The 72,089-nt window shown below is 42.7% G+C and overlaps 1 protein-coding gene across 3 annotated transcripts; it reads right to left on the reverse strand.

The window, feature by feature from the left end:
• Window positions 1–30,968: 30,968 nt before the first annotated feature.
• Window positions 30,969–57,942, reverse strand: SEC22C (SEC22 homolog C, vesicle trafficking protein). 3 transcript variants are annotated; one of them, XM_080610003.1, is made up of 8 exons: window positions 57,882–57,942; window positions 53,206–53,302; window positions 52,428–52,637; window positions 49,923–50,086; window positions 47,832–48,014; window positions 41,895–42,013; window positions 41,219–41,284; window positions 30,969–34,895 (listed from the first exon to the last, which is right to left on the reverse strand). In XM_080610003.1, the coding sequence occupies exons 3-8, from the start codon at window positions 52,607–52,609 to the stop codon at window positions 34,695–34,697; spliced, it is 915 nt and encodes a 304-aa protein (XP_080466129.1). In that variant the 5' UTR covers window positions 52,610–52,637; window positions 53,206–53,302; window positions 57,882–57,942; the 3' UTR covers window positions 30,969–34,694. The 3 variants fall into 3 exon arrangements, with proteins under 3 accessions (XP_080466129.1, XP_080466130.1, XP_080466131.1); XM_080610004.1 differs by having other exon boundaries at window positions 53,250–53,302; window positions 57,882–57,928; XM_080610005.1 differs by lacking the exon at window positions 41,219–41,284.
• Window positions 57,943–72,089: the final 14,147 nt, after the last annotated feature.

Here is a 72,089-nt window from a genome sequence, read left to right on the forward strand (position 1 = left end):
ACCAGCCCTGAGCACAGAGCCTCACTCCAAGGACACACATGCTCTTTCTTCCTCCTGAGGAGGACCACACTATGCAGAGGCCTCTGGACTCCTTCCCTGCTGGATTCAGCACACATCATATCTGAATTCACCTCCCTGTCACTCCAGAGTCTCCCTCGAGAACACTCCAACATTCACATTCACATGTGGCAAAGAAACTTTGTGTGCTGACATTGCCACAGAGAAACAAATGAAGTCAGGATGACCTGACACCAGGCAGCACAGCTTCAAGGATAAATGTTCCTCATTTGGCAGGATGGATGGGAGCTCTAATTTCCTGGACTAATACTAGCAGTGAAAAATCAATTACACCGAGGTCTTTTCAATTAATCAAGCAAATGTATTAGGAGGTACATGGGCATACACATAGGCAGTCAGCTGAAGAAAAAAGAGAAAGGGGTTTCAGAGCTTGTTCATGATGGATTTCAAACATATTCAGAACTGAATTGAGGGCTGTACTAGTGTTCACTCAACAGGGAATAACAGCAAGGAGTAAATAACTGAGAGGAGCTTTGGATACATCTTGGGTTTTCAGGTTAAATAAAAAGCCAAGACAAATTAAAGGAATGGAAAATGGTGTGCTTTTGGGGGTTATTGATTAGGGCAAGACGCTGACTGTGGCCCGAGGAATTTCCACCTGAAGGATGTTTTCCTATCAGTCACCACAGCATTGGTGATTGGCAACAGCAAGGATGCTGTTACTCTGGCATATGTCCTTCTGTCAGGAGTGTGCTTTAAAGCCACAAACTCCTTGCTGAAAGCCAGCACTGCTGTGGTCATCTAGAGAGAGTACTGATGCATTGACACTTGCCTGCAGACATCATAGATCAAGGCCTCACTGATCCAGGCACAAACTGCACAAAATAACAGACAATTCCTCATGCAGCAATCTCCTGATCCAAAGATAGAAAAATTGAGAGGACTGTGTTCTTCTTTTACAGACAGGAAAGTGAGGCACAGAAGGAGTGTAGGATTCCCCAAGGTCACTTAGGGCATCAGTAGCACAAAATGGGCGTAAATACATTTCTCCTGAAATGTGATGAACTACTGAAAACTTGAACACATGCATCTCTCCAGACATGGCACAGACATTAAAAATTAGTAGATACCCATGCTTTGAAAATGCACCTACACATCACCTGAGTTTTTCTTAATATGATGGGACTTCTCTGAAAAGAGCAGAGCAGCAGATGTCTGTGTTGGAGCTCTGCAGTCCAGATGTGGCTTGGAGGTCAGATTTTACTCATTGGGAAAAAGGCTGTATTCAGAGGGAGGCTGGAAGGCTGCAAACAATGACATCTTAACCCCAGAAACAAGAGCAATTTTATAGAAGACAAAATTAAATTTATACTAGGGAAACTGGGATATTGTAAGGCAAAATTTTTGCTGTCACACACAAACATAAAATAGATGCTAAAGACCAGAAATGCTATTACTTCATGAATACAAAGAAAGAATTCAGGTGCCATTATTTCTGCTTGACTTGCACTTGACAGCACAGTTTTCCTCCCAATGCTTCTTAATGCCAGCATAAACAGAGGCCAACCACTGACACATACTATCAATGCTAATAAAAAGCACGGTTGCTTGGCACACAAAGATCCTTCTGAAAGCTCCTAATAACTTTAGAAGCTGCTGTTATTATCACTATAGGCTCTATGAATGTTAGTCAAAGCACCTCTAAATGGAGGATGTAAGCTGCAAGGGTGCCATATCATCTCAGTTGACTTTATAGCAGCAATAACATTTCGATTTCTAATCCACCATTATTTCAAACGAGAAACTCTCATAGCTAGAGCTCAGCCTTTCTCATTCCTTTGTCACATTGCCCTTTACTTTATAGCAATTCACAGGCAGTCTCATCGCTGGGATGCGTGATAGTCCATAGGTTGTTTTGCACTGATCCCTACAGTGACCCATCAAGTGAGGGAAATGCCTACTTCCCCGGTGATAACGTGTCAGTAGTTGCTTGCTAGGTCCTGTTCTCTGGCTCTGGGACTGATAGGTTTACATCCAAATAGAAAAAGTTAATGCTTGTACACATCCCTCACACACTCACCCTAATGGCCTTCCGCTCACAATCGCCATCTTCTCAGACCTCCCATTGCCTCGCTGTTGGAGCAGGCCAGCTGATTTATAGGTCCCTTCTGCTTCCTGCACTCTGAGAGGTGCAGGCTTCATCACAAGGGATGACTGGGGCATTCCTTCCTCACTGCAACATCTTTCCTTAATTCTTCAGTTCAAGAAAGCCCTTTTTCTCTAGCCTCATGCCCCAGTGACAATCCCTCCTGCTGATGTTAGCCAGTTAGCTAGCAGAGGTCCACCTTTGCTCAAGAAAGCCTTGTAAGCACTTTGCTACAGGATGAAGGTTAGAGAAAGACCAAAGTGATTTTGATGAGAAATACCTGCAGTTACACAGCCTCAAGGGGTGTCATTGACAGATCTAAGATCTCATTAGCACAGTATTGCATTTATTTATGGAGTTTGTAATACACTTCAGCAAAAAAAAGGCACTATATAAATTGAATCTTGCTTGGAAGGTGCAAAAATCAGGACTTTCAGTCACTGCATTCTGTAACAAATGGGGGCATGAGCAGAGTAAGGAAAAAGGTTCAAGGTGGGTAGCAAGGGGAGTGGTTATGTCAATTCAGTATGTGGAACCTGTTAAAGAAAAATAGTGAAAGTCTCTTCTCTTACAAATAGGACTAAGGAAAAAGAAAAAAAATATTAGAAGTATTATAAGGCCTGGGCAGCTCAGTGTAACCAGTGATGGAAGTGGATGTCTTCTATGAAATCTTGTACTCCAGAGCCCCTGTGTTGTGAAAAGGGCCACTATGGTACCAGTTTGACCAGCATAGTTAGTTTGGTGCACTGAGAAGGGCCATCATAGTATGAACATCTGCAACAAGCCGTTTGAGCTGCTGGTTATACCCATTTGGGTCATGTAGTGTCCTTTCAGTACACCACCATTGTCACACCAGTACAGAGCCTAGTGTGGGTGCAGTTACAGTGGTGCAATTACAGTTTCTGATGTGTGTATCAAGCTCTGGTGATGAAATACAAGATCTCAGGCAAATGACATGAAGAAAAGTATGTGGCAGAAAAAAAGGCCTTCTAGATCCAGCTGTGCTGGTGAGAGATGACACAAACCACCCCACTGTTTCTTTCTCCTTTGCACTTTAGGTGCATCCACTGGTGGTTGGCCAAGATGCTCGGGCTAGGTTTCCTATGTGGGTTGCATTTTCTTTTCCAAAATTGCTTTCATCGGTACAGAGTATTTTCCCCCTATCTGAAAGCATCTTTTCTTACCGAAGACCAGTCCATGAGAGGAAATTGTCACCAATGTGAGAATTTTACGGTCGCAGTCTTTATGCTGTTGTATATCCTGCGTATATCTTAGTAATTTCACAATATTCAAGAAACTTCAGTCAAGAAACCAATTAGTGTTCTTGGGTCCCAGGCTTCAGCATAGCAGGAATATCAGAGACCATTGCGGAGGAGGTGCTGAGAAATGTAGCGATCTCAGAAACCTGACCAAAGCTGACAAATGACAGGAAGATGCACTATGATGTCCTTACAGTCCTCATAACTGAGGGCTTCACCAAGTTCAAGCATTTATTTTCACAACCTCCCTCTAAAAGCAGTATGATACTCACTTGACAGATAAAAAAATGCAGTTACGTGACCTCTCCAATGAAGTAGGATGTTTCTATACTAGTAAACAAATAAAGTCAAGGCTTGAGTACTTTCCAGTGATCATCCACGTTGTCAGCATGGTCTGTACCTTAGTAGAGGGTTTTTCAGAGAGTATTTGATGACACATGGGGAACTTGAGACACAGATCCAGGCTAAGCCAAAATGAAGGATAACAGCAAAGAAAAAAGACATTCACTACAGCAAAGACATTCACTACACTGCTGGACCACAGAGTGGAAAGAGAGAAGAAGAGAACTTTCATGAGTGAAGGGAAGGACAGCTCTTGTCTGTCCCAGAGACATCAGCTTGATACATGTGTGTTGTCTCTCTGAAAGCACTGAGCAAGCTCACTGCAGGGATGTGTTAAGGTGTTTCATGATTGTGTTTTATGAGTACATGCGCATGACTGTAATTAAAGCTCAGAATACCCCCGCACTTATCTGCTTATCTAAATGCTTTTGTTTCTGAGGTAAGCAGCTCATCCCCAATACCTTGTTGATGTTCCTGATGGGTCAGCAGCTAGCGCTGTGCAACAGGCATCTCCCCAGTCCCAGAGGCTGCAATGCTCTGAGGAGGGTGCACTCTAGAGGTAAAGACATAACCAAGACCCAAGCACAGCCATCAGATGATATAACTGCAGCGTATCAGAGCAGTCTTGGAGCCACTTCCTCCAGCCTTGTTTTCTGACCTCAACTTTAAAAGAATAAGCAGACATCCTCCTGTGGTTAAGAAAAAAAGGCTGAGACTTTGAAGACTAGGGGTTGTGGTGGGTTGACCCTGGCTGAACGTCGGTTAATCACAAAAGCTGCTCTGTCATTCCCCTCCTCAAATGGACAGGGGAGATAAAATATAATGAAAGGCTCATGGGTCGAGATAAGAACAGGGAGAGATCACTCAGCAGCTACCGTCATGGGCAAGACAGACTTGACCTGGGGAAATCAGTTTAATTTATTACCAGTCAAGTCCGATTGGTAATAAAGTAAGGTAGTAAGAAGTCAAACCAAATCTTAGGGATTTACTTCTGTATATAGCACAGCTCGAAAGGAAACATGGCCCAAAGATGCAGGTGGTCAGAAGTCAAAGCCATGGGTGCAGTAGCAGATCATCTCACTGTCATCCAACACCTTCATAATCCTGCCCTTAGACAAACCTCTCTGCACAGTGCAGGAGTAAAGGATGGAACTCAAAACCACAAGGTGGAGATACACTAGATCACTGAGGACACAACAGATAAAATTTCTGGCACTGAGGCTACGCCAATGCATCCCTTCATCAAACCTGACACCAAGCCTTTAAGCTGCTCCTGGTTGTGACGAAGGTCGCTGGGCTTTCCAGAAAGCAAAGAAATGAAGATTTATCTTTTGGCCATAGCCTTTTAATATCGTTAGCAGAGCCCTGCGAAGAGGCAGTTGTGATGCTTGCCTTTCTTTGGCATTCCCAATCACAAAAGCCTAAATCCAGGCTTAACTCCAGGGCTACAAAGCTAGGCAAACCCTCTTTAGTGCAAAAGCAGTCCACCCGGTCTCCAGCAAAGTCTGACAGGCTAAATCATTTCCAGACCCAAAAATGTTGAGGACAGTTGCTTTTTCCCTACCAGCAATATATGCCTCCAAGCCACGATAGCCTGGACATAACTTATAAACTATGGTCAATCAACATGAGGTTTTATAAAGCTCAGTCTCCTTCATTCCCCTTATAGGCTGCATAGAAGTGACAGCTTTGGTTTTGTGGAGGATATGAAGGGAGCGAGGCCACACATACACTAACCAGCGAGACACATGCAGCTTCTGTTCAGGCTGGACCTGGATGCAATTCCCTTCCTTCACATACACTATTAATAAATTGCTTTAATCTCACAGTACCTATCGGGTAGGCTTCTGCAGACCATGGCAACAGAGCAAAACAGAATTACAATTATTCTTCATTCAAAGTACAAATAACGTACATTTTCAATGTACATCAGATCTGTGAAATCACTAGATTTCTTCTTTTGGTCTGGTCTGGTAAAAAAGACAACAGAAAGACCAAGGGCAGCTTCTGAGTTTCCTCCACAGTGAAAATGCTGCCATTCTTTATCACAGCCACACAAATGGACGAAATTCAGTGCAGTGTTCCGAAATATCTAGACCAGCTCTCCCAAGTCATCAAGAGGAGTGGATCAGATCTGCAAAGCTGAACATGCAGCCCTGGAGCTGGATGATGCAGAGTTAAAACAAGCTTGTTTCAGCTCCTCAGTACCCGCAGAGCAATCAGTGTGTCGCAATCTGGATTTTTAAGAGGTCAGGATGGTATCAGTAATCGCATGGACGACTGCTGTCTAAGCCACTTTATACTTCGTTGAAAGAGGAAAAAATACAACAAGCAGATGCAAATGGAAACATGGATCTCTCTAAGAAGTCATTTCCGTGGCCCTAAGGTCATAATTTTGACACAGCTATTTTTATAAGCTTATTTTAAATAAGCTATTTTATTTAAAATGCAGTTATTTTTAAAAGACTGCTGGGGGAAAAATATGAAGCAGATAGATACAGAAGAAAACTAGGATGATACACAGATGTGAGAAAATTCCTTACAAGACTTAAGAACTGAATCTGTTCAGTTAACAAAAGGAAAAGTTAAAGGAGACATGACCGGGGTGTGTAAAAGCCTAATGCGGTGGTAACTCTGGGTAACGGTGTGCTCATTAGCAGGACAAAAATTAAAGAGTGGAAACTAAAGCTGAGCAAATTTAATCTGGAACTTACTGGAATGGCAGCTGCATCCTTTCCGACGGCTGCTGATGCAGAGAGGTGACTACTAAATGAATACACACGGGTTAGGAGTTAGCTAAATACAATTTAATCAGAATTAAGAAGGTGAAAAGTAGCAACCTGATTCATACACTGCAGATGTCACACCAGCACCCCCGCTTCCCAGAGCTGCTTCAGCTCATGGAAGAGGCACCAGAGCTTTGGGATCGAACTTTTCTGAAATACTAAGGATCTTTTCATGGCTGCTGGCTTATAAACACATTCCTGTGTTTACAACAGAAATAACCTGGTGAACTGCTCTGCCATCCATTTATATCCTTTGCTGAGTATTTGGCATTCTTTGCATAGTCCCCCTGCCACAGAAGGCTTCTGCCTATCCAAATATTTATGTGGGTGTCATCACTAGAGTATCCGAACATTTAATTTCCTTTAAAAAACCTACCTTTAGGTGAAGCAGTTTTGTTCCTGGTCACGAAAAATATGTACAACAAGATGCAAACTGGGCTAGAGTAGTGTCATTCATGCTGTAGCAACATGAAATTGGCTTTTTAATAACTCCAGGTAGCCCGCATCTCTATTTTATTCCTTTCAAGAGAAACCAGGTTAATCATGTTTCATGCTGCAGAGGTTGCCTACAAAACAGAAAAAAGAAAAGAAAATAAAAAAAATAAAAAAAGAAAAAAGAAAAAAGAAAAGAAGAGAAGAGAAGAGAGAGAAGAGAAGAGAAGAGAGAAAAAGAAAAGAAAAGAAAAGAAAAGAAAAGAAAAGAAAAGAAAAGAAAAGAAAAGAAAAGAAAAGAAAAGAAAAGAAAAGAAAAGAAAAGAAAAGAAAAGAAAAGAGAAAAGAAAAGAGAAAAGAAAAAGGAAACCTGGTGGAGAATATATTTGGTGCAGCAGTGCCACACCTGACTGCATTGTTTCCTTATGTTGTTTCTATAGGGAGAAGCACTATAAAATGGCCCCAGTATTCAAGATATGAACAAATCTCTATTAACCTGGTGGCAGCTGGTAACACTTGTGGTGCCTGGACTTTCTTCTACCACCAGAGCAGCACAGGGACACTACTTATCACTGACATGTGCCAGCAGCACCATTTCTGCCCATTGATCCATGAAGACTTCCAGAAGTAATCAGAAAAACGGGGTGATGGCCACGGCTTGGTGTCAGCTTCAAAAGCAGGCACTGCTAAATGCCTCCTGAGGCAAATACTATAGTTATTTATATATTATATTTTTATATATTATATATAATATATAAATATATAATGTGATATATATTATATAATATATATTTTATATTTTATATATATTATTATCTTTATATTTATTATTATAATTATTATTCCAGCCTCTCAAAGGCTGCTTTGCACATGAAGATGCACACTCACACCGTGTAACAGTGCACTCCTGACTGTGTCTACAATAGGTCTTTTAAAGGCATCCATCCACCCTTTCTTTGGGGAAATTCAAAAAAACTGTCAAAAACGAAACAATGATAGACTTAAGGTCTTCTGAGTGCCTGGTGCAATTCGGTGTGACTTTTGCTGCTCTTGCTGGTCTCCAAATGGCTTTTATAATGCTAAGGGAAATTGACCCAACCTGGCTCAAGAAGGAACATCCAAGTCTTTGAAAACCAATAGCCAGTTTTGATGCAAGAGGCCTTGCAACTATACGATGCTTTGAGAGAACCAGGTTAAATGGAATGCGTGTAATTCGTGGGTTCAGACTAGCCAAGATCAGCAGCTTCTCCAGTCCAAGTGCTCAATCACTGCTGTTTTCAACGCCTCATCCTCAGGCAATGTCTTTTTTTCCTTGCAATTTTCCTGCATCCCATTCACCAGCTGAGATTGGCCTCAGGATTCAAGTGTCTAGCTCGAAGGGCACTTCACTTTTACACAAAGAAGCTTCAAGCACTGAGGTGCAGGCTTGACACCAGACGGGCTCCTCCAGACAAGAAGGGCTGTTGTTCTCTCACTAAGAAATAAAAGCTCTGGGTGGGTGAAGAAAGGGGAAAAAGAAGCATGCTGGCACCCAAGACACAAGAGATATACCACTGAATATTTCCTTCTGGATATTTATTTCTGAATGCTGAGACTAGCATCCAGAAGGAAATCCTCATCCAAAGGGCTGGGAGCTTTTCATATTAAAGCATTTGAATTTTTGAGGTTTTAATTCAATTTCTCATTGTTAACAGCTTGGCCCCGAAAGCAGGAGATGATACAGCAAAACTAATTGCAGTGGTTTCTTACTCTCTAGTCCTGGTGCTGGATTTTTTTGGAGGCTTCTTCTTGGAGGCAAAGAGTTCCTGCACTGGCATAACACTGGCTTGATCCCACTGCTGATCCCACCTATCATCAGCTTAGCTCAGAAACCACTATTTGAGGTTGGAGTTTTGCAGGAACAGATGCCAAAGGCCATAGATTTGTACCTTCTAGTTTCTGCAGGCCCCCTCCGTGTACTTCATCTTGCAACACAGTGAAATCAAAACCTGTGGATATACAGTGCAGATAGGAAAAGAAAAAAAGAGGTGAAAAGAAACACAAATAATAGCTTCTACATTGAAGTAGTGGCAGAAAGGAGGGTGCTCAAGCTCTAGTCACTCATGACTGACACCAGTGAGGACACAAGCGTTATATGGTGCAAGACAGATTTCTTGCAGGGTGTTCAGTTCATGGTACCTGCCAGGCCCCCTTGGCTGATGATGTGACACCAGGAGGGCGGTGAAGACAACTCTTAACATTTTTCAAACCAGCCCGTCACAGTCAGTTAAAGCACTCAGATTTTTGCATGTGGTCGGTTGCTTAATCTGAGTTGGCTTATTTTTTCCCCTTTCACATTCCTCTCAAACTCTGAGTTTTTACACATCAACCCTTACGAGAGCTCAAGTGAGGAAGATTTTTCTTCCTAAGATCAAGCTGTCATGGCCCTGCTTGGTTCACATGCTTCCTTTTCTCTCGCTCCAGTGTTGCCTTTCACCACTTCCCACCTTCCTTCCCCATCTGTTTCAGCAGCACCAGGGAGAAAACCTGCTGAGCTTCCACTTTGCTCTTCTCACTCTCCTTCCACTGTAATCCCCCTACTGAAACCTGAGTTTTGTGTCCTCCCCACTGGATGCTCACTGCCCTCTTCAAGAGAAGAGACCCAGCGACACTGTTTGCTGGTCTGCTCCCCCTTCCCCAGCTTTTCCTTCTTTCACACCCTCCCCTATCCATTTTTCATTTATTTGAGCAGCCATCAAAGGAATATTTCCTTCATGAGAAGTTTAAGTAATTTTCTGGGGTTTTTTTTCCATCTTGAAACTGCAGATTGTGTCTGTTCTGGTTCCTCCATCACCACCTAATGGCATGCAAGAAAACAGCAATTGAATCCTGGTAAATTCTGTGTAGCCGGTGTTAAGAATGCGGGTTCTCACAGAGGCACCTACAGGACATTGTGTGCAGCTCTGTCACCATGGATTTATTTAAGAGACCAGTGCACGTCCCCCTGACAGAATAGACAAAACTAGGCCTGCCTCACCAGTCCACTGACGGAGCAGGCTTTCCTAGAGACACTAAAAATTATTATTTCCATTTTAGTGTAGCGAACAGAGACCTAGAAGGGCAAAATGCTCAAAGGGTGGAAGAGCGCAGCACAGAGAGGAATTAACTCAGGTCCTTCATCATCACAGAAGCATATAGAGCTCCTTCCCTGCTTCAGGTGTGCACATGTACATGCTTAAACTGATGTTCAAGTGCCAGTCCAGGCCTCCTAAATAGAGTCAGGCCCTTCCAAATAGATTTGTACAGGCAGTAAATGGCACAGGGCAGGGACAGGGCAAGGACCTTCTAACTCTCCCTTACATCAAGGCAAAGCCACCAGTCATAAGGTGCAGTTCTTATACAGGTCTTTAACTTGATCACAAGCAGTCACCCCATCAGCTCTCACTTAACATGCTCACAAGCAAAGCATCTGAGCTTGAGCTGCTTGACCTTTTTTTCCCCAAAAAGTATTCCTCCTTTTTGCATTGCTTCTAGCCATGCTCTTAATGTCCCACTTAAAAAAACCCATTCCAAATTTAATTTCTCTGACATATTCCTGCAAACTTGATGCTATACAGTTTATGCTGTTTCCAACATTCAACATGTAGATAAACCCTGCATAATGAGAAACTTAAGTGCAAATTTACACCAAGAAGCCTGCCTAGGACGGAATGAAATCCTAATCAAGAAGAGACACTGAGATTTATCTCCAGAAGTGGCAGTATTTCTGTCACCAAGAAATACAAAGCCAGAAGTTATCTATCTTGACTCTTTCTCCCAGCAAAACAGTGTAAGAATGCATGTTTTATCAATGTAAGTTAAGCCTGACTCAGGACTCACTCATCTCCCTTACCAAAAAAACAAAACTGTAGGCAGACAAGGCTGTGTCCAGGCACTCCTGACCATTGACTCCCTCTAAGCCAACCCAGCCACACACCTTGCCTGGAAAGGTGGATATCTGTCTCCCTGTTTCAGGTGTCAGCCCAGGCTGGACCAGTCATCATCTGTCTGGACAGCAACACTTTGTTGGAGGACTCCTTGGCCTCCCCAGACAGAAACCATCATCTGGCAGGCACAAGGATAGCCGTGCCTGGCTGATGGGCAGCTCAGATTTGCTCTTTTGAGAGGTAATGAAACACTGCCTTCCTCCTCACCATGCAGAGCAGCCAATTTAGAGCATATGCCCTCCAGAGATCACGCAGGCTTAAACATTTCCCTAGATTAAAAACAAACACATCACTTGGCATTGTCAGGCACAATAAAAAGAGACACAGACAGGTCTGCCAGAGCTGAAAGCCACTGGCAAAGTAAGGGAAAAAACAGGGCATGTGGCATGTCAAGGATGTCTTGCCCCTTGAAGGGCGAAACACAAGGGAAGAGCTTGCTTTGCTACAGCTGAGCTTCATCCCAGCCCTCTGAAGAGGGAAATCATCTGCACTCAAAAGCCCAAATCCATTACACATGGGCAATGGAAACTCAGTGTTTTCACTGAGTTTCCCTCTGGGACCAGTCGTTAACTCAGGGATGCTGGAAGAGGAATGGAAGGAAAGAGTCATGAGAAGAAATCAGGGCTCCTGGTTTCAGGCACAGCAGTAGGGTAGAGGAACTGGGGCACAGGATAGTATCCTGAACTCAAATGAGATTTGAGCTAACTCTGTTCTGCTACCCACATTGCTCAGGGTGTTGGCAATCCCATTGCCCCAGGTAAAGGGGAGTAAAGTCAGCCTGGGGAGATCTGGTCTGCTACTAGGTAGCTCAAGGACCAGCCCAACAAAGACATCAATTCTCTTTCCAACTCCACTACTGCACAAAGATGTGACTGAAGCTTCTCACCCCTGCCTCAGTTTCTTTTGTTTGAAACTCATGGTGTTGATCATGACTGTAGAAGGGTCCTGATGAAAGCGAGACATGGTGATGAGTGTTCCTAGCACTGGGGTTCATATCCTATCATCACAATTCTATTCCATTCAGGATCCACAGCTGATGATGATGCTATATGAGGAAGAAACCAGCAATGTTTGGGGACACATATGGCTTCATTCAACACTTCTTCAAGTCAAGGCATCTGCTTTTACTCTATCCTCTCTACATCTCCAGCAAGAAAAATCTTACCTTGTTTATTCATTGAAAATATTTGTAGCATTTTGCATCGTGCTTGCTAATGCAGAGGGGTCTGTTCCACCACCCACAAGCAAGGTTAGATTTACTTTCTCCTAACACCCAATTTCACAGTTCTCATTGCCTTTTCATAAAGACTTTGAATCACAAGTCGCTTCACTTCACACTCAGGGAACGAGCCGGTTTTCCCTGTTCAGTCATGTCTGACATGGGTATTTGCTCCTCACTTGCTAGGAATGCAGAAGGAAAACAAGCAACACATTTATGTTGGCCAAATAAAAAATAGCCTGGTTCTCCCCTGCTACTACAGAGCAAAAAGAATGGAAAATACCAGCACCTTAGTACCTTTTATATTCACTTTGTAAAGACATAACAATAGTGAAAATACAAGGGCAATCCATCACCTTCTGTTTGCTAATGGCAAAAGAATTTCTGTCACCTCAGGACCCATTATTCTTGAGCTCAGCTCTGCAGTGTTAAAGTATAAATTTACACCCTATTACTAAAAGTGGCATAATTTAAGCTAGTTTATAGGCTGCTTTGGTTTTTAGCTGCCTACAAATCTCTCTAAGGGGCAGCTGGGGCTGCAGAGGTTGGAGTTCAGCTGGCCTTGTGGATGAGAGCTAGATGTTGTGGTGGATGAGGTGAGGATTTTAGCTGACAGCTCCTATCCTCCCCAGTGACATAGGGATCCTCACATCAGCTTTGAGAGTCCTCATCCATGCATGGCTAAGCCAGCCTTACGTGTGAAATCCAGCTGAACACACATTCCTATCCCCCCCCTCAACATAAACCTTCTGAATCTTAATCCTAGGGCAGGCTGTGTTTCTCTAAACCCAACATCAGGAGGCACGCAGGTGTCCCACTCAGATTTCCTTGCTCCTCTATTTAATTCATTTCTGAGGACTCAAAGATACTGGTTTTATTGTGGGGATAACGCTTGATAGTATTCCTGTTAATGTTTAGAAACAAAGCTCTTTATGGAACACAACTTTAACTTAAGCTCTCTGGTCCCAGGTAATAAAAATGGGTAATATTTCTCCTCATTCAGCATTTTCATTTTCCCTATCTCTATTGCTGCTCTCTTCATACACTTGCACAACCCTCCTAACATTTAGAACTGGGTTCAGTGGTCAGCTTTAATCCTGACTTGATCATGACCTGCCATGCTTTTCCCTAGGATTTCTTTGCCTTCTGGACAAAGACAGTAGGCATCCCAACGACATCACTCTCAAACAGCTCCAACTGCAGCTATTGAGCAGCAAAATCCTGCCTCTAGCTCACAAACAGACACCTTCCTGCGCACATCCAAATGAAGATGTCTCAATCCGCCAAGTGGTTCCCACATTTAGTGTGGAATCAGTTGCTTTTATGAAGGTCTGAATCCGTTTTGAACTTCCAGCTGCTTTTTCACAAGGTCACTGTTCTCTTGTAAATTTACTGTCACACCTGCCAATCCCATGCAAGCGGATTAGATACCATCTCAAATGGTATTTGGCAGCTGTGTATAGGCAATTGAATCACACCTGAGATGTGCAGGATAAGGGAGTTGAAGTATGTGCCACTGCTGTCTGTTTCTCTCCTGTAATAGGAGTCCAGGGTGACTGGTTTAGACATGAAGTTTAATTTTTATATGTTAGTTAAGATTACTCCTCTGCTGAGAATGCTGGGGATGTTTAGCCTCAATAAGAGAAAACTCTGAAGGATCTTGTTAATTTGTACAAAGACCTGAAGGGTGGTGGGAAGAAGACAGAGCCAGACTCTCCTAGGTGGTGCCCACAGGACAAAAGGCAATAGGCACAAACCAAAATACGGGAAATTCCACTCAGACGTAAGTGGAAAACCTTTTCACTGTGCAACAGGCTGCCCAGAGAGGTTGTGGAGTTTCCACCCTTGGAGATGATATTCGAAACCTGATGGTTTACATCCTGCTCCCAAAATCATGCCTTGGTCTTGGAAAAGTGTATCTAGATGTGCCCGAAGCACAGCCCATGAGTAAGAGAGCAGTTAAGAAGCTAGGACAATCCAGCCTCTAGCACTTGAGCTCAAATGCTGGCCCTTCTATTTTACAGTCTAGAAGAACCATCTATTTACCACGATGGAAAGGTTTTACAGATGAGCTCGTCTCACTGCTTCCTTTTAGTACAGCAATCTCCCTCCTGGGTTCCCACCCACACCCACGCTATACACATACATGCATATGCTTCTTGCACACACAGCCACCCACATGCCAGCTTCAGTATGCAACAGGCAAACACACCCAAACAAATATGTGCCCAAGCACCCTCATGGTCCACCCAAGAAACGTGAAGTTGCTGAGCTCAACTCTTTCGCTAGCTTCCCAGTCTGATCAGATCCTTCTCATTTAGCTTTCTCCACTGAGTTCTCATCCATCTGCTCAATCGCAGCGTTTCTGAATCACTGTGATTTCATTGATTTCTAAGGAGTTTCTCTGGATTTACCCTGACCAAACAGGTCAGAAACAGTTGGCAGTTTTGTTAAATGCTCTCCCCTCAAATCGATACTTGATAGATGAGAGGGATGCTTGAGACTGAATGCAATTTCTTCAGAATGGAAGGTACTTCATTACAACATGACTGCTTTGTTTCCTACAGCAAACTTGCAGTCTTTTAAAATGATAATAGATATAAATTAAATCAAAACAAATCAAATATCCCATGTGAAAAATAATGCAATAATGCTTGCGGCAAACCTCCCTTTGGAAAGACAAATGGGTTTAATTGTTATATTTAAAGGATTTAGCTAACTTCTACAGGCACAAGTTGTAGTTCTAAAGAAAATTCGGCTTGTTTAAGGGGGACGTGGTCCTGGGCAACTGGCTCTAGGAGGTCTTGTTTAAGCAGGGCAGTTGGACCAGATGACCTCCAGAGGTCCCTTCCAACCCCAACCATTCTATGACTTTGAGACACCTCCCAGTACAAACCCAGAGAATCAAAGACTTACCATACCATAAAATACATCTTCCTACTGTGACCAGGTCATAAGTATGTGTCAGTCAGGGTTTGGCTCAGCACAACAGCCTGTTTTTCCATACATACCTGTAATACGCACAGGCTATGGGGAAAGAGAGCATCTTCACACACAAGAGCTTTTCACTGCTGGGAACTTTTCACAGTTGGCTTTGCAACAGCTCATCTTGGCATGAGGACAGTAAGCTTGGCTTTGCTTAGAGGAAATGTTCCAGGAGCTGATGGGGCAAGAGTTATTCTGGGAAATCCATATGAGTTTTGGCCATGGTCCTAACATAGGAAACATAGGGCAGTAGACTCAATAAAGAAAAGACAAACATTTCACAACATAGAGATTATCTTCAAACAGAGCCACAGCTGGGTTCTCCTAGCTGAAGCACAAACAACTGTGATGGATGGATTGAGGAAAGGCTTGTCAAGCTATCTACCATCCTTCCACCACCCCTGGAGCATCACCTAATCTTCCAGAAGGAAAGATCCCTAAAAACTATAACCCTCCTAGACACCATCATGTGGCACAGGAAGCCATAGGAGTGCCTGGCTGGGGACAGCACATTGCAGCCAGTCCTCCCTGGGTATGCAGTCCCTCAGCAATGAACAGTGGTGGTGTTGCTTTTGAATGATTTTGGTCCTGAGCTGCAGCTGCTGGAAAAGTCTGAACAAAGAGACTTTAGCTGTCACAGCCCATGGCAAAGCTGGCCCATCCATCTGGATGTCCCACTTACTGCAGGTGCAAATCCCAGCAGCCACATCACTGAGTGTGTTACTGGTTTATCGCACTTGAGAATGCAGATATTTATTTTGAACTTAGATGCATGAAAACAGAAGGTGACCTGAGCTACAGCAGGAATAGACAAGTGAAAGGTTAACAGAAGGTGCTGGAAAACCCAGACTTCAAGAGAGGTTTTTCAAATAAATAAAAAAGTGACTTCAGGTTAGCTCCAGCTCAACAGAGAATGCAGAAATAAATTAACTTCTCCCAGTAAAATCACATGCTTAGCTACTGCCAAGGCATGCATGAGAATGGAGATCTTTTCTTGGCTAAAAAGAGCAAGTTTATGTTGGCCATGTCAGGTTTGCAAGATAATGGACATGTGAAATATGGATGCACACGACCTCTGTGCCAGTATTAAAAAGGGTGGCTACAAAAAGGATGGATGTTCCACTATTTAAAGGGTGGCTACAAAGAAGATGGAGAGTCCCTTTGACAAGGAGTCACGTGGAAAAGATGAGGGGTGATGGGCACAAGTTAATCCTGGGGAGAATCCAACCAGATGCAAGAGGAAAATTTTTCAGAATGAGAACAATCAGCCATTGGAATAACCTCCCCAGGGAAGTGGTGACTTTCCAACATTGGGAACTGTTAAGACTTGGCTGGACAGGGTGTTGTGATATAGTCTAGGTCATGCTTGTTGAAAAAGGTTGGATCAGATGATACTTGAGGTCCCTTTCAACCTGGTATTCTAAGAATCTGTGATTCCATCATCTTCCTCCACACGCACATGCACACAAACACGCTTTCTCGTGGATATGTATCTCTGTATCTTTACATACCTGCAGATATGTCTGTATGTGTGCATCTTTGTGTCACCCATGGCTGCCTCTATACCTCACAGAGCTCTGATAAATGCAGTCCTGCTACAGATCATCTTGTGATAAAGCAGCCATCCAAGCAGAGAAGATAAACGTGTAACTTCCAAGTGCTGATGTGGATGGCCACAGGAATCTGTATAAAAAGACTTCAATATGTAAAAAGAAGTTAAAAAAATACTAGAGTGAGCATCTGTAGGAACAAGCAAAAAGTCTTTCACTGTTGAAGCTGCTACTGTCATCAATGCCCTGGGCTTACATGCACCACACAGACTACAGCTGCCACACAGCAGGGACTTATCAAACCGAGTGGTCAAAGAGTAAAATTTAAACGACCATTTAACTGCTTTAAATTGGTCTAGGTAAATAGATCAATTAAATTGGTCAGCAACAACACAGGAGAAGATTCCTGGCTTCCCACAGGAATGGACACTGTAGCCAACTTATTCCTGCTGTGATCTCTGAACATTGCCCAAATTATTTCAATCTGCAATGTTCAAAATGGCACCAGGAACAGAGCACTTTGCCTGGGGGTCACAAAGGGCTTAGAGTGATCACCCGGAGTTTGAAATGTCCCTGCTGTCCCATTCAGAAAACGAGCAGTGGTTACACCTGACCCAGCTGAGATGCTCCTTTCCCCACCCACTCTCCTGGACAGAAGATCTGGGATTTCAGCAGAAATCTTCTCTAGGTGATGTCTTTCTAAGGCCAAACTACAGAAAAGAGACAGTTCAGATTCTGATACACAGGGCTCAACATGTTTGCCTAAACACAGATTATCTAGTGATATCCGAGTGTTGTTGGGACATCTGAGATGTTCACACAGGAGTGGGAAACAACTGGATTGGTAGCATGGGACCAAACCAAAAACCCTCAAATGTCATTAGAAACTGATACTCAGACAAGCGAATCTCAGTGTGTGCAAATTAGGGAAAGGAAGCATTCAGAGGCATAAATTTACATGGCTTTTTACCAGAACCACATTAATATTCAGATGTTTATCACACCACTGATGCCACAAATCATTTCTTTTTAAGTGCTGCTTTTATATGCTTTGTAGAAATCTCTTTGCAGAAGAAAACCAGCAATTATGTTAAGCTCTCTTCAAGTAATTGAAGCCTTCATCAGCCCAGTTCCAGTGTCTGCTTGTCTGGGACGAGTACTGTCACACTCTATGTGAATTTTATGAGTCTAATAAGCATCTTCATACTGACAGGAATTGACTAAATTTCTAGATAAAAAGCAATGCATCCACATCAGCAAAGAGCACCCAAGATGCTATGTGATAGGAAGACTATCAAGCAACTTTTAAATTTAAAATCAGAGAAGTCTCCCTTAATTTTTAGAGACAAGCCACCCAGTTCCTTCCCTTCATGTGTTAAACGCGGCCAAAGAGGGCGAGCTCATATCTTCTGTTAGACCAACCATCATATACGGAAAAAGAAAAATTTCTGAACATACAGTTCCTCCTTCAGACTGAAATCAAAACATAAATATTGGAGCTAAATAAAAGATGAGAGGAAATGCTCCAAATCTAAATACATTTGACATTTAGGTAGGTTGAAAGAAGCAAGCAGTTAGCACCTGCAGACCTCAGGTAAAGCGTTACGCTTATTAGCCTTTGTGAGGTACAAAATGATGGAATGGGGAGGGAGAGAGTGAAGGAATACAATTATTTATTTATGTTTGCTTGCCATTGCCGGGGGGAATGAGATACAGCATGAGAGCGGGGGAAAGTAATATACTATAAAATCAATGTCTATTGATTTTCCACGTCTAGTAGATTCGTGTATTTTACTTGATAGACTCATGTTTCAACAGATTTTATAGGTCTTCTCTGGAAACAAAATTGACTGATCAGAGATAAAAGGGTCATGCCTTGAAAAATATGCTTTTGTGAGTATCAGAGGGTTTCTGCCTGTACTATTTTGCCCATCTGGCTCATTTTGGCTGGTTTCTTGGTGTTTTTTACATCTTCATGGGGCCTTTGGCAGTATTTGGTGCTTCAAACGAAATCTATCCTTTTCTCATGTGTGCTTGTACAGGACTTGGTGGGTTTTCAGATGAGCTTTGCATCACCTCCGTTGGGCTCCTAGGCCTGCAGTGGCCCATGTGACATCTCTAAACTGTACAAGAAGGGATGGAGGAGACACCTGTAGACTTGTAGAAGATCTCTCAGTGACCTTTTCTTTTAGGGTATGTGCTTCTGAGAGGATAGATTCCCTGGAAATGCTCAAGGCCAGGCTGAATGGGGCTTTGAGCAACCCTGTATAGCAACCCGTGGCAGGCGGTTGGAACGGGATGAGCTTTAAGGTCCCTCCCAACCTAAACCACTCTGTGATTCTATGATAATTCTTTAATGCTCTTCTGCCACAGCTCTGGCATAGTTTGATATGCTAAAACACAGGCAAACCTGTAGACATCTAAGAGTCTCCTGTTGCTGAGTCTTCCTGCTTTGCATTACAGTGAAGATTGTTTGGATATTCAGGCAGCTCATTTGAAGGTGAGATCTGCCTCACCAGACAAGTGGTTGAGTAGACTTCCCCTGCAGACCACAGATGTGGGTCCCACAACTTGTCTCTGTACAATAAATACAGTGACTTCCGCAACTTATATTGTCTCAGCAGTATTTCACAGCACTTTGGTGGGGTTTGGGTGGTCAGTGGGTTTGAAGGTGTCAGTGGTGTCTATATGTGCTATGGGGCTTTTCTGCATCTGATGGCCTGGAGCTGGAGCTGATCATTTTTCACACTGATAGTGGGGTTCAGAAAACAGATACAGGGATAGCGAGAGTGAGAAGGAGTCCAAGGTAAATTTGACAACCCCAAAGCTGTGCGCATGCTAAAAAGTATCACATGCTGCCATCCTGCCTTTTAACTTCCTAAATCAGCTGAACAGGAGGATAATGAATTGCTGGAGAGGGAAAGCAACTGCACACTGAGCAGTTGTTTCATTTGCTTTCTCCAGCTTATGAATCCAACTCTCCAGTGGCACTTTGCCCAGTTCATTTTACTTTAGCAGCTGGTAAATGAATATGTGATCAGGAAGCATTTCCAATAAATGCAATTACTCCTCTACTGGGGAGGGCTGTGGTAAATGCAGCCCAGCAACATTTTATGCAAAACCAAAAAAAAAGGAGAGAATAAATTAAACAAGAAGGCTTTTCTTAAGAAATTTCAGTTTACCTCGATTCTCATGGGTTAAAGGAAATCACTGCTCACGTCCTAAACTGGTGGAAATCAAGAACAGCTTCTTTAGCCAGGGAGAGATTTCCTCCAGTGGACCTACAGGCTCCACTGTTGCTATGATTTCTCTTTAGGGGATGTTATAGTTTAACTCCTGCCGGCAACTCAGTCCCAGAATGTCACTCGCTTGCTCCCCACTGGTGGGATGGGGAAGAGAATCTGAAGAATAAAAGTGAGAAAACTCACGGATTGAGACAAAGACAGTTTAATAGGTGGAGCAAGAGCCGCATGCACAAGCAAAGCAAAATAAGGAATTCATTCACCACTTCTCATTGGCAGGCATTTTTCACACCTAATGGTTACTTGGGAAGACGAACATCATCACTCCCAATGTCCCTCCGCTTCCTCTCTCTTCTCCAGCCTTATATGCTGATCATGATACCATATGGTATGGACTATCCCTTGAGTCACTTGGCGTCAGCTGTCCCAGCTGGGTCCCCTCGCAACTCCTTGTGCACCCCTATCCCACTCACTGGCAGGGTGGTGTGAGGAGCAGAAAAGTCTCAGCAATAACTAAAACATCCCTGTGTTATCAATGCTGTTTCCCACACAAATTCAAAACATTGCCTCATACTAGCAACTGTGAAGAAAATTAACTCTATCCCAGGCAAAACCAGCACAGGAGAATAAGTTACTGGTGGGAATAACAGTCATTTTAATGCAGCAGTAACTGGGTGGTGGGGTCCACTTGAGAAGAGGGTCCAGCTGTGCAAGGTGCTGTACATACCACATCTGCTGACACAATGCCTGTGGATTTTGCCCTCAAGCATTTGGGAACTGAAACTATGCCCATCTACTCTGCAACTGGTTGCTTCAGTCTTAAAGTTTTGCCACTCTCTGGGCAACCATGGTATACGTAAAAAAAATGTACCCAACCCAAGTTCATAGAGTTCAAAGGCACTCCTGAAAATCCTGCATTTAAGTAAAGAAGAAAGGATAAGAGAAAGGAATATCTGCTTTGATATCAGATTATTCCTGTCTGCTTAAATGTGCCTTCAAAAAGATTGCCATCCCACAACAGAAGCAAAATAATCTAAGGTGGGTTTTTTTAATAAATCCTACCCAGGGCTGTTTAAATGTTCCCAAGAGTCACAAGCGGGAATGCTGTATCCAGAGTTCAACTTCTTTTCTTGCTTATTCCTAAACCAGAAGTTTCAACATGCTCTGTCTGGTGTTCTGGAGTGAAATTTCATCAAACTAGGAATCTTCCCACTGAACTTTTCTGTGACAGGGAATAGTCCCCCGGAAAAGATCTGCAGCTGTTTTATTTAGGAGGAAGCAAGACACAGAGAAAGTGAGAAATCCCAGTATCCTATATGTGGACCACAAGAGCTTTATATTGATGCCGGATCTCTGTGTCTCAAGGGGACTTGAGCCTGGAGATCAGATGCTCCAATTCACTTTCCTGAGCTCAGACACACAGTTAGCCGTGACAACTCATTTCTGTGCCGTTCTGATGGAGCTTGAGCACAGCCCTAAGTGACCTACAGGTCACACAGGGGATGCTCAGAGAGCACGAGTTGAACACCCATCCTTTCAGCTCTCCAGCTGTGTCAAAGCCCATCAATCTCTGGCTTACTGGACCCTCTGTTGAGACGTAGGCCACTTCAAAACAGGGATCCTTCAGGTCTTCAGATTGGAAAAGGCATCAAATTGAGTAATGTTGTAAGGTGGGTTCAGTAAGACAAGTCTGAGAAATCTGTCCACAAATCAAACCTAAAAAAAGGGTTGAATTCTCAAAGGTGCTCTGAAATGAGTCCTGCTGCTCAAGTTCCTCAAAATGTATCTCATAACCTGACTATAGGTCCTTTTTCTGTGTTCCTCGAGCTTCAGCTTTCCTTCCGTCTTTACTATACTTAAATCCTCCATTCTCTTCCAGTGTATCAGTGACCAACGCTCTCACCAGCCAAAGGCCACATGGGACCTGAGCACGTATTTCCCTTCCTCTGTGACCATTTAAGGAGCTCTCAAATGCTCCCATAAACAGTGCTCACTGATCCTTGGCATAAATGGCTTGCACTCCAAAATTACTGCTGCTTCTAAATCCAGTCTGTTGCATTCAGCACCCACAGGCCAATTAAAATCTTTGGGACTTTTCTGGCTTGTCCATTTCCCTTTGTTTGTATCCTTACGTAATGCCACAGTTTTACAGCTGAGATCTTTTTTATTGAGCCATTCGCAGCCATCTAAGCAGTTGCTCTCAAGGATTTTAGACAGCTCTTTTGTCTTTTAGTTGTACATAAATCTCTGCATCCATCACACCACAGCTCTATTTCCTCCAGATTCAGTCTTGACTCTGTCATAAAGTAGGTTTACATTTCTGCTACTGTAAAATAACTAGAGTTACTAAAATAACAGAAGAGTTTAGTCTGAAGGAATCTCAGGATATCTCTAGTCCAACTCACGCACTCAATGTAGGGACAGCTTCAGCATCTACCAGGATGCCCAGTCAAACCCAGTCCAGTTTTGACTGCCTGCAAAGGTGGAGATGACACAGCCTCTCCAGATCCCTATCACAGTGTTTGACCACTTTCATGGTGAAAAATGTTTCCTTATCTATTATTTGAATTTCTGTTGTTACAACTTTTGTTTGTTGCTTCTCATCCTTTTGCTGGGCACCTCGAAGAGTACGGCTTTGTCTTCTTCATAACTATTCATTAGGCTGCTGAATACAGCAATTACCTTCCCCTTAGCAACCCTTCATTCAAACTGGACAAACCCAGGTCTCTCAGTTTCTCCTTCTATGCCATGTGCTCAAGCCCCATAATCGTTTCGCCTCAACTGGACTCACTTCAGTATACTGACGTCTTTCTTTACTGGAATGTCCAAAATTGAACACAGCACTCCAAATGAAGTCTCACAAATGCCAGATGGAAGGGAATCATGCCTTCTCTTCATGTGCTGGCCGCACTGTCACAACCCAAAATGCTGTTTGCCTTCATCATTGTGAGGGCTCGTTGCTGCTGCATATTCAACTTGTCCACTAAAATAAACAGTCCTTTTATAGAGAGCAGCTCCCAGACAGCTGGTGTGGAACTCAGGTTTGCAACTCGTTATTGAGTGACCTTGACTTCAATTCCCAAATATCCAAGAACATCATGCAGCGGTCTTCAATTCAGTGTCACCACAGCACTAACTAAGCTAGCTAGGTTATGCCCTACTATGCGAATCAAAGTGGAAACACCCTCTTCCCCCCCATTTAGCAAACTTTGGTACTAATGTAATTTGCATTGCCACAAAATCTGGAGACTTTACAGCTCTCATGAAAAAAGACCAAACATATATATTTATCTTTGCAAACACTATTTTGTGCCCAAAATGGTGCCAAGACTCTCAGAGAAGATGCCCCTTGAGAATCTTCTTCTGTCAATGACATAGGTTAATGCCTGTTCCATTGCAAACACCAAACAATACCCTGCTAGCTAGAAAATCAGTCTCACCTGACCAAGACAGTTTTCAAGGTGAATAAACAAAGTGGACTCCAATGGAAAAGAGTCCTCACAATGGGGGTTTCCTGGCAAGCACAACAGGCTGAGGCAGGTGGGTTTCCAAGGAGTGCCTCAGCTGCTGATGACAGATTGAAATATGGACGTGTGGGTTTTAAAAGGCAAAGCCATAGCCCATCACTCATTTAAGACACTGCCGTGTTGTGTAGAATGCCATGACCTTTTGCATTATTGAATATGCTCATTCCTATAAAAAGGATTGATTTTCTTCTCCGACAGTGATAGATGGCCAGATAAGATCCAGAGGGAAGAGCTGCTTATTAACCTAGGTCAAAGACATTCTCAAAGCCCTTCTCCTTTTTTGCTCACATACCCAAGTGTGCTTAAAGCAGCAGTAGGTCCCATGATTAACCAACTGAAGCCCATAGTTACTCAGTACATCAATGGATGTGGGTACTATACAGCTGACCAGCCATTAATTTATTAAGTATATCAATTTTTAAGTCAGACTTAAAGGCAGTTGGGTCCAAACAAGACTGAACACTGAATTTTAACTACTTGAGACTGTTACACAGGGGCTAAGACCAGTTATATCCCGTCTTTAAAATCTTTATAATTAAACTCTGTGATCACAGCTTACTGTTGCTGTTTCTGGGCCTTCCTGGACAAATATTGTCTTGCATCGAACAGCATATTTCATTTTCAGGATGTTTTCCTTTTGACTTTTATTGAGATTGTAGCTGTCAGTGAAGTATCAGTTGGAATGAAAGCTGCAGCATTTCAAGTTTAACAAAAACAAATCAAGTTTTGGTCTTGTTTGTGACTGAAACAGCTGAATGAGCTCAGTTCATATTATAAAATTTCCTCTAATTTTTTTAATAAACTATGCAGCAAAAATGTTGTGCTTTGTCCTGACATATTCTAAAATATTTATTATTTATTAGAGAGTGAGAAAGAATTAAGGGTTGTCTAAATTCAACACAACATATATTCATGTGTTTAAGTAACACAGGATTGAGCACCTCTCTACAGAGTACCTATCCTTATCATCAGGTCAGCTAAGTAATGTGTCAGCAATCAGAAACAATTCACTGAGGTTTCAAATGAGGTTGCAGTTTCAAAGATGATCAAATCAAATCTCATTTCTGTAGTGATCCGACTCGCTCAACTGTTAGATAATGAAAAGACACAAAGATCTATGTGGTTGGTTGTCATGCACTAACCAGCATGGTAGCAGGTGAGCAAGACTCAGCTCAAGATGAGAAGCAGCAGGGTTTAAAAAATAACCTGAAATCATATTTTCAACATTTGAGACAACTTTAAATACCAATGTATGTGTAATTATGCTGCTTCATTACCAGTAGACTCTAAAGTCATCTTTCTAAATGGGAAGCAAGATCATTAAAGCAAAAGCAGTCCCCTGAGATCGTATCTTAAGTCATAAATCTGATGTGCTGCAAGTCAGCATCATTTCAACACAAGGTTAATTTGCTCCCACTGCTGTAACACTTTTTATTGGAGGGGATTTTTTTAGTATGCTAATTGAAGACTCAGTTGTGGTGAAGTAGCTAAGAAAACTTCCCCTCTCTTTGCCAGTAAAAATGGGGCATGACAGCCTGTCACTCTCCATGCAACGGCCAGAAAGGAAGAACAAACAAACAAATAACTACAGGGGAAGAAATTGCTGGAAAAGCCTCATATTTTTGTCTGGGAAAGAATTTTATCCCTGACCACACGGTGATACCAGGAACAGGTAGCAACACAACTCTCCTTCCAAGCCAGGCAGCTCCCTTTCACCCTTAAACAGCAAATTTACTGTGGGATTAAGCCAGGCAAAATCCATCCTGGTTACCTGTCCCAGCCTTGGCACTGAGCTTTGTCACCTCTTGCCAGTGCATAGGTTTCTCCAGAAGAAGCACCCAGTGTCACCTCTCTATCAATCTCTCCTGGGGAGCTCAGGCATTTTAGAGATTAGGATGAGGTTGGAGGAGACAAAACCAGGGTGCAGTCTGGCCGTCCCACGTGTCCTAGTTCCTGCTCTTCCCTGCCTCCTTTTCCTCCATTTATCCTTCACAACTCTGTGCTGCCCTCTCCACTGTGAAATGGGTCCAGTTTTTTCTGCACACCCATCTAATTTCCCCTGTCACCATAGAAAAGGGAATGTAGAAATGGGCATGGCAGCCAGCAAAAAAGACAGGAGGGAGACCTAGTCATTACAGAAACAAGTTAATCACAGGGCATATGTTACTGGGAAGGAGGAAGGACTAACGAAATCCTGCAAGGTCCCTTTCAGCACCCGTAAAGCATCCATCAGACCCAGTTTGGTCACTTGAACCAGCCTAATGACCTCAGGCATCTCCAGCTCAGGCTTTCCTGCCCAGCACTGGATTACGGGATACACCCCAGGACAAATAGCAAGGTTTAAGCTCCTGCCTAGAAGTGATCCTACGTGTCTTTTACCCCACTAGAGCTGCCCACTGCCATCCAGGTACCCACCTTTCCATTCCTCTCCACAGTAAAGGGCAGCATCATCCTTTGCCCATTTATTAGCAGAGTTTTAGAAACAAATCTGACTCAAATCCTTCTCTGTCTAATTTAGCTTTCCAAGCAGTTTACTGCAGATGGATTAAGTACCAGAAATGTATGCATGTATGCCTCCAGACTTCTCACTAATTAAGCTGCTGTTTTTGTCTCTCGGAAACCCTCCAGTCTGTTCCTGAATCCCCCAGGCTGAGAACAAAGCCCCAGCACTCATACCAGGAGTGCCAATATTTAGCACAAAGAATGATGATTTGCTCCAGTAAGGCTAGAGAGGCAAAAAAGAAGAAGCTGCAGTGACTTTGCACTTGACAAATTGGTTCCAGCCTATCTAGGTAAAGGGATTTGTGGCCCTAAAGTGATCCTGCTACTGTCTCCAAAGTGTTTTATCTCTTTCATGAATCCCACAGCAGAAATTATTGGGAGAACCATTGCATTCATACAAGCAGGTAAAAAAACTGGCAGGTTCCCTGAGTCAGCTGCTTGGCTTCCCTCCCCTTGCAGCATTAGCTTGCACACTGGTGCCTCCCAGTGCTTGCCAGAGAGAGAAGCAGAAAGCTCAAGCAGTGACATTGAAGATTGGATTTTTAAATCCAAGTACTCTTTGTTATGCACCTGCTCATCCTGAGGGAAAAAAGGGGTGGAAACGGGAGATCCTGTGTGTGCCTAGGGAACAGCCAAAGGCATATGAGACCTGGGAATGGAGGCAGGCAGGCTTCCCCCTGCTCGGTTTAGTGTATTAACAATAAGATCACAAAGCGCTGTCTGTTCTCATCCACTCCCTCCAACCCCAGCATCCGCAGAGCAAGCCAGCCTTGGTGAGAAGGTTCAGAGAAAGAGGAGAAAAGTGACAGTATGGCTTAGGTACATATGGACCAGACACAAAGCAGAAGCTTCAGTACCAACATGTGACATATTGTGGGAATTCTGGCATGTGAATCCAAACCAGCAACTCAGTTTGATTATGCTGCCAGCTCTTGAGATGCCTTGAGCATGAAAGGTTCCTGCTTTGCATCATGTGAAAGTTTCTCAAGAGTCTTAAATGACACCTGTGCGCAAGTGAAAGGCACTATCTTGGGAGGAGACACATCATCTGGCAGGATGTCCCATATATGCTATGCTCACAGCAGATGTGCCCAACTTCTGCCTTGTCCTGCAGGGAAGCCTGATGCCCTACATACATTTAGGTCACTCCTAATATGTGAAGACAGCAAAACACAGCGTGAGGCAGAGCCACTGCAATCCCTGCCACACAGAACCATGGTCAGCAGCTGTAGTTGTACTGCCACATCTTCTGAGTTTTGTATTTATTCCCCTTTGGTCAGAACATGGTCAGGACACGCAGTATCCCACTACAGCACAAATACAGGCTGGGCTGAGGCTGGACTGAGAGCAGCCCTGAGGAGAAGGACTTGGGCTTGTTGACTGATGCAAAGCTCACCATAACCCAGCAGTGTGCGCTTCTAGCCCAGAAACTGCATCACCAGCAGCGTGACCAGGAGGTTGAGGGAGGGGCTTCTCCCCCTCTACCCTGCTCTTGTGAGACCCCCCCTGCAGTCCTGCAGCCAGCTCCGGGACCCCAACACAAGAAGGTCATGGAGCTGTTGGAGCAAGTCCAGAGGAGGCCACAAAGATGACCAGGTGGCTGGAGCACCTCTGCTATGGAGACAGGCTGAGAGAGCTGGGTTTGTTCAGCCTGGAGAAGGGAAAGCACCGGGAGACCTTAGAGCAGCTTCTAGCATATAAAGGGGCCAATAAGAAATCTGGAGAGCTCTTGACAAGGGCAGGTAGGGACAGGACAAGGCAGAATGGCTTTAAACTGACAGAGGGGAGATTTAGGTGGGATCTGAGGAAGAAGTTCTTCCCTGTGAGGGTGGTGAGGCCCTGGCACAGGTTGCCCAGAGAAGCTGTGGCTGTCCCATCCCTGGCAGTGTTCAAGGCCAGGCTGGATGGGGCTGGGCTTGGAGCAGCCTGGTCTAGTGGAAGGTGTCCCTGCCCATGGCAGGGGGTTGGAACTGAGTGAGCTTTTAAGGACTTTTCCAATTCAAACCATTTTGTGATTTTATGATGAAGGCAGGGCGTTCTGCCATTGAAAGCCTGATGTGACATACACAGCCTTATTCAGCACACCTGACATCCTCACTAGTTAGACTTGGGGTTTTTTTGGCCTTATGCAGCAGGCAAATACAAATATTTTGGAGTCAATGATGCCAGGTGTTTGCCCTCAGCTCTCATGCAAGGCCACAGCAGGCAGGAGGAGGTGGCACCTCCCAGGAGAAGGCCTCTTATTTGCTTTGCACAGTGCATACTGATGGCCACTAATGTATTTCAGAGCTGAACTTTCCGCATAATTACTTTTTAGTGCTTCCCTGTGAGAGCCCATGAAATAGGGGATTTTGTATGTTAATGTCTTTTCTTGCATAATGAAGGAATAAATCTCCACCCTCCACAGCAGTATGTCACACTATCCTGACTGGTGTTTTACATTTTAATGGCCATTATTTCAAGCCCTTCTTACCATTCTCATATTGAACAAAGGGAATGTTATAGGCCTCGGTGTTTTGCTTATTGCATCCTTTAAGTGGGAACAGAAAGCAAAGACTTTAAGGCCTCTTTGTTTTGTGTTACCATTTAATTACTTTCAAAATGGTTCTTCCAAGCAGCCTGGATCAGCCTTCCTAGAGCTAGAAAAGAAATGACTCAAGGGAAAGACCTGCAGCCTCAGGGATGAGGAGACATCTCCCCTTTCAGCTGCATCTTTCCCATTAGAAATTAGCTTAAGCCAACCTAAGACATGCATGAGCTCAAGCTCATGCTGTTATTCATCACCATAGTTTGGCAAAAGGGAGCTACTACTGTGTCTGGTGGGAAGGGATACTACCTTTTATGTGCCTGTCCACCTGCAGAGGTTAACAGCTTCTCTCTGTAAACAGCCCTTCCTGAGGGGCCTGACAAATACAGGTGCATGTCACGATACACTGCAGAATGGGAAAATTTAACAGATAACTGTTCACTCCCAGTCCGATATCCTCATTTTTGCCAGACTATCACTTTAGAGGGAAACCTCTGAAAGGTTTAAAACCTCTGATTGCGCACAGCAATCAGTCAAATTTGAAAACATCACTTTATTAAAGCCTTTTGGGAAAGAGTGAGGGCAAGAGGATTAATTCCCACTTCCCTCAGGGAGCTCAAACATACCTTCACTTCCTACCAACATGATATTGCTTCTTTCCAGATTGTTCTCCAGAAGGCAATACCTTTAATAGAGATGTATTTGTGGACAAGCAGGAGGCACCTGTAAAAGCCAGCAGGAGTGGAATAAAGCCTCTGACCCCTTCAGCCTGCATCCTCAGCAGAGGCACCTCATCACTGGGGCTAAGACATAAGGTTAAGATCAACTTCCTAAAGCAAACACCACTGGGAAGAGACTGTTCAACTGTCCCCAACTCCTGCCTGCCCATTTTTGAGCTTGCTCCAGGAGCGGCTTGGGACACAAGAGCTGAGCATCATGAGGACATAAGACATTTGAAGATGGAGTTGCTCCTTTTCTTGAGGCCTCTGTTTCCTTCCTCCCCCACAAACAGTTTTCACATGCAATTAGGTCACATCTGAAAGTCAGCAGAGAGCAGAAGTTGAGTTACTTTGTTTAAAATAAAAACATGTATTTCTATCACCTTAGGAGTTGTTCCTCTTTTGGCACAGGGACCCTCTGATCCTCCCACCTCCTTTTATCAGCACCTTCAAAAGAGAAAGTGAGTTATAATTGGTTTCTCCCCCCACCTTAGGAAAAAAAAACGGAAAGGCTGCTGTTCTTCTCTATCAGCATCTTGAGAAAAAACGCTTTGAGCAATCATTTATTTACAGACAAAAATAACATCTAGATTTCAAAGGGCAGCGTAGTTTGGAAGAATAAGACACTTTCTCCTCCCTTCCCCTCCATCAGCTTTTGCTTATTACCACCTACTGTCTGCACAACCCATTGCTCTGCCTCTTGCCTCATTACAGGGGTACAGGCAGGCTTCTCTTTCTCCTTTGAGTACATCAGTGAGTGCTGCAGCACTGTATCTCAAACCTGCTGCTGACATTTCCATGCCGCAAACCTGCAGCCCAGCAAGATCCAAGGCTAAAAGGCCAAGTCAAGGCAAAGAGTGGGATAGATCTTTAAAGCAGAAGTACAATACTAAAGGATTTGCAGTTCTCCCAGATCCATTTTACCCACAACTGCCTTCCTAGATAAAGAATACACCTCAGATTAGAAAAGATTTCACTTTTTACACATTGGAAACCAGTGGAAGAGCACAGCCCTTTACCCACCAATTTTTGCTTTTGCTACAGATTGTTACTGTGGAGAACCAGGGAGCAGTAGCTCCTTAAGCCTGGTTTCTTCTGGCTTTTTGATTTTTACTCAACTCTTTGGTCCCCCCTATTAGTCAGGGTCCTCTATGAGTGCTGCCGTTCAAAGCATTGCTCTCCCAAAGTACATCTGCTGACACCTGAACCTCTTAAATTCTGGTGGTGTGAAAGTTGAATATTTTGTCACATCAGGCCATTCATTTCGATAAATCCTGAAGAACTGCCGTCTCCAGAGACATTATTAAAGGAGGATGAAATTGGCCAAAAAAGAGTCCACAAGCCCTTAGTAGGGACTGACTGGTTGGACTAACTAAAAGGCCTATTTCCATTAAGAGACTAGGCTAAAAATCTAACATCAATTTGCAAAATCCCCACTACTCATTGCAAAATCCCCACTACTCATTTCCAGCTGCTAGCTGGAAAAGGACCCACAGGACTGTGTTACACCTCACTTCACACACTTCAAAATGCAAGTTTTTGCAGGAAAAGCCTCTATAACATGATGTCTGAAAGTCAAAAGCAAGACTGTTAAAGCTACAAAGAGATTATATCACAGCATACTCCAATCTGCTGCCTGGATAAGCAATTTCTAGAGACATATTTTTAAATATAAATATATATATAAATACATATATATTTATCAGGCACTTCTCAGCATGTAGAAGACTGAATAAAAATCCTGACAGGTATCAGAGAGCACGCTGTCTCAGAGAAAGACACCCGGAGTTCAGACACATACTTCCTTCTGTAAGAGATCACATACATGGTGCACTATGACAGCATTTGAAATCACCCTGATTTTGAAGCTCTTTGTTAAAGAGAACTGAGCTTATTTTGAAAGTATTTTGAACACTGCCACAGGATACACTAAAGATGTATACAAAAATGAAACAGCCACTCAACCTTGTTTCTAATATAATCACCTATTTCAAAACTATAAATGAAGACAACCATTACAAAAAAAGCCATTTATTAGATATATGTACATATATACATATACATGCAAAATGATTTTATATACATTTACACAGGTTCAGTTATTAATACAGTGCAAAAATGTCTAAAAAGGTACCAGCCCACCTTCTACAAACTTAACAGATCTTTGAGAGAAAGAAAAAAGAAAGAAAAATCCACAGAAAATTATTAGCTTCACAAAGTGCCTAAAGCACTGCAAATCTTTAATGAAGTTTATTCTTTGTCAATGTTCTTGTGCTGAGCTGCTGGGTAAGGAAAAGTTTCTAAGAGACTTATCTTGAAAAGTGACAGAATTAAGAAGATGTAATTCAAACAACATTAAACAGTTTAAAGTTGAACAAAAAGGGATGGATTCCTGTTTGGGGATTTGATTCGATACAGGCATAATCCCAAGTTATGAGTCAGATTTCATGAACTCAAACTGCAAGTCATTCTTTTTTATTAAATCTTAAAGCACTGAGATCAATGTAAACTCTTCTACTCCTCTTGCTGTTTCACCATGAGAAAACATTTAACTATATAAATACCACAGAGATGTAGGAGCCATTCTAAATACTAACATTAAAATAAAAACAAAGAAAAAAAAAAACTGGTCCAACTGTGCATGTCTCTGCCTCATCCTGGAACCACAACTCAAGCCTACTAAGTGCACAGATACTAACACACACATATTAATCCACATAGATTCCTTAATATGATCTACACATAATACGTGAAAACAAGCAAACAAACAAAAAAGGAGGTTGCAAAGGGATTAAGACGAAACAGCAAACCAGAGCTTCATTCATTTTGTAGGGAAAAAAAAAAAAAATACATGAAGGCAGAACTGAACCAACTGCTTTTGTCTGATTTTATCAAAATAAATTTCAGGAAAAAGAAAATATTAAACAAAACCTGAATCTATCCTATGTTAAATACACAAGCTACCTAAACACCTTGTTCTACCACTCTTATTGCAGAGCTGTTGCTAACGTCACCTGGCATGAGAATGTATTTGGTTTTTGATAAAGCAAACAGATGCTGGGGAGGCTTCAGAACATTACAGTCTCTTCCAATCAGCTCAATACAAGAATGAGGAATAGAAAGCAGACAATGGTTCGTTGGTCCAACACCCCAGCTAAAAATGCTCTGTCTGCCTTAAGCTATAGCAGGAGAGCTCTATCCAAGCCTTCAGAGGAACAGTAAAGCTCTTCTGGACATTTTAGCCAGACTGAGGCTAAAACGACAGGAGCAGGGAGTTGCATCATTATCACTAAGGTCTTTTCATAAAGTTTTGTCTATCTGTAGTATAAAATGCTTCATCCTTTCCCACAGGATGATTCTCCATGGTACCTCAGTGGGCTGATACCCAGCTTATGCTCCTGGAAAACACAATCAGTCACGAACTCCAGTATCCTTAACAAAGTGCTGAATTGCTACTAGCATCTTTCTGAGGCTTTCCTTTCTTCAGATTTTTTTTTTTCCAACTTCTAATCCAAACTTGTGGCTTGGTTCCTGCAGCCTCTAAGGGTACCTTACTGGGTAAAACTGGAACTGAACAACATGAAAGCTGCTCACATCTCTGGGGTCATCTGGGTGTCTTAAGGTTGAATTTTGGCTTTGTTTCTCCATTTACACTCTGCAGAAAACTAGGGTAACAAACAACTTTAATCCACTCCCTTATAACAGAGAAGTATTCCCTTTTGGCACACAGCTCTAGTTGTTCTCTTAAATGGCTAGCTAAAATATTCCTCTATCATTCCCACTAGACAATTCCTCACAGCTTAAACGATTTCATTATGTTACTCTTACAGTAAATGGGATAATATGGGATGGAAAAGAATTAACTACATTTTACCACTGAAAAAAGCTCTGGCACAAAATCTTTCGATGTCCTAAAAACTGTTCAGGTTGTAACGATCTGCCTACCAATATTGTTGCTGCAGTCAAGCTGCATTACAGAAGTGCTACTGAGGTACAGCACCACAGGTTTCTGGTCAGAAATCATGAGATCTCATGAAAATTCACTGAGATTCAAGAAAGTACTTTTGTTAAGCACTTCTTCAAACTCAGGAAGACAACTCTGCATCATGTTAATCACTTTGCAACCACTAGAGGTAGAGACTATGCAAGAGGAATATAAATCTTTGGTGACATCTCTGGCGGAAGAAATGGGGCAACCAGAAAACAGTTTCCTAAGAAAAAAAATAAAAGGAAATCTAGGACCATACTGCCACAATAACACACCAAAGAGTTCTCTACATCTCAGTTTGAATGTTTACAACCCTTCAAGGACAGCTGCATCAAAATGATACGCATTTTTTTAAACAGAGAACCTATGTTATTCATGTATGTTCTAAAATGCTCCTATGCACCTCAATACATCACATACAAGAATACCCAGTACAGCAGATGTTATTCAACTCTTGCATTCAAAAGTGCAAACTCGTTAATTCATCATAGTCTAAGAACTCAACACCATTAACTAAAGGTGTTTTAGATAACACAGAGAACCTGCTCTTGCTTTCCATTATTGGTAATGGCTTTCTACCAACCAGCTACACCTTTTTTTTTTTTTTTTTTTTTTAAATAAAAAGGTGAAGGAGTCAGTAGCCTGTCATAAGTACGCTTGGGAGATTTACTACCTGTACAGACCAAGCAAACATGGAATTACCCTTACTCTAAGAAGGACCTTAACCAAGGAAATAAAGGCCGCTTGAGCTGAAAAAGATCATTTATATTCACTTTGGTTTATTTTATGCTGCCCCAAGCATATTTGCAATTAACCAATAAGCACATATTTTTAACTACAATGTGCTGCTTAGCCAGGAGATATTTATAGCCTTTATGGTTTTTAGAAGACCCACAGTGTTTTCCTTTCCTTCAAAACCTAGAAAAATTACCCTCAAGCTCATCCTAATAATTTTTTCCACTGCTATTGAACTCATCTAATTATGGCAAACGACTGCTTTACTTACATTTACCAAGTATCTTAATGCTTAACAAGTTCTATAGACAAAATGTTACCCACCACTTCATCGTCATTTCATTATACAAGTTTAATATTTTCAGAAGCATTGGCAAGGCAAGACACTGACCTGCCAAACTATTACAAAGCCAGTAAGACAAATGGCAAAATGCTGTCTAGATGGTATTAGTCAAGGAGTAAAAGCCTACTGATGGCAAGGAGAACCTCCATCAGCTGATGGCACCTGACAAGAACTACCATGCACAACTACCACACGCCATGTTAAATACAGCTACATTCCTCACTGTGTGTTTGACACAATTACAGTACCCTACTTTACTTCAAGTTGCTTTGAAATATCCTCCTTGCAGTAACCATTGTCACAAATCTTTAGAAGCACCCCAAGCAATTTTTGTCCAGTTTAATTAAAAAAAAAAAAAAAAAAAAAAAAAAAGAGTTGTAAAAATAGAGTAGCAAACCCAAAGCTTTTTTCATACTCCACAGTCAGGCTGTTTCTCCATAAGTTGTCTTGTCAGTATCTGATAAGAAGAAAGAGATGCCACTCCTATGTGAAAGGCTATTTGCCAGAGGTTGCGTAATCCGTACAAGTAAATGTTGCATAAACAAACAGAGAAAAGGAGTACAAATGTCTTCATCTTCCTTGCCGAGCTATAGAAGAGGTACAGGTAACACTGCAAAAGCACCAGAGAGACAGGATTAGCATTAAACATTTTCACATGGAAAAGGGGTAATGGGCACAAGTTACTCCTGGAGACATTCTGATTAGACACAAGGAAAATTTTTGACAGTGAGAAGAATCAGCTACTGCAATAATCTCCCCAGGGACGTGAGGGACTCACCAGCATTGAACACTTAAGATTTAGCTGGACAGAGTGCTGGGCCATCTAGTCTAGGTCATGCTTTGCCTAGAAATATTGAACCAGATGATCCTTGTGTTCCCTTCCAACCTGGTATTCTATGATTCTATGAAACTACGTACATATAGATGGGTACATAGCTGGGAATTGATGGCACATCTGTGCCTCCTGGATGTGCCTGCCAGCACAGTGATCACTAAGAAGCCCAAAGTTTCCCTTCAACTCCTGCGCTGAAAGGTCCTCCAGGAACAGCCAGAGTGGTGGCCTCAACCCAGAACCTACCAGCTAAACACAGATATGAAAACAGGTCTGCCAGCACAACTGGCATCCCTCCTGCCAGTCTCAGCCTGGGCTAAAAAGAGTCTGAAAGCTGAACCAGCTTTCAAAAACTACCTACAATTTTTACAAGACGAAGGCTTAGAAGCCAGAAAACAGTAAACCCAAATCTGCTTCTGTCATATTTTTGGGGGGATAAGTAAAGGGCTTCATTCTCTAGACTTGACTCAGTTTCTGTTAACAGGTTCAGCTAGGGCTTAAAGTTCTTTTTCCCTTTAAATTCAAGATCAGGTGGAACCCATTTGCTAAGTATGTGTGAAGAACAACAACCCTTAAAGGAGAAAACTGAAAACTCAAAGTGCTGGCAGAAGAGTTACTTTTTTAACTCAGGCAGTAATAGATCATGCTTTCTCACTTAAGGTCACAGTTTCCAACTGTGCTTATGACACAAGTAGAGATCAGCATGCAGAAAGCACTTCACATTTAAGCTGAATTTATTCACAAGCATTTTGTAAAAATGACTGCTATAGATCAAAAGGATAAGAGAGAACTCTCTTTAGCTTCTCTAGCTTTCAGGTACCAACTGGAAAAAAAAAAGCAGGTCAGAGCCTTTCTTTGTGAAGAATTACTTGCATCAAGTATTTAGATCCAAATTAATACCTCCATCTTAAAGCTCTGACATGAGCAGAGTAAGAAGGCTGAAAACCAATAAAATTTATCTATTATGATTCAATAAATAGCCGCTGTGTAAGTTTTAAATACCACAGATAAGTAAGTCTTGAGACAAGGGTCTCCAAACCATTAACCAAATGCCTACAGTGTACTCATTGCTTAGTACTGTTGCATTATGTTACTTCTGTGAACTAGTAACCCAAACACAGCAGCTTCCTGCAGTGGCAGGATAAAAATCAAAGATTTTCCAAACACCATACTGCCCTCAAGGTAAAGGTTGTGGACCACTGTTTTAGGCATTTTAAGGAACCTCTCAAGAAGAACCCATCTAAAGCAGATACTACTTCCTCATTCAAACTTTTTTTGCATAAGGAGGTCAGAGAAAATAATCATAGAATCATGGAATGGTTTGGGTTGGAAGGGACCTAAAATATCCCGTGGTTCCAACCCCACTATCATGGGTAAGGACACCTTCCACTAGATCAGGTTACACAGTATCACAGTATCACAGTATGTTAGAGATTGGAAGGGACCTCAAAAGATCATCTAGTCCAATCCCCCTGCCAGAGCAGGAACACCTAAATAAGGTTACACAGGAATGTGTCCAGGCGGGTTTTGAATGTCTCCAGAGAAGGAGACTCCACAACCTCCCTGGGCAGCCTGTTCCAGTGTTCTGTCACCCTCACTGAGAAGAAGTTTCTTCTCAAGTTTAAGTGGAACCTCTTGTGTTCCAGTTTATACCCATTACCCCTTGTCTTATCATTGTTTGCCATTGAGAAGAGCCTGGCTCCATCCTCATGACACTCCCCCTTTATATATTTATATACACTAATAAGGTCCCCCCGCAGTCTCCTCTTCTCCAAACTATAGAGACCCAGCTCCTCATGGAGGAGCCTTTCCTCATAAGGGAGATGCTCCACTCCCTTAATCATCTTTGTCGCCCTGCGCTGGACTCTCTCCAGCAGGTCCCTGTCCTTCTTGAGCTGAGGGGCCCAGAACTGGACACAATATTCCAGATGCGGTCTCACCAGGGCAGAGTAGAGGGGAAGGAGGACCTCTCTCGACCTACTGACCACCCCCCTTCTAATACACCCCAGGATGCCATTGGCCTTCTTGGCCACAAGGGCACAGTGTTGGCTCATGGTCATCCTGCCGTCCACTAGGACCCCCAGGTCCCTCTCCCCTACACTACTCTCTAACAGGTCGTTCCCCAACCTATATTGGAACCTGGGGTTGTTCCTGCCCAGATGCAGGACTCTACACTTTCCCTTGTTATATTTCATCAAGTTTCTCCCTGCCCAACTCTCCAGCCTGTCCAGGTCCTGCTGGATGGCAGCACAGCCTTCTGGCATGTCAGCCACTCCTCCCAGCTTAGTGTCATCAGCAAACTTGCTGACAGTACACTCAATTCCCTCATCTAAATCATTGATGAATATATTAAATAATACTGGTCCCAATACTGACCCTTGAGGCACTCCACTAGATACAGGCCTCCAACTAGACTCCGCCCCATAGACTACAACTCTCTGGCTTCTGTCCTTCAGCCAGTTCGCAGTCCACCTCACTACCTGATCATCCAGACCACACTTCCTCAATTTAGCTATGAGGATGCTGTGGGAGACTGTGTCAAAAGCTTTGCTGAAGTCAAGGTAGACCACATCCACCGCTCTGCCATCATCCATCCACAATGTTATTTCCTCATAAAAGGCTATGAGGTTGGTCAAGCATGACTTCCCCTTGGTAAAGCCATGTTGACTGCCCCTCATAACCCTCTTATCCTTGACATGCCTTAAGATGGCATCAAGGATAAGGTGTTCCATCACTTTCCCAGGGATGGAGGTGAGGCTGACCGGTCTATAGTTACCCGGGTCCTCCTTCTTGCCCTTTTTGAAGACTGGAGTGACATTTGCTTTCCTCCAGCCCTCAGGCACCTCTCCCGTTTCCCAAGACTTGGTAAAGATGATGGAGAGTGGTCTAGCAATGACTTCCGCCAGTTCCCTCAGCACCCGCGGGTGCATCCCATCTGGACCCATGGATTTATGGATGTCCAGATTGCTCAACTGGTCCCTAACCCATTCCTCATGGACTAAGGCAAACTGCTCCATCGATCTGACTTCATCTGAGGTCTCAGGAGTACAGGGCTCTTCAGGACTGCCTCCGGCAGAGTAGACTGAGACAAAGAAGGCATTCAATAACTCTGCCATCTCTGTATCTTCTGTCACCAGGGCACCCATCCCGTTCACCAGTGGGCCAACCTTGCCTCTGGTGTTAGTTTTATCAGCTATGTATTTGAAAAAGCTCTTTCTGTTGTCCTTGACCCCTCTGGCCAGATTTAATTCTAAGGAGGCCTTAGCCATCCTAGCTGCCTTCCTACATCCTCTAGCAGCAGCCTTATATTCCTCCCGAGTGGCCAGCCCCTCCTTCCATGACCTATAAACTCTCCTCTTCCACTTGAGCATACCCAGCAGTTCCTTATTTAGCCACGCAGGTCTCCTGGCCCGCTTCCTTGACTTCCTACGTGTCGGGATGCTCTGCTCTTGAGCTTGGAATAAGCAATTCTTGAATGTCAACCAACTATCTTGGGCCCCTTTACCTTCAAGCAGCCTTGCCCATGGGATTTCCCCTAGCAATTGCTTGAAAAGGCCAAAGTTTGCCCTGCTAAAGTCCAGGGTTGCAATTCTACTTGCTATTGTACTGGTCCTACCACACAAGATCCTGAATTCCACCATCTCGTGGTCGCTGCAACCAAGGCAGCCCTCAACCTTTACTGCTTCGACCAGCCCCTCCTTGTTAGTGAGGATGAGATCCAGCAGTGCTCCTCTCCTGGTTGGCTGATCCACCATTTGGATGAGGAAGTTATCATCCATACACTGGAGGAAGCTCCTGGACTGTGGCTGGGTTGCTGAGTAGTCCTTCCAGCAAACATCAGGGAAGTTAAAATCCCCCACGATGACCACGTCCTGTGACTGTGAAGCCGCTCTCAGCTGCTTGTAGAAGGCCTCGTCAACTTCCTCACCCTGATCTGGTGGCCTGTAACAGACACCCACAACAGTATCGCCCCTGCCAGCCTGCCCCTTAATTCTCACCCACAGACTCTCAACTCGCTCGTCCTCTGTTTCTGTACAGAGCTCAGTACATTGCAGCTGCTCTCGCACATAAAGAGCAACCCCACCACCCCGCCTGGCTGGCCTGTCTTTCCTGAAAAGGACATAGCCCTCCATGAGTATATTCCAGTCATGTGAGCCGTCCCACCACGTCTCTGTAATTGCCACCAGATCATAATCTCCTGACTTAACACAGGTCTCCAACTCCTCCTGCTTATTTCCCATGCTGCACGCATTGGTGTATAGGCATTTCAAGGAGGGAGCTGAGCTCACCAATTTCACCCTAGGATTATAGGAGGCCTCCCAGTCTTCATCAATCCTAGAGTGCTGCCCCACTGGGGCAAGCCCAGTTACAACCCCATCCCCCTTCGAATCTAGTTTAAAGCTCTCCAAATGAGCCCTGCTAATTCATGCCCCAGCATCCTTTTGCCTCTGTGAGTTAAACCTTTCCCACGTGCCATCATCCGGACTGGAGCCTTATAAAACCAGCTGTTATCAAAGAACCCAAAGCCCTGCCTAAAGCACCAGTCTCGTAGCCAATTGTTTACAGACTGAATTTTCCCATTCAATCCCACATCATCACCGGAAGATGGAAGAAGTGAGGAGAAGATCACTTGAGCCCCAGACTCTTTCACCATCCGCCCCAAGGCCCTGTAGTCTTTCTTCATCCCCCTCAGACTGCGGGAAGCAGCTTCCCCCCCACCTGTCTGGAAGACCAGCAGCGGGTAGTAGTCTGTCGGGTGCACCAGGCTGGGGAGCGCCTTGGTGATATCCCTGATCTGGGCTCCAGGCAGACTACACACTTCCCTATGATGAGGGTCAACTCTGCATATCGGGCCCTCTGTTCCTCTCAGAAGGGAATCGCCTACAACAATGATTTTTCTTTCTTTCTTGTCAGAGGCAGTCTTGAGGCGTGAAGTCGATCGCCTTTTCCTATGTGACCTTGTAGTCTGGCCTTGCACCACATCCTCACTTACCTCTCCATCAAGATCCAGGGCCTCAAACCTATTACTGAGGGGCACCTGGGGAAGCAGGGCAGGGAGGAACGTTGCCCACGGTTCCGAACTGGAACTCGCTTCCAGCCCTCATCATCTTTTTGGTCCCTTACCTCTGCGTGACAGCTACAGAGCAGGGGCTGTCTCGGGTCATCCCCCTCTGTCTGAGAGGACAGGGGGTCCATCCCCTTGTGGGGGGTATCTCCCTGGAACCGTTCCTGCTGACATGCTAGGGAGTTACTCCACCAGTCGATCTCCCTTTCACAGTCCCTGATGGTCCTCAGCGTCTCGACCTCCTCCTTAAGTTCTGCCACCAATCTAAGCAGATCTTCTACCTGCTCACACCTCACACAGGTGGAATGCTGGCCTCCCTCCCTCGGCAGCAGCAGGCTCTGGCACTCCCTGCAGCCAGAGACCTGAACAGCCACAGTTTGGGGCAGGGTCTCTGTCTGAGTTGCTACAGTCTCCTTACTGCAGGCTCTCCTTCTGGAGGCGACCATATTGGTCAGCAGTCTGGGACACCAGCAACAGAGTCCACAACACAACCTGCTTGTTCCTCCCTGCGCCTGGTGGGCAGCGACGTGTGGCTGCCCTCCCAAAGGCTCTTTCAAGGCAAGGGGCAGGGGTGCGGTCGCCGTTACTGCGGGAATGCCCCCTGCCACGTCAGCCGCTCTCTCACAAGGGCTGCTGGGGCTTCGGGGATCGGGAGATGTCGGGAATCGCGATGTGTCTGCGCTGTCCCAAGCACTGTCAAATCCAGCCTTGAACACTGCCAGGAATGGAGCAGTCACAGCTTCTCTGGGCAATCAGTGCCAGTGCCTCACCACCCTCACAGTAAAGAACTCATTTATCACAGTCAGACCATTTGGCATGTCAAAACATGAAAGCACTGAAAAGGCTTGCAACTACAGTTTGCTAAAGGTCAAACTGTGCCTTTAACTGTACTTGTGCCACTTCATTGGAATACCTCAGTGGAATGACCTAGGTAGAACACTAAATCCCAAACTGTTGCTCTGCTTATCTGAAAATTTTGTCCTGTATGCTATAATATTAAAATAATAAGAAAGCATTTTATTTACAGTTAACTTACCTGAAAAACACAGGCTAGAAAAGGTAGAAAAAAAGCTATCACATTTCCAATTCCTTCATGGTCCTCCTGTTTAGATTAAATGAAGTAACAAAACAACTGCATCAGGTACAGCTTATACCAAGTACTGCTTGATATTTTAGAATGCTGTATTTCATCAAGTACCTCTCATTCTAGCTTATGTTGATTGACTGTAACAATGTTAAACAGCAAGATCAGTATCACTGAATGCAATACAAAGAACTAAGGCTTAGGTGATGATTCTTGCTAAATAAAACTGTGCCACCATACGATCAAGACACCTTTTTTTTTTTTTCTACTTTTTAAAAGTTGTGTAATTTTTTTAAGCATATCTGAAAGTGTTAACAAAAGCATCTAGAACAAAATACAAGAATGGGGGAAAAAAAAAAAAAAGTAATCCAGCCAGCCTGGCAAGACTTAAATATTCATCAAAATTTTAATGTCCCTAGAAAAGAATGAAATGCCATGTGTTGCAACAAACAACAAAACACGAGGTCCAGCAGGTGAGCAATCAGTTGTCCATTCCCTGGACAAACACCACACTTTGTGCGAGAAAGTGTATGCTCTACTAAGTCAAAGAAGAGCCACCCTTAATCTGGTTACCCAAATAATTCACTCCCTCTGACTCATGTACAAATTTCAATTCAAGCACGGTTACCTGAAATGAATACTCTGCTAGGTGAACTCCTCGAATGAGATTCAAAGCTCCACACATGATGTTCAGAACAAGTGACAGAATGCCCAGGGGAGTCACACGCTGCATTCTGTAAGTAGGTACTTAAAAAAAAGAGAGACATTGAAAGGTCACAACCTTAATTAGCTCATGCAGGTTTTAAACATTTTCAAAACCTTTCACGTTTGCTCCAGAGAAGACCAATTATGACTAGAAAATCTTTTTTGTTGCAATATCTTGTTTAGTTCTTCACACATTTACAAATCAGCAAAGCTTTGGAGTATTTTTTAGAGAGATTAAGCAACAGAATTTGTTCTTAAGCTATTTGGCATTAATGTCTTCTACTGTGGTGCACACAAATATTTTTCCACCGTTTATTACAGCAGATTAGCATACCTAACACTCTTCACAGGTCAGTAGAAGAGCGAGACTCTTTAAGCACTGGTCTGGGAAAGAGCTTAAATTTTTGACACCCACAAAAGCAAGACAGCAATTCACTTCTTCCTCAACTGTAATTGATTGGGTCTGTGGGAAGAAATTGTAATATTTCTTCCCACCAAGCTTGAGGTTTCAGGCTGGTATACAGCAATTTAGTTTTACCTGCATAGCTTCCACACAGCATTTGGTTCCCTAACCAAGTAGCTGACAGGACTCAGCTGTACAGCCAATGACTTTGAGGCTCTGCTGCTAGTACAGCTGTAGGAGTTGGCAGGATGATACTACCTAGTCACAGCAGGGAAACGTCTGTTGCAGAACTTCTGGGTCTCTCAGACTGACAAAACAAGGTCAAACCGAAACATAACCGCAGGTTGAGGGTCTCCCCCTCTACTCTGCCCTGGTGAGACACGCCATGCAGTCCTGCATCCAGCTCTGGGACCCCCAGCATAAGAAATACATAGAGCAGTTGGAGGGAGTCCAGAGGTCACAAAGATGCTTCGAGGGCTGAAGCACCTCTGCTATGGAGACAGGCTGACAGCTGGGTTTGTTCAGCCTGGAGAACACCTTAGAGAACTTCCAGCGCCTAAAGAGGCTGACAAGAAAGCTGGAGATGGGCTTTTGACAAGGCCAGCTAGGCACAGAACACAGGGGAATGGCTTTAAACTGATAGAGGGAAGATTTAGATTAGACATTAGGAAAAAAATTCTTCCCTGTGAGGGTGGTGAGGCACTGGAACAGGTTGTCCCAAGAAGCTGCGGCTGCCCCATTCCTAGCAGTGTCCAAGGCCAGACTGACAGAGCTTGGAGCAACCTGGTCTAGTGGAAGGTGTCCCTATCCATGGCAGAGGGGCTGGAACTAGATGAGCTTTAAGGTCCCTTCCAACCCAAACCATTCTGTCATTTTATAAAAAACGGGGTCTAGGAATTAAACTGGATGTTACATTTTTTTGTCTTTGAGCCACATTTTACAGTGTATCACAATTCCCTTTCTCCATGTTTCACATACAGTGAACTATATCTCCTTGCATTCCCACCTTCTTCACTACTACTACATAACAGCCACACCTCCAAATATCATTTCTTCAGGATCATCTAATTGATACATACCTAATTAAGGTCAAAGCAATTATTATACATGTGTATTTAACTTTGGAACCTGCCACTTCTAATTCAGTTTTGGTTGTACAAATCTCACATATTTTTCTCCTAGCTGTGCTCGCTAACCCAACAGATACCACACCTAGATACTCACCTACATTTCATCCCTGCCCTTGGATCATCACAAGTAGAACACCATCAGCATAGTAAACAGGAACGTAATCTGCAGCTCAGATGTAAAATACAGATCCTCTCCTGCACCAACATCCATAAGATGCAGGAGAGAATGAATGAGCCCTTGAGACTCTCAAGACTCTCAGCCTCCTACCCAGGTGTAGCCAGCTCCTGTCTACTGCAGATAAACTATGTGACACAGCAGACATGGTCTCCGGCTTTTGTTTCAGTGACAGATGAAGCACAGTAACAGCTTAAATATTGCAGTACTGAATGGTTTAAGACAGGAAAACACTTTATGTCTTCTCCTTCAAGACAGATTTTGATGGATGTAAAAAAGTTTGTTGCCAAATTAACATAGGGATATAAAGTATCTTTTATTAAGTGTCAATGCAATTACCTTGTCTGGCATGCATTCATACATCCATTCATACATCCATAATTTAATCTCCAGCTGCAAAAGGAACTGTATTAATTCAATTTGATACATGCCACATTATGAAGCATCACTGTATATTATTGTAATACACATGTTCATGTATATAAATGGTGCAAGTAATCCTATCATTCACAGGCAATTTTGCTTTTTTCCCCCATGCAGTGAAATCTAAGGTCCAAACAGCGTGCTGGACAGAAGCTGTACCAGCATGTTTGTTCATGCACTGACCCAGGTATGAAGTTTCCGCTTATTTTTGATAAATTAAGCAATGTTGCAGCTATATATCTCTCTCATGGAAACTTACTTATGAAGACTGCTGTTTCTTCTTTGTTTCGAAGGTTTACTTCAGAGGCACACAGTGTCTTTCAAACAAAGAAAAATTATCAAGTGCAAGTGTCATTCATTGCATTTTGCAAACCATACATGACAAGAGTTTCCATTCCTCAGGGAAAAACAATGCAAGTCTTGATATATTGCTTCTGTAGCAAAGAATATTATGTAAAAGGTACTAGTTACTTTTGCTTTTTTCCTGTTGTCCAGATAAAAAGAATTACTGTCACAGATGCAGGGGAGATTACAACATCCAGTTGCTCAGGGTTCAGATTCTGTGAAAACTGATCTCTAAATTGTTTGCTGTGGAGCTTTATTTCTTCTATATTATTCTGAGGTTTAATTCACAAACTGAAATTGCACAGTAGAAGCAAGACAGGTACTGCTAAGGAGAAATTACTACAGCTGCTTGTGTGAATTCAATCATTTTTATAAAAAGAATTTCACACTAAAATTCCTTATTACACTAAATAAGGAAACAAGAGCACTCTTAATTTAAGACAGGACAAATCTGCAGAAGCACAATTAAATTCTAATTTGGGTTTCAAACTGATACAACTCCAAAGGAGAAAAGCTGTGTACTTTCAAGATACAAGAACCATACAGAAGATGTTCTGGGGACTGTGGATTACCTTACACTCAGGAAGAATGCATCTGTAGATTTGAACATTTACAGAACAACTGTGTGAAAACACCCTCACACAATGAAGAAATTGAAACCTCTGACTAGAAAAGATTTTCTGAGCAGAGGCCTCTGACTATTTAATCAGAGACTGACAAAAATGCCAGTACCACACTCCATCCTGTCTCTTCAAGGCACAGCACAGCAAGGGTTTGACAATGCATCACATACCCAAAGCTCCAGATAAAGACAGCACCAGGAGTAGAAAATGAAATCAGACTCAAACACTTTAAAGTAAAATACAAGCACACAAAAGAGAGATACGAGACATCTTCAAAACACACCTGAAAAAGGACCCTGTGAAGGGCTCCCTGTGTGCCTACAGAAGACTAAACATTCATCAAGGGGAGTATAATGCTCCATAATTTAACAGCATGCTTACTAGACATATAGCACAAGCTGTTGTTCTACTTCACAGAGCCAATTCTAATGTAAAAACTCTCCCTCTTCACAGAAAGCTACTTCAAATTTCTTCTGTATACAGACCTCACTATATGCAGGAGTTTTATCAGCTGTGCTAATATCAAGAAACAAGGTGATTTTTGCAACAGCAGCTGAGGTTGTGTAGTTGTGGATCAAGTACACGATGCTAACATTGTTCTGGCAAGAACTGGGCTGGGTTTAGTTAAACAAAGGAAGGAACAAACAGAAGGAAGAGTAAAAAAAAAAAAAAAGGAAAAATAAAGCTCTTATTCCCATACATACCAACAAGGACAAAACTACCCTGACTTTTCAGACTCCTTTCACACTAAAATGAAGAGCCAGGGAATGTGATCACACAGCTCAAAATAAGACAAGAACCAGCTACAACCATGTAAGGAGACTGATGTTTTGATCAATCCACTGACTGATCTATCCTCACTACAGAACGTGGACAAAATTAAATTCTGCTCTCCTGCAACCATAACGCTTCCAACACATGCTCAAGAAATCTCCTATATAGAAGAGCCGTAACATAAATAACATTAATATGGGAATAAACACTATCCACAGAGTTAAACTTAGAGCAGTAAAGTGGTAATGATGAGAGGAGAGAGACATAAGCCAGGAAAGCCGACTCCATCTGAGGAAAACAGATGATCATAAACATGATCCTTAAAATGAAAGTAGAACAATCTGTAAGAGTATTTGCATTAGACCAGAGAGAACAGCCAGAAATACAAAGCCAGATGGAAAGCAAAAGAAAGCAATTAAGAATATGGGGGAACTGAAAATGTATTTCTGATCTGTGGATACAAACTAGTTTGTAAACGTTTACTGGCACCAAAACTGTTCATACTAATGCAAAACACTTCTAAACCCAGTCACATCATTAAAATACTTAATCATAGAATCATAGAATAGTTAAGGTTGGAAAGGACCTTAAGATCATCTAGTTCCAACCCCCCTGCCATGGGCAGGGACACCCCACACTAAACCATGTCACCCAAGGCCTCATCCAACCTGGCCTTGAACACCGCCAAGGATGGAGCATTCACAACCTCCCTGGGCAACCCATTCCAGTGCCTCACCACTCTCTCAGTAAAGAATTTCTTCCTTATATCCAATCTAAACTTCCCCTGTTTAAGTTCAAACCCGTTACCCCTTGTCCTGTCACTACAGTCCCTGATGAATAGCACTCACAAATCTGACTGGCAAATAAAATGTTTTCTATTTTTTTTCTTCTTCGTAGCCACTGTCCCTTTGTATTTTAACTTAAAATACATACATCAGGGTCCAGCTCATTCATCAGAAACAACACGACTGAGCAACAGGAACTTCATTTTATTCGTGTTGTATAAGCCAAGAACACCACACAAAGAGTAGATACAAGCTCATGGTTCTCCAGCTGCATTTAAACCACCATGTTAATACAATTAAACTGAGACATGATTTAGTGGTGGACTTGGCAGTGTTAGGTTCACAGCTGGACTCAATCTTACAGGTCTTTTCCAATGTAAATGATTCTACGATTTCATTTTATAGAGGAAGCAGGCAGGATTTTGAGTACGCAACTGAAAAACAAATAGGAAGATACCAATTTTACAATACATAAGTACAGGTAAGTACTTCGAAAAGCAGGTAGAATCACAGAATGGCTTGGGTTGGAAGCTCATGTAGTTCCAACCCCACTGCCATGGGCAGGGACACCTTCCACTAGACCAGGTTGCTCAAAGTCACGTCAGATTTCATTACGAAAGGGTTCCTCATCAAGCCTCTATGTGTTGTTTATACTGATATACATATCCTCTTTCAGAATTTTAGTCAAATTCATTATATTTTAAAGAATAAGGTAAAAGAAGAAAGCAAAGCAGGGAGAATAACCCAACACGGAATGTCTGGGAATGAGTTCTACCCTCAGCATATATTCCTCTAAACTTTTCTTTCCTCAAGCCTGAAGCAACTCAGACTGTAATTACATATCTTCTATTAGAATCTGCAACAAGCAGTGAATTAGTTGAGCTTCTTCTGTCACAGAAAATTTAACAAAGAACTAATCTAACATGCAGAATGCCAAGTCCAGTTGCAACCAACTGTCCATAAAGAAAAGCTGGTCTAAGGCTGGAAAGAAAGATACTACCATGAGTCCTTAAATGCTCTGATGCATACCTGCTATATTGTTGTTAACTATGATAGAAAGGCAGTCAGTCTTTTTTCTTGGGTTTCATGCACATGATATGTATGTTTCTCAGTACAAAGTGAACTGCTGCTGTTACAGGTTTTTCTACTGTTTGCAAAGTTAGGTTAAGGAAGTCTGTCACCTGTGTGTAGTAGTAACTTACCAACCTCCACATGAACACCTGCATGCCCACCATTTGCCATCCCATTCATCAGCTCCATATCCTCTAGTTTCAGCTGAACTGGGGGCTGGAACTTCAGCTCCTCCTCCATCTTCTCCCAGTTGTCCTTCATTTGAAAGCGATTCGCACCGTTAAAACGGCATTTCACTTTCTGAATAATGTTATCTGAAACAATATAAAAACATGCTTCAATTAGTTTTGCAAAAGTTAAGTGTTTCAGGTAATTATTAATCAGATCACGGCATTCTTTTTAATTATTTTTCATTTCTTCCTTCATTTCTTTTCTTACTAGTTTCAGGTGTAGAATTTCACTCCTGGTTAGGGAGAAAAATATCTCTCCTAAGTATTTTATATCACACCCACTCCCTTCTGGATACTTTAAATCTCAACATCCTGCCTGCAGTGGATTGAAAACAAGCTTTCATATTCCAGACTCGATTTAACACATATCTTAAACTACTCATGAACTACATGAGAAGCAATTCCACATTGTGTTTTAGCAACATCAAGGATTAGGGTTTTTCTCCAAGCACAGAAATAAATTAATTCAACCTGTATTTGAGTCATGAAGCAATTCTGACCAGCAGAGTCAATTCCACAGCGATTTTACCAACATCCAAGCCACACATCTACATACATATTAGCCTACTTCATCTCTCACACTTCAAATTTAATACCATTTGCTAGCAAATCCCTTTCCACAAATGTGGCTGCTGGTTTGACAGGAGTTGCACTGAGCAGAGAATTTTTCTAAGTACTTACTGCTCACACCTCCAGAAATGAAGTAACTCACTGTGGATACTTCCCATTTAATTGTGCAAAGATATTGGCAAATTCAAGCTATTTCAAATGCTTAGAGAAATAAAATGCAAAAACATTTATTTTCCTAAGATATCCTATAAGTAAAAACTATATCCTTAAGATATTGTGACACTAGAAGATTTGCACAGGTTGGCCACAGCTACAGCTGGATACAATACATATGTAACAGCTTAAGCACAAGTTCCTTAAGCAGGAGGACTTCTGTGTTGAATACACAGTGCCATAAGCAGTCCTTAGCGAAAAATCCTGTATTTTATCTTAAGTGAGTCTGCTAAAATTAGCTGTAGCTACCAGGCAAAAGGCTAAGATCTTAGGCATTAAGTGGATCTTAGCTTCAAATACAGAAAAGGTATTGGGGCGGGGAGAGGAAAGGAGAGGAGGGTTGGGAATCACACAGCAACCTTAGGTAGACTCAGCACAAAATGCTGTACAGTAATAGAAATTAAGAAAAGGGGTATTTTTCTTTAAAAAGAGACTTATGCAATTGAGAGGCAAGACATTCCCAAATTCCTATTCAGGTTTAAAAAAAAAAAAAAAAAAAAGACAGTCATTTGGATCTTAGTTTAGAATTACATCATGCCTAGAATGTGCCCTGCAGGGAAATCCACCCAAGATGGCTGTATGTGTCATACGCTTTCCTTGTAAATTTCTCAATCTTTTAAGCCTGAGCTTAACACTACTGCTGAAATCTGGATAGAAGTGTGCTAACCACTGCACTGTCTTATCCTTTCCTAGGAAAGAGTTTCTCACTGCAAGTGAATTGTGTTTTATAAAGGTACAAGGTACAGTAGAGCAGCTCCTCCTTGGCAAGAAAACCATTTATTTCAGATTAAAAAATGAACACTATGCATGATTATGAAGCATTATGTGAATTTAAGTCATGCCATAAGTAAAGCTGCCCATAATAATCTATTCTGTCTCCCTTTTTCCCTGTACCCATCTGTCCCCACTTGTCAGATATTTTTAATTAAGTTAGAAAGTGTTTGAGATAAGGATTTCTTTTTCTTCCTGTGCGTGTTTAGTAATCACCACAGCATTTTGTTCATCTATTAAAGGCACTCTAAGGAACTGCAAACCCAACAGTCTAATAGTTTAAGACAAATGCTAGCTCTCCCTGCTCTTCCTACACATGCAAAGGCACACAGAGAGTCATTTTCACGATCAGGCTTTGGCCAGGAGACATTTTTTAACATCATAAAAGTAGCAGACACACAATTAATTAATTCTCTATTAGAGAACAAAGTTACAAACCAAATTCAAGAAAAGCATATGGTCTGGAAGCTAAACCGATGCTTGTCATATCATAGGAAGCAGCAAATTCCCACTGAAGCTCCTCCAGGAAGCAAAACGCCATGACAGTTGAGTAAGTGCTGGAACAGATTGCCATGCAGGCAATATCCCCAGAAGAAAGGAAACTGAAATAGAGAAGAGAAAAGAAAAAAGTAATATCAACATAAAAAGGTAAGAGAGCCATGCTGAATGTGAGAAGTAAACTGTGCTTTCCATCAAAATGAAATGTATAGACTGCGCTGAAAGAGCAGACTGCAAAAAATATATGGCTTGCGCTGCTGTAATAGTCATGCAGCCCCTGCAGATCTAATATCTATTCTTAACTCATTCAGTATGCCTTGGCATAATAAAGATCACAATACAGACTTTATGAAATTGCTCCATTAGTAAAAATTAAGGACATTATTTTCCGAGGCTGTCTTTAAATCACATCAATAAGAAAAGAGATGGCCAGAAAACATCACTGGCAAGAAGGTTTGGAAATAAAACACAGTGGCTTTCCAGAAACAAAACTAAACCCAAGCAAGCTTGTTCACAGGAGGTAAGCAGATATATTCATTGCTCTCTTTGAATATGACAACTTCATCTTAACAGCAAGAGATATTTGTTAATTTGCACATACCAAAATATTCAAACACTGTTACTGTGAAATCATTTGTAACAAATAAAGATGAGTTTGTATCAGATACAGCACAATAAAAATTCTGCTCCAAAAGGGGTCACCCTAACACTGAAGCCGTATTTATGCAGAAGTTTCCACTTAAACATGGCCCAAACAGGGTATTCATCGGACCAAAATGCAGGTGTGTATTTAAGGATGAGAGAAATCACTCTCATCTAGGCTTCTTTAAACAAGATGGGAGCCAGGGTACCTAGTTCAGATGTCAGCACTACACGCAGACAGCTAAACTTCCACAATCCCCACCATAATTACAGATTCGTAAGCATCTCTGAAAGAAGACTGAGGAAATCTTTTCTTACACATTAGCCATTTGTTAGATCAGTATAAAAATCAAAGTTTTGGAGCTGAACAATTACTCTCTGTATTTTTTCTCTTTTCCACTATTTATATATATCATCCCTCTCAAAGAAATACTTGTTGCTTCTATTTTATCACATTTTTATTTATTTATTATACCATGTACTTGGGATTTATGGTTTTGGTTAGCTCTGTGACAGCCTAGTTACAATGTGTAGGTTCCCTAAATTCCTTTTGTCTTCAGCTCACAGTTGAGGACCAACACCACACCTGTGTAAAAATACCTTTTCCAAGCTGCCAATAATTTATAGCCTTTTTGCCATGTATCTGTATGCACTCACTTCCAAGCCCAACGCATAGCTACTTCTGTAGCAACCAGAGAAGATTAAAAGCAGAAAACATTAGCATTAAAGGGCACAAGTTCACTTTTCCCTCAAAGGAATTAAAATGCTAATCTCTGCTTTTCCAACTGATTCAGGGTAAGTTCAAGTCTTTCTCCAACCACTCCCCCCAAAAGGGGTACTTAGTTTTAGCCCAGCATTAGTTTAAATTTTCTTATGTTTGCTAATCAAACAAGCAATCACAAGCTAAAACTCAATTTTTAATTTCTTAAAATAAAGACTAACAGATCCTTGCCCAATAAATAAAACCTAAGATTTATAATTTGTCCACACTGGCTACTGTTAGCATGTTTCAGGCCTCCTCAAAACATATCCATCAGCCAGAGGTTTAGACTCAAACCCTTCTGGTATTTGGAAAACAAAGTGGGTAGTACGCAGGAGAGAGTCACGGCAGTTCTGTGCAAGCCAGAATCAGATGAAAAGGAATTGGGGTTCAGACTAAACTAATCAATACCTAGGCATTAGGATGCTGTCTTAGAAGGTGTTTGTAGAAGTCCAGGATATTCCAATTGCTAATAGTAACAAGTACTGCCCATTGAGCAGAAAGCATCTGGTACAAAAACGAAAACTAAAATAAGCAATTCTTAACATATGCTTACTAAACTGAGTAGGAGCTGTGTGGCTGTGGTGCTGAGACATAAGGTTTCAAAATACTTGGAGGTTACAATCTAGACATGAGTGGTGAATTTTCAAACTGGAGTTAGGCACTATAGAATATACCTAAAGTTTAACTAATCCCAAGTCAAGGATGCTGGGGAGGAGGGATTGTAGTGACAGGACAAGGGGTAACGGGTTCAAACTTAAACAGGGGAAGTTTAGATTGGATATAAGGAAGAAATTCTTTACTGAGAGGGTGGTAAGGCACTGGAATGGGTTGCCCAGGGAGGCTGTGAATGCTCCATCCTTGGCGGTGTTCAAGGCCAGGCTGGATGAGGCCTTGGGTGACATGGTTTAGTGTGGGGTGTCCCTGCCCATGGCAGGGGGGTTGGAACTAGATGATCTCAAGGTCCTTTCCAACCTTAACTATTCTATGATTCTATGATTTCAAAACTTGAAGTAAAAAAAACACAACCAAAGGCAACTTACTGTATGCTCAAGTCACGTCCTTTCACTGTGCCTCGACTTGGATACTGTGCCAGAATTGAGGATAATGCCTTCAATCTCTTTCTGCATTCCAGAAAATCCTGGTTGAAATGAAAATCTGTGGAGGCTGAGAGGGGAAGTCCATCCCTCACCCGCACCACACAGGCAAAAAAGATCATGGACATTCTCCACAGGAGTACTCATGAGGACAACCTGAAAATGAAATATTGAATTAAGTTAATGGATGTAATATTAGTTACTTACAATTTAGTATGTTAGCTAGGAATACATCAAGGTAAGCCTTCATGCACCACTGCTACTGAACAGTACCTCTTGTAACACCACTGCAATCAAAAGGCAATTAAACTGCTCTCAAAGGTCACAGCTGCATCCATTTTTTGCCTCTCAGACAAAAAGGTGAGGCAAGAGATTTGATAGAGGAATTACCTACCTGAAAAACAGAACTATTTTTCCTCCTTCTGCTTTACCTCAAGCAAAGGAAAACCAGAAACGCTGAGTAAAGTTCTTAAAGGTATTTACGGAAACTGGCTAACCCCATCTGACACAGCATCTTCACTAGTGTTGCAAATAGCTGCACTAGTGTTACAGTTATCTTATTTTCTAGTATAACACAGATACAAAAATAAATTTCAGGCTACAGCCTGTCAGGAGCTTTTTACAGAATCAACTAGGACTAAATATAGAATAAAAGTTGCCCTCTCTCAACTTCTTACTTCTAACAGATCACAATGTCCCATGCAAAGTTATTATTGGGATTTACCTGGTACATTCAGAACATACAAGAAATCTGTCCTTCAGACATACCAGGAGTATCCGTGCGAGATGTTAGAAGGCTAATGCAGCAGCTCACATAATCTCTGAAAGGCAACCATAAGGAATCATTTTAGAAAATGAACTAATGACTTATATCTCTATACATATTTACAATGTAAACTCTCCCATGCAGTGGCTAAACATGTCCTAGAAAGTATTTTGCCTAAAGAAAATCAGACAACTAAATTTCTTATCCAATATATCAATTCCTAGATGCATTCAGAGACACTATGAAATGATATGCAAAATATTTCTGATGTCCCACTCACTGTCTCTTAGTTATCCTAGCATGCTATGAAAGACCAGCTCTAATTCAGACAAACCCCATAAACGAAGCATTAGGGAGGTGAAGGAAAAAAAGGGAATGGAAAAAAAAAAAAAGATAAAAAACCCCACACTGTGAACTCAAAACTTTAACAGTGGGAATGGCTGCTTCAAACAGCCTGCTATCAAATGATTCATTAAGATGCTGGCAGCTTCTTTGAAACGTGTCTCATCATCAAGTGTTTTTTTTTTTCTGAGAAGGTAAGAAAGCAAAGCCTCTCTTCTAGCTCAGGATTTCATAAACTACTCCGTCTGTAAAGCTTCTCTACCATTTCATACAGGTTAAGTTCTTACCACACACAGCACTACGAGGGTCTCATTTCTGCTTAGAACAGCACAATTTTATGGTCAACGGTTGGTTAACACTGATGAACTGCAACTTCAAAATACCCCAACTGATGAACGCCGCAGAGGCAACACACTGAATGCTCTCATTTACCTTTCAGAAACTTGTTGAAGATGATCAGGAAAATGGAAAGGCACCAAACTTTGAAACCAAAGATATTTTAAAGAAAGGTATCTAGCCTATGAAATTACTCAACTCGCTATGCCACTTAACAGGAAGAGTTTAAGATTAAAAAATAAATAAATATATATATATATTCATCACTAGGGATACCACCACCTGTAGTTAACCAACTGCACACATCAAGGTACACAAACTTCCAAGACACACAAACCTTCATGCTTCGGGGCATGAGGCTTTCACTAAATATCAGCTGCCCACAGAGGGATGCTCTGTTCTGTGAAAAATCTGGTATCAGGCAGACTTCCAAATTAAATGCCAGACTTTACTGAAGCAGTCAACGCTCCTTTCTTGGAGAACACACCTGCTGTAATGCAGGGTCACACTATCACTGCTTTATTCAGCCAAACGGTTTGATCTACTTTTTTTTTTTTTTCCAAATCTGCAATAAACTTAAATCTATGATCAATTTTATAAATCTTCCTGCCTGTGAATTTTTAGGTGTGCTGTCTAAGGGAATGAAGCTTATACAACCAAACTGTGAGTGGGATCAGTATCCTATGTGCCCTTTGGTTTGGTGAAAATAGGTAAATCTGCATAAAAGAAAGGTGAACCCCCAACAGAGAGAAAGTCTGATGCAGTGACAAAAATCTTAACAGTGAGCAGGAGCACAACCTCAGGGCAAAAAAACATGGAAATGTGTTCACTGGTTCTGCTTCCTACAGAGCTCTCATTTACATCGCTTAAAGGAATGCCGGTGTAGGTAACACCAAAAAAAAACCCACACTAGTTTTTTGTAGTTCCAGGGTTTGTTTGAAGTGTAGCACAGGCTTACCTAACAGAGGTGAGAGCCAACATTACCCCACAGAAAAGGGTAAAGCCTAAAAACAAATCCATGCAGACAGTTCACCTGTTTAATGTGTAAATCTTCTCATCAAGCACTGGTCACTCAGGAGTCATCCAGCCCTCTCCCTTCCTTTCCCACATTCTCCCAGCCCACTCTCTGGCACCACATCTCAATGAAGCTTTGGGATTTGCTTTTTGTTTTTCACAAGACTTTTACTGCCTGCACATCAGAAGGTGTTTCATGCCCATGGCAAATGACAGTTTCTAATATCACTGCCCTTAAAAGCTTAATGACTTTCAAGCCAATTTTGCCACGTCACCTCTAAGTGAACACAAACTACCAAAACTTATTGGACTGATCAAGGTGCCCACATAACCAAGTGAATCTATGATCTTACTATTTCAGGGACCAACCCTTCCTTCCTCCAGCCTCTTTCTATTTGCAGTATGATTAGCAGCCCAAAGTATCTGCAACTGACTTTATGTGGCAGGCCTTTGAACTCAGTACTGAACTTTGCCAACATACTTGTGTCTTTGATTAAGAGATATCAAATCTTGCTATACTCAGAATTAACAACATCATGTCAAGCCAGCTACTTTACTGGCACAAAGTATGCAAAGTCTTGAGAAATTTTTTAAGCAGTTGTTTCAGAAGAAGGGAGTTTAATTTCTGACCAAAGTAAACACAGCTTTCTTCACTTTTTGAAACACCTGTAGATCTAACAGCACTTCAGAAGAAAACTGTTCAGTGCAAGATTCTCATAAACTATACATATTTAGCAGTCTTATAACAAACAAGACTCTTCAGGGTATTCCCACAGCAGGCATCCAAAGCACAGTTATTCCATCCCTCGCTTCCCAGGTAGCAACCAACTATCTCCAGTGACTACACAGGGATTACTAAGGCCGCCTTAATCAGACCTCTTAGACTTTACTACACTATTATGCAAGCTCCTCTACACAAGATGATTAGAACCAATTTACAAGTGCCACACTTCTTGGACTGCTAGACAAACTCCTACTTTATTGTCTCTACTTAGACAAACTCCTACTTTATGGTCTCTACTTAGAAAATCTACTCAAAAGGCTACTAAAGCAAATGTAAACCATAGTTCATGAGGGGAATTATTAAAAAAAAAAAAAAAAACCACTGTTCTTTAAGAAATTATTTCATCTCACCATCAAAAGCACAGAGTTTCCTTCTAAGAATGGCATAACACTAACAAAGAATGTCTTGTTATCGGCATTTCTCTCAAGCATTTGTCTTCTCTCCTCCTCAAACGCATTTCCCTTTTTTGTAGGCCAGTTTCAAACTCAACAACATGCAACCACTTTTTCAAGTTCTGCTCTTCCTACTGGAGAAAGAGCTTAAACTTTAGCAAATGTAACCATAGCTCAGAGGCTCCTGAAGCACTCTGAAGTCTTTTGGACATGGGATAGCTTGATACACAATCATAATTATTGGACCTAATGCATCTTTCCTCAGGCAGGCAAGCTTCAGAGGGAGCACCAAACAGCTACAGGGGGGATGCCAGAAGACAAAAGAGATTCAGCTTGACTCAATCAAACACAAAACACTTACTAGTGATGCAGCTCAACTGCTGGTTTCAGTCTCAAACAAGAGAAAATTAATTGAGACATGGTTCACTCCTCTGTAGGATCATGAGGTGGATTTTTTCCTCTTCTTGCATACATAAAACAGCAAATCTGAAATGCTGTTAAATTTTTCATCTTCTAATACTGCAGTAATGGTATTCATCTGCTACTTCCAAACTGCTCTCTCAACATTCACAACCATGCTCACCAAGCTACAGATACCACTGACCCACAATACAGCAAAAGCCACTCTCCAGATTTAGCAGTGAATAAAAACACTACCATTGAAAGCATACTACCTTAGCTTTTAAAACAGGATTTGTGGACATCAAGACCTTATAGGCTCCTGTAAACCCCAGAGGCTTCAATTCTTATCCCCAAAGGAAAGCTAAAGCATGTAGAAAACCCTTTCCACCACAAATCTCTTGTTTACTTTACATACTTTATGAGTTACCAAAAATAACACGTTACACAAAACTCAAACCCCAACATTCAGCTTCCCTATCAACCACACTACCTCAGTGGACAGTCCTCCTAATTGGCCAAAACACACCATAACAACTCCAGGAGGCTCTGAAGCTCTCTCTCTACATTAATCTCTCAGAAACATCATCCACCTTATCCGCTCCTGAACATGCACCCACCCTGACCAACCCATACCCTGAAGCCTCCTAAAGTCCACCAGCTCATCTCTGTACCTTCACCAGCCACATAAGTAAGGACCCTTCCCACATCCATCCTGTTCCACCCATGACACTATACATACCTGAATGCTATTCACCCCTCTTCTCCTCCAACTAAGAATCCCAAAACCCACACAAGCAACCCCTTTCCACACTCTTCGATAAGCCCAGACACCTTGAAAGCAACCCCCCATCAGGGCATTTCTTTGTACTGATGAGTCTCCTCATATACCCCTCAAGCACCCAGACACTCCCGACTCCCCTGATGTACAGCAAAGTCCCAAGCCCTCGCGGGTCCCACAGGTGAGATCCAAATCCATCATATCACAAGCCTTCACCTCCAGTCCAACCCAAGCCCTCCTCAGAGTTCCAAGTTCTCCTTCCCCTACACCCCTCAAGCACTCCAAAGAGCCCCCAAATCCTATACCCACATAACACGATCCTGACCCCAACACACATACCACGCACAACCCCAACCCCTTCTTCCAACACCTCACTCAAGCACCCCAAACCTTACTTCCCTACCAGAGGACCCCACATCACCCCAGCCCTCTTCTACGGGGCCCATCCCCCCACACACCCCCTCAAGCACCACACATACACCCCGGAGCGACGCGACACCTCTTATCCCCAGCCCTAGGGACCCAGAAGAATACGAAAGAGGAAAGACACCCCACACACACCCCGCCAGAACCCTCCTTTACTCACCTTCTCCCGCTCCTCGCCGCAGCCTCGGGCCTTTCCGTCAGCGCAGCACTAACGGCACCACAACACACCCAAGCCCGCCCCCTTCCGCCCACAGAGGCGGTGGGTAGAGTGTCCTCGGCGCGGAGCACGCCGGGACGACGGAGGATGCAGGAAGCCGGCTGTGAATTGGTTACATACCACTCACCAGCGCCAGGCCTGGGTCAGGGCCTTAAGTCCCTTCGCAGCCTCTATAGCCCGCCCAAAGTGGGTTGTCACACACGGACAGGCTAACGCGAGCCTAAAGGTGAATGCCGTCCGCGCAGCGAGGTTGTGGGCTCCTTTATGTCGGCCGGAGAACTCGTTCATCTGACGGTGCGGGAGTCAGAGCGGGGCCCATGCAGCGGCCGAGGGAGAGGGGAAAGCGGTGAGGTGTTCACAGTGACACAGTGCACGGAAGCTTGGACACCAAGTGGAGCATGAAGCAATCATACCAGGCCCTTCTGGAGCCATCAGTTGAAATAAAATCAAGCTCCCTAGCTTGGGCTGGTGCTTCAAGAGTAACTCTATCACTGTGTCTTAAAAGCTGCGGCAGAAGGAAGGAAGTTCTGCATCTGGAATGATACCTGGGCCTCATTGTGTGCATTGTGGCAGTAACACATTACAAACTCTCTTCTCATGGAACATGCATCTAGAAAAACAGCAAAATAAAATGAGTAAAACCAGAATTTAAAAATGAATCAGGTACTGAACGTGGTAGCTCAGAATTCACAGATCTTGATGTGGGGACATCATCTGAGTGAAAACAAATTGTTACGAATTCAGTATGAATGGCCATTGATGTTCTGCTGCTCTTCTAACAGCTTTCACTCATCAAAACATTTCATCACTCTGGTGCAGGTCTAGCTTGTTTCACAGTCTCATTTCATCTCTGCTGAGAGTTGCTGCTTTGGATTCTTCAAGCTGCTGAAATGAAATATGTTGCTTTAGGGGAAAAAGATGTTTTGGGGTTTCTGGGAAACAGCAATAGATTGATAATATCAGCATAATTACAAGTACTTCCTTCTGTGCAAGATGGTATTTGCCCACTTCTCATAGCATGGTGAACTTTGATCTCATTCACTCTGCCTTTAAAAGGAAATCTGTCTATTTACTAGCACTGATACGCAGACTGTATCAGTACCAACAAAAGAAATGGTTTGCTTTTTCCTCCCCTTTTTAGACCTTTTTTAGGAAACTGATGACCAAGCAAGTCTACAGTACAGTGGGTAGCACCAACTACTCAGCAATCACTGCATGCTTACTCCCAGGTATGTTAGTGGGAGATCTGCTGTCACCAAAGCCAGTATTATCCCTATGACTGGCAAAACCATGAACCGTTGCTGTTATGTTCTGCTAACAACAACTGCATTTTACTAGTAGGCAGAGGCACACCAGTCAGGGATCTTAGGGTGTCACAATCTGTTTGCTTGTTTCACAAGTCCTTTTGAGGAGCTAGCTGGTTGGGGGATTAGTTACACCCTTTTCTGCTGCTTTTGGATGACATAGAGTTTGGTTTCTCCACAGTAGCTTGTATGGAGCAATGTTTTGGATTTGTGATGGAAACAGTGTTGATAATTCAGGAATATTTTAGTTATTGCTGAGCAGTGCTTGCACAAAGTCAAGGCCTTTTCTGCTCCTCATTCCACCCCACCAGTGAGTAGGCTGGGGGTGTACAAGGAGTTGGGAAGCGACACAGCTGGGATGGCTGACCTTAAGTGACCCAAGGGATATTTTGTACCATATGGTGTCATGCTCAGCAATAAAAACTGGGAAAGAAGAAGGAGAAAGGGGGGATGTTTGGAGTGATGGCACTCATCTTCCCAAGTAACCGTTAGGTATGATGGAGCCCTGCTCTGCTAGAGATGGCTGAATACCTGCCTGACCATGGGAATGAATTCCTTGTTTTGCGTGCCTGCATGTCTGCTTTTGCAGACAGTATTAAACTGTCTTTGTCTCAAGCCATGATTTTTCTCACTTTTACTCTTCAATTCTCATCCCTGTCCGACCTAGGGGGGTCGGGGGGGATGAGCGAGTGGCTTTGTGGGGTTTGGTTGCCAGCTGGGATTAAACCACAACACTTTGAAAGCAGCAGAAGCTCCAGCCTTCGCTCCCTTCTTTTACTCTTCTTGCTCTTCAAGATAATTGTGTAGCCAGAAGGCAGAGCAGGGATATCCCTCAGGCAGTGACTGAACTGCTTCTCTCGGTGACAAAACCCCTCCTTCTACCGATTTCTCCTAATGCAAAATGCAAGACTTCAGTCCTTTACAGAGACTGGAGGGTTGCTCCACAATTTCATTCTGTGCTCAGAAGTGAACTCCTTATGTCATTGTAGCTTAGCAGCATCCCAATGAATGATAGCCAGTGCTTTGCAGGGCTCTATCTTACTGACCACACCAAGCTGTAGCACGAGAGTGACTCAGAAGAGATACAGGTTCCTCCAGGCAATGCTTTGCAACTTCTTGTGGGCAGAGCCACTGCCATTCTTTCCCAGTGTCTGCTGTCAGAGAAAATCAAATGCCTGACAAATAAAAATGCTGAAGCACTGCCACTCTGTCAGTGAAGCTGCACTGACCACCAAATGCTCTACATCTTTTCAGTCTGCTACCAGTCACCCAACATTGTTCTTCTTTGCAGTCAGCAGTGGATCTGGGACAAGAAGTTTGAAGGCTAATTGAGTCTAAACAATTTTAAGGAAAAAATGTTTCAGTTTGCATTAGCAGTGATCTACCCACTGGTGCTGGAGAGAAAAGAACAAAAAGCTCATTTTTCTTTTGTCACAGCTCCAACTGCAAGAAATGAGAACAATGAAGCACAGAGCAACAATACTGAACTTCCAAAGAAAATAATGTTATGTGCAGACAGGCTTGAACCAGATAAGCTGAAATGATCTGTATGCTGTGTGAGAAGCTTTGCCAGGGAATTTGAAGCCAATCTTTGCTTCCGTTTTGAAAGACAAAACCATGGAATAAAGCACAGATTGAGTATGGGGAGCAAAAGAAAATAAAAAATAATCATCCACCACTGAATATGAGTGTTTGAAGAATCTTTCTATGTTAACCACTGTGTTGACAATGCATGAAAACCTCAGTTGTTGAAGAGCTGTTTTACCTACCAGCTGAGAGGTGGTGATAGCAATGGTTAGTGAAAACAGAGCAGACAGAAAACTATTTGCTACTACTCAGACTATTTAATTTTTTCCACTTCTTGCATGAAGTAACTCAAAACTGTTAAAAAATAAATAAAAACCCACCCAAATAAACAAAAAAAACCCCAACCAACCAAACAAAATCCAACAAAACAACCCAAAACAACCAAACTCAGGACACAGTCTGAAGGCAGGGAAGTTCCTAATTTGCAGTATAGCCAGGCCAGTTTACCAGTAATGAATGCGAGGTGGTGGAAGATGGTCACACCAATAAGAGGTGGCAAAGCAGGTAGATGAAATATAAGGTTTCCTTCCACAAGGTGATAGGGAGCAAAGTTAGCATACATTAGACACGGTACATTCAGGGTCAGGCAGCCTGGCTGAGTGAATTATACAAAGTTCTGCAGCAGTCCCTAAATCCCCAGGAAGCTGTGGAAGTGCCAGCAAACATGAGCAGGGTGTTACTGTGAAAATAACCTGCTGTTATTTCACTGCATGAGTTTTTCCCCACTTGCAGCTCTTGCATTAAATGCAAATTGAGTTCTTATTGCTGTGGCATGGTGGTTAGAAAGAGGGAGGGTACTCGTCCACTCATTTCCCCACAGCATTCAGGAAAGCATGATTTTTTTACTAACCTGTTTGAATATTATCATGCTAGCCACAAAACTGCTTTATTTGATTGCTTGCCCTCAGGATTTTCTTATGATTTTAAGATCCTAGCCATGACTGGGAAAGAACAGAGCATGGCAAATACTGAAACTTTCACTAAGAGGTTTAAATTAAAATAAAACAAAACACACTGGCATGCAAAGCCCTTGACAGATTTCTGGATGAATACAAGTTGGCCTTTGACAGGGATGTTAAAACCAAAAGAGACGTAATAGCTTGTTAGAGGTCAAATGCCTTCACCAATACTTCTTGAGTGAGCAAGAGTGCTGGACGCAGATCCTGGTTTTAGAAGGCCACAGTGCTGGTTCCAAGGTAAACAATTGTTAATTATCCAACTGATAGCACACAGATCTGCTTGAAAAGAAAGGTAAACCCTAATCTGAAAGAGAAGGCTATTACAGTCTTTCTTTCTCTTAAAACCAGTTACAGCATGTGGATACACCTTGTGTGTGTATGAATAGTGGAGCTGAAACACTGTCGTACATCTTAGATACGCAAATAATGAATCTAAACAATTTGCAAGATGGGAAAGTATGTGTAAGATCAAAACCTCGGCATGCTCAGTTTTACGCATGTCCAGTAATCACAGCCTCAGTGAAAATATGACCGAGGAGATTAATAATTTTCTGAATGGATATTTGATGTCTTACCCAATATGAGAAGACGCGACATGCAATGCAACTGGTGAACATCCTTTTTAAGCAAAACCAGTTTAGAATTCCTGCACATTTTAGGGAACATTTAATTCTAAAAATTACATTTGTCTTGGTTTAGTTTTGCATGTTTGCCATGAAAAAGTATATTGGAAAAAACACTACCTCTGCTTATGCCAGGTGCACTTTAGTGTAACTGCAGTCCAATATGCTATCAGAATACAAAATTAAAAGCAACACAACTTAATTGAGCCAAATCCTCCTCTCTAAGTCTCCATTGTTCTCTGTAAAATTCCTCAATAGATAAGGGAGGCCAACAGCGTCCTGGCGTATGTCAGCAATAGCGTGGCCAGCAGGATTAAGGCAGTGATCATCCCCCTGTACTCAGCACTGGCAAGGTAGCACCTCAAATCCTGTGTTCAGTTCTGAACCCCTCACAACAACAGAGACATTGAGGTGTTGGAGCAGGTCCAGAAAAGAGCAGCAGAGCTGGAAGGATCTGGAGAACAAGTCGTACGAGGAGTAGCTGAGGGAACTGGGGTTGTTTAGTCTGGAGACGAAAAGGCTCAGGAGGGACCTTATCACTCTCTACAACGGCCTGAAAGCAGGTTGTAGCAAAGTGGGGTTTGTTTCTTCTCCCAGGTGACAAGCAATAGAACAAAAGGAAATTACCTCAAGTTGTGCCAGAGGAGGGTTAGATTGGATATTAGGAAAAAATTCTTCACCACAAGGGTAATCAGGTATTGAAACAGGCTGCCTGGGAAACTTTGGAGTCACCATCCCTAGTGGTATTAAAAAGACGTGTAGATGTGGCACTTAGAGACATGGTTTAGTGGTGGACTTGGTAGTGTTAGGTTAACGGTTGGATCAGATGATTTTAAAGGTCTTTTCCAACCTAAATGATTCTATGATTCTATGATAGCAGATCATGATACTCCTCTGATAATGGCTGGCAAAGCAAAGTAGTTCAAGACCCTGCTCTATAGCCAGTGCTTCTGTAGCTGCCAAGTGTCTCTCCCACACTGTCAGCAGAGTGACAGGCTGTCACGAGACATCATTAAATTTTTCATTACCAACACATCAGTGTAAAACAGTCTGACCACTACGGTCAGGCAAGTATAAACATGTAGTAAAGCCAGTCTCTGAATCACAAAAATGCTCATTTCATTACTTCCCAAAACATCTGTGATGAAGGAACATAAGAAACAAAGTCTTAAATTTTCATTTCCTAGGAATTTGGAAAGCAGATTTGTTAACTTCTAGAATAGCTTATTTAATATTGTAACAGGAGGTAAAGCCTTCTGTTTGCTCTACATTATTGTAGAAGAACATGTCATAATTTGTAATCTAAATCCTCAATTTTGTGAGCATTTGATGAACACATGTAAGGTTTGTTTGTCTGACTTCTCCCACTGAAGTAAATGCATCCCATCGCATGCATTTAAGAAATGTAGTGTTAGCTTGTATTAGTATTCTCAGGATATAGGATTTGTTTTAAACAAAATACGAGAAAAGTCAATACACAATTACTCAATTTTGTCATATTCACGTTTATTCAGGTTTATTGTTAGTAAATAAATAATATCAAAAGGAACAAGGATATCGATTTAGACCAAATGCATGAGTAGTCCACTGCCCTGACTCCAAAAGTGTCTGTAAGCAGATGTCAGAGAAAGAAGTGATACTTCCTCCACCAACTGCAGTCTCCAACTACTTCATCTCGGAGAACTTCCTGAAACTGATGTGGTTTGTCTACTTTTTAATCCTCAAGAGATCTCTCTAAAATCCTGTTTTAGTTTCCCTTTTAACCCAGGTAAATTTTACATCCACAGCCTCTGTCAAGGAGTTCTATAGTTCAGCTGTCTGTAGCTGAACTTTCTCAATCTATCTTCCTGTGGAGACAGGCTGAGAGAACTGAGCTTGTTCATCCCTAGCAGTGTCCAAGGCCAGGCTGGATGAGGCTTGGAGCAACCTGGTCTAGTGGAAGGTGTCCCTGCCCATGGGAGGGGTGTTGGAACTGGATGAGTTTTAAGGTTCCTTCCAATCATTCTATGATCCTGTGATTCTAAAATAGCATGAAGACCCACCTCTTCTTCCTTTATATTTTCACTGAAATATACATACTGACCTTCTTGCATACATTTGTTGTTTTTTGATTTGGGTTTACCCAGAGTTGTCATGTGTTTCCGGTGTTACCGTGACTTACATCCAGATTATTTCCATCGCATCTATGTAGCCTATAACAACTACCTCCCAATTTAAAAAAAAATGGTTTTATTCCCTCAGGAGTAACAATCACCAGATAAATTCATTCTGTAGATCCAGCCCAATCTCATTTTTACACTACTTGTAGCAAAGCTTTCAAAGTGACATGTATTGAACTACATAAATAATAAATAATCATGTGATCATTGCATTTTAAATCTGGTTTAAACCAGAATGGTTTGTGAGAGATACTGACTGGATGTAGTATAGTTTGGAGTCTTACCAGAAATGTAAAATGAGTTAGTTCTCATCTCTCACTTTGCAGCTTATTTTGTTACTCAGAGACTTCAGAATCATCAGATGGGATCAGCTTTGTCTATCCAGAGGAATGACCCGACTTCATCAATGACGAGTAATGTCATTCCAGGGGAGTGTGTGAAGACGCTGCAACATGAAGGCACAAACTGCACAGAGTGTCTCACTGCAGTGTCTGCTTCACCTGTGTACTCTCTGCTCCTTTTTTCTACTCCTCAGCTAATACCAGGACAAAGCAGCCTAATCCTTGAGGCAGCTCACAGTAGCTTTTCACTTTCTGCCAGGCTTCACATGATCTAGGAGTGACACAACCGGCATGAAGTTTTCTCGCACCCCGCTGTTCATTTCTGTCCTGCACTGACATGATGGTTTTGGTCATGAGACAGATCAGAGACAGCCATGAAAAAGATCAGAGAATAGAGCAAGAAAAAAAATGGACCTACTTCTTCGTAGAAGCTCTGTCAGTTCCCTCCTCCAGTTCAGAGCAGAGCCCCACGGGCATGCTGGTGCAACCAAAGCAGCAGTGCAGGAGGATGGTGAAAGTGTTTTAAGTCAATACCACTTTGAGAAGGTTTCATATTGCATTTACCCATGAGTCAAGCAGCAACTTGGAATATTTTTATCAGCAGGGAGCCCTATGTACTTTGACTTTTAAAAGCCTGAACAGCATAAGCAATAAGCCAGACGTATTTTCTGCTAAATGTAGCCCCATCAACATGTTTTCATTCTGTACTCCATTTGTGGTCCACATGAAGCAGGGTCTAAAAGACACAAAAGCCTCTGCAAACAGAATTAATAATCAATTATGCATTTATGCTGGTGAAGAATCCCACCATTTTAATACTTACTTGAATGAGCAGAATGGGAATAAGCCTTTACTTTTATTATATTACTCTGACCTCCATCTTCCTCCTTCCCTCTTCCAGGAAGCTGAAAGAACTGCTTGGCAGGGCAGAGTCATACAGCTCAGGCAATGACCAAGGGCAAGGGTTTGTGGTGAAATGCAGCTCTCAACCCAAGGTCAGCAAGCTCATGGGTAAAGACACCAGAAAGGACTTAGAGCTCGCTCTTCCATCTCAGCAACCTGATCCAGCCTTCCTTACATCAAGGCTGACCGTGAGCACAGGCGTCTAAAACCTGAGGAGGGGCAGAGAAGAGGTTGCAGAACCTGTTAGTGTACTCAGCACTGTGACAGTCACCTTCCTTCCCATCACCATTTGTCCCCACAATTTACAAGGGCCCAGCTTTGGAAAGGCGAGTGTTAGGAAATGCCCAATGTGCAGACATCGTCCCTCAAATGCCAGATTTACCTTGGGTGTTCCAGGGCCACCAGTTGAGGATGCGACACTGTATAGGTGCTTACAAGAGACTCTCCTTTTACTGGGGCCAAACTAATGGGGCAACCAACTGGGCAGTGAAGTCCCACCGAGAGCAGTGGCAGCCACTGAGGTAGCTCAGGGCTGGGCAGACATTCACACTTTATTGGCAAACTTGGAGGCAACAAAATTATGGGACGCCCCAGGTCCACCAAAGCAGCAGTCTGGGTAGTGCACTCACATGGTGAGACGTATGTTCCAGCAGGCTGGCCCAAAGTTACAGCTGAACAGTTATCAGAGCTCCCTCCAGCACAGGCAGCTAAAACTCCTTCTCAAGGGGGAGGGAGGAGATTGTAGAGCTTAGTGGTACATGCAAGACACCAGTGAAAGCCTCCTCTTGTTCTTTACATTGTCTTGTCACGCTGTATTAACGTGTAAGACCAGACGGAGTCCAGGAGCCTCTTAAGCTGCCTGGGAGTTAGTGGAGGCAGCAAGGGAGCTGGTTGCAGCTTTGTGTTCCTTAACACAGAGCCTCCCTCTTTCTGTTCCCTCTCCCCTTTCGTTGTAAGTTGCAGCTTCTTCAGGCATTAAAAGATGACATCTGCTTGATATTGAAGAGCTCTGCTATTTCTTGGGAGCTAACAGGATGCTTGTCTTTGTATAAATGTTATGACAGTTCTTCCTCCAAAGAGCCATCATTGTTCCTCCTCTTCAGGCAATGCTGTGACCTGAGATCAAACAGCATATCAGGGCTTCTGTTGATATAGCTGAACTCTGCTTTTGTACTTCCCTCCATCCCTGGACCAGGCATCTTCTTCCTTCTGCTGACCAGGAAGAGCTGCTGACCCATGACCTTCTCCGACCATGCCTGTCTTGGTCAGCAGAAGCCAACACCATACTAAAAGCAATGCCAACAACTGAAGAGTACAGCCAGCCATGAACAAGTGTTCACGCTACTGTCTGGCCATCTTTACTGAACTGTATATCTCCATCTAGTCCTTTGGATGAGCACGTGCGTAATTCTTTGCAGAATTTAATCCTAAAAACTGTTTCATTTTCTCTCCTGATTCCCAACTCAAAAAAGGGGCAGTTTTAATTTATCTACCATCCATAGGTTACTGACTCTTAGTTCCCCTGTGGCAGGGAGGTTGAACTAGATGATCTTTAAGGAACTTTCCAGCTCTAATCATTCTATGATCTATGAGAAGTTGTCTAAGATCTATGAGAAGACCCTATGGAGGGGAAAAACCCAATCACAAATGAAGTCATCCTGAATAATTTCCTCATCTCTTTTAGTTCTTAGTATCTGAGGATTTGGGTGCTGAAACTTTAGCCTTTTTCCATGCTTTTTTGCCTGATTTGTGTCACTTGGGTTTGGCAGTGCTGGAGGTCCAGCTTTTACGTCTATGCCGGTATGTGGTAATGCATGACTTCAAAGAATGAGGCAATGACCTTGGTTTGCAGACAGCTTTGCTGTCCCCTGCGGTACTGTCAGATACCAGATAAAGAGACTCTGTGCTTGATAAGTGCTTTTGCCTACTACCTTGGAGCCAGAAAAAGTATTTCAATTCTACAGCCTGAGTTTCCTTTTTTAACCCTTCCCCACCTGCTTTCAGGGTAATTTTCTTTTTCCCAGCCTGCAAGAACATTCAAACTGGAGGTTACATTTGCCTAATAAGCAGTAGGCAAATACGCAGTTTTAGAATGTTCAAAGAACCTCTTTCCCCTGAGGATCCCTAGGATTAGCCTTTTAGAGAAACAGCATCATCCACCACGTCAATACGCCCTGCTTGTAGCACAGTCGTGCTGAGTGCACAGAAATGGAGAACTGCACATTGTAAAAAGAACATATAAATAGTGGCCAGTTATAGTTACAGAGAGAATTTAAGTTTGACAGCTTCAGCTAGGAACACCAAAGCTAACACAGCTAGTATGCCACTGTTTAATGAATCCTAGGGACAGGTTTAACACAGGAGGATGGACTATGGTACCCGTGCCAATAGTACATGGTAATAGTAGAAAGAGAGTAGCAGTGTTGTTACTGTACATCCCCACTCTGCTTTGTGCCCATGTGTCTGCATTCAGTCCTGAGGGATGGATTATTTGGGATGTCATCTCTTCCTCCTGTCAAACAACACAAACCACCAGATATGCAGTGCTGAGAGCATGTTGGGACATTCAGTGCAACGTGAAGTGTGGCTTCATGGCAATTAGAATCTGGATTGCAACATACATAGGCAAAGTGTGTGTCTCCCAACATAGCTTACATTTACGCTCGGAATAGAATGGCATTGATCTCAGTACCGGCCACATAAACCCACATGGGATCCTGCATGTATTCTCCAGTTGCCATATCTCGTCAAGTGCCTGTGCCACCAAACCACCTTCACTGTTGTACCCTACTTAGCTAGATTAAACCTGTCCCAAGCACGCCTACAGGTTTTGGGCGCACATCCATTTGCAGGCACCTACAGGCCTTCACCTATGAGACAGAGAAAATAGAAGCTTCTGAGTGTCCCTGGAGCGCTTTCCTACAAGAAGCATCTGTATAATATACTATGAGGGAGAGTACAGTGCATTCAGCAAGCTACGCTGCCTGCACGTACATCCCCAGGCAGAGTTTATGGGAGTGGCAAGGATGAGAGATGAAGAGACTGCCTTCCCTCCAGCAGCATCCCTTTTCAACCTGCATGCTGTCCACCCAGCCCAATCCATTTCAGACCATAAAACCTAAACCTCAGGTGGTCCTTAAGGATTTTATCAGAAAGATCCATTTTATCTAGCAGTCATTTGATTTTTCCTTTCCATTCCAGATACATGAGAGGTGGTATGAAAATTAGACAGTTCTTCATCTGGTATTTAGAGAGACAAAAAGAGCTTACAGAGCTTATTTTGAGCACTGTAATCATCTTCATCAATTTTACCATAACCTGTGAAATACCAGTTATAAAAGTTTGAAATTTTGGAATAATGGGAAACTGAGGAAAACCATAGCTTGCTTTCCAAAATAGGGGTAATTTATAGATCTCATAACAGGAGAATAGAGAAAAAATGTGAATCCTTAAAAGCATTTTAAAAATCACCCCAACTTTCTTTGTTTCAAAAATCTCATTTAATTCAGTTTTAGGATTATTTGGGGTTGATGTCAGATGAGCATCTGGAGATGATGGTGTCACAGCTGTACACTGGGAGTGGTGCATCAGGAGAAGGTGAGTCATCTGCTACCCAGTTAACACCTTTGCTGATGGGGAAAAGGAGCAGCCTCGCACCAGGTGTATGGAGTGACTCGTCTTAATAAAGACATGCAAAAGAATGCGTGAGAAATATGCCCTGAACAATGAAATAACACAGGTTAAACCACTCTCATTTTCTTAGGAAAAAATCACTGGAGTACAGAAACTATACTGATTTCATGATTTCCTGCAGAGGTACTGTTATTCCATTTCAATATTTCACCATATCTTTTCTGCCAAAGCTTGCTTCTGTAGCCCAAAATCTATATAAGAACAGAGAGTGAAACTTTCACATCTTGCTTCTGCACCAGGTAAGACCTCTGTGTCATCTGATCAAGAGGGCTGCTTCTTGAGTGATACCCATACATCACTTACATGCTGCAGAACAAATACTGGCCAAACAGGAGGCCACAGAGATGCTCCAAGGGCTGGACCATCTCTCCTATGGAGACAGGGTGAGAGAGCTGGGCTTGTTCAGCCTGGAGAAGGGAAGGCTCCGAGGACACCTTAGAGCAGCTGACAGTGCCTAAAGTGGCCAACAAGAAATCTGGAGAGGGGCTTTTGACAAGGGCAGGTAGGGATAGGACAAGGGGGAATGGCTTTAAACTGACAAAGGGGAGATTGAGATTAGATTTGAGGAAGAAGTTCTTCCCTGTGAGAGTGGTGAGGCCCTGGCACAGGTTGCCCAGAGCAGCTGTGGCTGCCCTGTCCCTGGCAGCGTTCAAGTCCAGGTTGGATGGGGCTTGGAGCAACCTGGTCTAGTGGAAAGGTGTCCTTGCCCATGGCAGGGGGCTTGGAACTGGATGAGCTTTAAGGTCCCTTCCAACTCAAACCATTTAATGATTCTATTATCTTTGGCAGATATTAAGCAGGGAATAATGTAGAAAATTATGATGCACTTGCATTTATACAATTTTGTTTTCTCAATCTTCCTCCAAAGAGCCCACATTTCACTGCACTCAGCAAATGATGCCTGTGCTCATAAATATTGTTTGTCCTACAAACCTGCCTTTTAGGGTAAAGCTTATCCAACCATGGCGCTAAAGCACTCGTTATGACTAATCCAAATTAACTCAATTTTAGAACATCAGATATCAACAGTGCTTGCAACAGCCTATAAAACTGCAAGCAAGAGGCCAAAGCACTGGGGAAATTATTTGGAAAGTCTGGTCAAACAGGGAGAGAACAAAACAAAAGAAAATCACCAGTCTGAGGAAGAAAGACTGAACATGTTTGCTGTAAATAACGCAGTGCATGCATACTGACTTTTGCAAACACTGCAATTACTGTCTGCCTGCCCTAAATCTTCACATTTGTCTCGGAAGGCTTTCTCTGCTCTGTATGATTTTTCACCACTCTTCCTCTGAGCTGTTTATTCCCCAGCAGCGTTGCTTACATGCTTGTTATTTTTATGGTTTTCCCCTTCATTTCCCTGTAATTGGGAAGAGAGGTGTGAGGGAGTTCATGTGGTGGGTCAGTGGCAGTTCAGTCAAGCCAAACACCAGAAGGTGTTTTCTGACAGTGAGTTCATCCTACAATTGTTTGAGACAAATCAACAGCAGAGGTTGTCTTTAGTGGAGGAAAATCATTGATATAGTGCTCTGGCAGAGGGGAAAACAGGAAGAAAATGTAGATAGAGACACAGTTTTTTTTCAAGAAGTGAATTGTTTTCACCTGGGATTAGGGGACACAGTTTATTCCCATTTGTAGCACCAGGAGAATTTGCCCACATCTCACTTGTCAATGCCTGGCGGGGACCAAGAGAAAATGTGGTCATGGAGATGTGATTAAACAGCCTCTAATGAAATGTTCCAGTTATTTTCCCTGGCTCCGAAATTATAATCAGACCTGAGTGTATCCAATGCTTGGGTCAGAAATGATACTCAAAACCATTTTCTACTGTGTGGACCTGCTTGGCCAGCTCTGCAGATGTTGGCCAGCAGCACTGAAGCTCAGCTTTACAAAAGAACCATTTTCTACCGCAGCCAAGATCTAAAAGCCCAGGAATTTAAGTTTATAGCTGTTTCTCAATTAGCTTGTAATAACTAGATTTATAGATTTTTTTGTGGACTTTAATTATAAGTGGAACATTAAATGGATAATTTCAAGTTAGAGAGGTTTTTTTGCTTGTAAAGTCTTTTGCTTTTTTTTCCTTTTCTACTCCATCCTTGATGCAGTTAATGTTTCTTCTCCTAGAACACATTTACGTACTTTCAGGAATTCAGTGTAACCACTGGCACAGGAAGATATTGAAGTGTTTTTAGAATATACAAGTAGGATGCTAAAGGTACAGGTGGTCAGAAAATTATGTTTTGTAGCCTTAAAGCCATTTAATCCACCCTCAGAACCTGAGGCTGAATCTGTGCAGCTAGTGCTTTTGCTGATCTTGATTTATGTTTATAGACACTGTGCAATTATATCACTCCTTCACTTACCCAGATACATTAACGCTTCCACATTTGACAACCAATTTAGGTGCTAACTGGCAGCAATGGCTGCATGGCTGGATTTTCTCTCACTCTGTTCCTTCATTCATCATTAATACTTCATTATTATTGTGACAGTAAAAAGCTTATTATTCATTATTACTCTTACAAAGGCCAGGCAGTTATCCCAGATAAATACCTGACGGACCTGAACACCAGGACTAAAAC

Source organism: Psittacula echo (assembly GCF_963264785.1).
Source record: "Psittacula echo genome assembly, chromosome: 2".
Lineage (NCBI taxonomy): Eukaryota > Metazoa > Chordata > Aves > Psittaciformes > Psittacidae > Psittacula > Psittacula echo.

Bases quoted from the DNA above. Each gene is read 5' to 3' on its own strand.
- SEC22C (XM_080610003.1), bottom strand. From the start codon at position 52,609: ATGTCCATGATCTTTTTTGCCTGTGTGGTGCGGGTGAGGGATGGACTT. The intron at 48,015-49,922 runs GTTTGTAACTTT...ATATTGTTTCAG, and splicing joins ATATGCTTTTCTTGAATTTG to ATAACATTATTCAGAAAGTG. The intron at 34,896-41,218 runs GTAAGTTAACTG...GTGCTTTTGCAG, and splicing joins TTCTAGCCTGTGTTTTTCAG to TGTTACCTGTACCTCTTCTA.